At 35.2% G+C, this 51,013-nt stretch overlaps 3 protein-coding genes, 1 long non-coding RNA gene and 4 other non-coding genes across 9 annotated transcripts; 3 read left to right on the top strand and 5 right to left on the bottom strand.

The window, feature by feature from the left end:
- The first annotated feature begins 8,027 nt into the window (after positions 1-8,027).
- LOC140825441 (peptide methionine sulfoxide reductase A1-like) lies at positions 8,028-10,486 on the top strand. Its single transcript, XM_073187216.1, has 2 exons — positions 8,028-8,590; positions 9,951-10,486. The coding sequence occupies exons 1-2, from the start codon at positions 8,072-8,074 to the stop codon at positions 10,200-10,202; spliced, it is 771 nt and encodes a 256-aa protein (XP_073043317.1). The 5' UTR covers positions 8,028-8,071; the 3' UTR covers positions 10,203-10,486.
- A 773-nt stretch (positions 10,487-11,259) lies between these two features.
- On the bottom strand, positions 11,260-11,982 carry LOC140810852 (uncharacterized). The gene has a single exon (XM_073168754.1). It carries the CDS (start codon positions 11,898-11,900, stop codon positions 11,454-11,456), a length of 447 nt encoding a protein of 148 aa, XP_073024855.1. The 5' UTR covers positions 11,901-11,982; the 3' UTR covers positions 11,260-11,453.
- A 2,881-nt stretch (positions 11,983-14,863) lies between these two features.
- Positions 14,864-14,955, bottom strand: LOC140815394 (small nucleolar RNA snoR31/Z110/Z27). Its single transcript, XR_012114374.1, has one exon. It is a non-coding gene; the product is annotated as a small nucleolar RNA snoR31/Z110/Z27 (small nucleolar RNA).
- A 56-nt stretch (positions 14,956-15,011) lies between these two features.
- Positions 15,012-15,109, bottom strand: LOC140815418 (small nucleolar RNA snoR31). Its single transcript, XR_012114379.1, has one exon. It is a non-coding gene; the product is annotated as a small nucleolar RNA snoR31 (small nucleolar RNA).
- Positions 15,110-15,160: 51 nt separating this feature from the next.
- Positions 15,161-15,262, bottom strand: LOC140814805 (small nucleolar RNA R30/Z108). The gene has a single exon (XR_012114166.1). It is a non-coding gene; the product is annotated as a small nucleolar RNA R30/Z108 (small nucleolar RNA).
- A 53-nt stretch (positions 15,263-15,315) lies between these two features.
- On the bottom strand, positions 15,316-15,422 carry LOC140815411 (small nucleolar RNA Z107/R87). The gene has a single exon (XR_012114378.1). It is a non-coding gene; the product is annotated as a small nucleolar RNA Z107/R87 (small nucleolar RNA).
- Positions 15,423-17,608: 2,186 nt separating this feature from the next.
- LOC140825434 (protein ORANGE, chloroplastic) lies at positions 17,609-27,280 on the top strand. The gene is made up of 8 exons (XM_073187203.1): positions 17,609-17,896; positions 17,986-18,100; positions 18,164-18,280; positions 18,388-18,474; positions 24,066-24,142; positions 25,179-25,306; positions 25,832-25,968; positions 27,051-27,280. The coding sequence occupies exons 1-8, from the start codon at positions 17,706-17,708 to the stop codon at positions 27,126-27,128; spliced, it is 930 nt and encodes a 309-aa protein (XP_073043304.1). The 5' UTR covers positions 17,609-17,705; the 3' UTR covers positions 27,129-27,280.
- A 5,812-nt stretch (positions 27,281-33,092) lies between these two features.
- LOC140810844 (uncharacterized) lies at positions 33,093-33,723 on the top strand. 2 transcript variants are annotated; one of them, XR_012113319.1, is made up of 3 exons: positions 33,093-33,271; positions 33,359-33,459; positions 33,576-33,723. It is a non-coding gene; the product is annotated as an uncharacterized lncRNA (long non-coding RNA). The 2 variants fall into 2 exon arrangements; XR_012113318.1 differs by having other exon boundaries at positions 33,525-33,723.
- The last annotated feature ends 17,290 nt before the right edge of the window (positions 33,724-51,013 follow it).

Raw genomic sequence — 51,013 nt, 5'->3', positions numbered from 1 at the left:
AATTGCAGAATAATATACATTGTACGTAATCACCTTACATATAATTGCAGAATAATCTTTAATCATAATCACAAATATTCATTGTAATCACCTTATATATAATTGCAGAATAATCTTTTACCATGTACAAATACTTTATAATTTTTTAAATTCACTTATTTTTACAATAGTTTGAAATCAAAACAAAATTACTAATGTCGAAGAAATTTTTGAATTAATTTTTTATTTTATTCTATGGCTTAATCAATTATTGAAATATTCCATAATAATTAAAGATAATCCAAAAAATTATAGCGTGACTTTAATTATTAAGTGTAGATCTTTTACGAGACAATTTCATGGAACTATATCTGTGAGACGGGTTAACACAACCCAATTCATAGATCATACTTGTAGCGAAAATAATACTTTTGCCATAAAAAATAATAATTTTTCATGGCTCGGATCGAATAAGATATTTATATCAAAAAATTGACCCGTAAAACGGTCTCATTGAAGTTTCTTGGAATTCTTAAATACTTGAACAATCGCTCATCAAACATGAGGAAAAAATAATTAAGATTTTACTCTATATTTTCTAGAGAAATTTTATGATACAATTGATAAAATAATTAACTTCTTTTTTTTGTTTTAAAACATTAAATTTTACTATATTTATTCATAACTTTTAAACTCTTACCACTAGGCTAAAAACTATGTGTGTTAGTCAAAAAATGACTTTATTTTCTTATACTTGTGGCAGGGTAGAGACTCATACTAAACGATAGGTGGACATCAGGGGCTGTACCTACTTGGATACTGATGAGTCGAATTGTTAGGTTCATGAGTCCGAGGAGGGGCGTGCTTCACTGTTGATGTCGTCTCATATCCTTCGAGACTAGTGAAATTATTACATGTTAAGTCTAGCGTCCCTCTTTTACAGCCAATTTAGCCAACCTAATGAAATCGCGCAACGTCCGCAGCTTGACACACGAGAGCTTTCCAAGTGGTCACTCATCATAATACTACTCTCACTCATGCATATTTAACTCAAAAATTCTCCCAAATTGTGAAGATCAATTTGTTAAGATCAAATGCTTACTACTATGTCAAAAGCTATAATTGTTAGACAAGACACAACTTGATTTATTTATACTTGTGACACGTAGAGCCTCACACTAAACGAACATGTGGACTTTGATGGGCTACTACTCTCACACATACACAATGACGTATAATATATATATATATATATATATATATATATGTGTGCGTGTGTGTGTGTGTGTGTGTGTGTGTTTCTTGGGAGACTCGAATCCATGACATCGCTATGATACCAATTGTTAGGATCAAATGCATACCACTATACCAAAAACTATAATTGTTAGACAAGGCGCAACTTAATTTATTTATACTTGTGACAGCGTAGAGCCTCATACTAAACGAACATGTGGACTTGATGGGCTACATCTACTTAGATGCCGATAGGTCGGGGACGTGCCTAACGGCTGGTGATGTCTTATATGCTTTCGATGTCATTCTTACCATTTCTCTACCACTGTTCTTTCACCAGAAGATACATTATTACCCATTAAGTCATGCTTCTCTATTTTATTGTCTACCTAGACAACCAGATCAAACAGTGCAACGTCACCAGCTTGACGTACGAGAACTTCTCAAGAAATCACTCATCACAGTACTACTGATCTCACACATACACAATGACATATAGATATTATCAATTCAAACACATTGTTATTGATTTAATACAATGACACATTTTTATAAATTTACGAACATACAGATAACCCACTCGCACATATACATAGATATATAAAAGGATTGAACTTATTTAACTTTTAAATAAATAAAATTTATTTACATTAATAAATTAAAAAATATTTCAAACTAAAATATTATTTATGTCAAATAATCATAAGTTCAAATAAATAATTGAAAAATAATAAGATATAATTAAATATATAAATCCACATAATTATATGAAACCATTTATAAATGTCTACAAAAATATTACGAAAAGTCCATAAGTAAATGAAATTATGTCTGTAAATCTTTGAGATTCTATGAAACTCAATGAAGGCAAAACCTTATGTGAAACGGTTTCACGGGTCGTATTTTGTGAGACGGATTATTATTTGGGTCATCCATGAAAAAGTATTATTTTTTATGCTAATAGTATTACTTTTTATTATGAATATTGATAGGATTGATCCGTCTCACAGCTTAGAATTCGTAAGACGGTCTCACATGAGACTCACTCCTCAATGAAAATACATCAAATTCACAAAAATATATCATTAAAAAAAATTATTAAAAGTCAATAAATATCTTAATTCATCATTAGATTTTCGGGGGTCTAGTTAGAGATTAAATATTGACTCGAATTTAAATGTTTTGTTTTATTTTTCTCTACGTGACCCTCAAATATTCCAAAATGCACTAGTTAGTTCGTAGCACGAGAGTCTTGATTTGCAATCCAAATAATAATTACTCAACTGTTAATAATATAGCAATAAGAAAAATCGCAATTATGAATATTGTAAATTGACGTGTGTTTTGTTTTTAGTCATGTAATTTGATAAAGTTTGGTTATAATCAAATAAATTGATTTTTTTTTTTTGTTTTAGTCACTTTATTCTCAAACCGATTAAATCTATCGAATATGATATTAATGACACGTCTTTTCTAATATGAAAATCGGTATAAAATATTGAAATATGATACTGTTATACGATGTTCAAGTACAAAATATTTCAGATATGCTAACAATATATAATTTTTGAGTATCAGAAAATGTAAAACAAATGTTGATATTTCCGATCTAGCACTAATATATGATTTTTGTGCACACAACCAATTGTAACAAGTCATCATATTAATATAGTTGCTCCAATTTATATAATCAAAATTCTATCTTTTGTACCAGATATATAACAGTTAGTACTCAAACCGTCATATATTAGTTTCTAATTTAAATGTTTTATATCGAATTTCATCCGAAAAACACATGTGGGCCTAAAGAGTGCGCAAACTTTTTTTTGTGTGAATCAAAGAATGCAATTTTTTTTTGGTCCGACAAAGACTGAATACAAATACAACTAAACTTGTGCGGATTTAAAAGTAAGTCTCCCTTGTACTATTAATAGGATTCTTGTTTTAGATCTAATTTTTTTCAACAAATTAAATCAATTCAGTGATCAAGTTCAATGAACTGATCATATTCATCTTGCATTTTGTTTCGTAACATTGTGATCTTATTTCATGGTATCGTACTTCTCCAATATGTGTCTGTGTGTGTGTGTACCTTGCACCCATTTCTTGCTTCATGCTCTTCATAAATGCATGAGAAGTAAAATGTTAATTATATGTTGTGGAGAACAGAAATAAATCATCACTCAAGAAACTTGATATTTGTTTTCTGGGACGAGTTTGGCTCTAATTAATGACAAAAACTTGTGTGAGACGATCTCAAAGATCATATTTTGTGAGACTGATTTTTTATTTGGGACATTCATGAAATTTTTTTACTTTTATATCAAGAGTATTACTTTTTATTGTGAATATCAGTAGGGTTGATCCCTCTCACATATAAAAATTCATGAGACCGTCTCACAAGAGACTTACTCTTATTTAATATTCCCGATCGTAGGTCAAGGGAGAAACCATCTTAAACCTCGTTTTCTTAAAGTAGTAATAATGAATATAGTAATGATAATGATTAAAAAACCGGGAAAGAAATGTCCCTCAATTACTTTGTTTTATATAAATTTTATGTAAATTTTTTATTGATATTTAAAATTGTTATTGTTCCGATTAGTAAGTTATAATATTAATTGTTATTTTTACAGTTTTTTTGACATGTTTTTTACATTTTATATTCAAAATAGATTTATAAGTAATAATTCAATGGGTTGCTGCTCAATGTTTAATTCGTAGTTAAACAACAACAAAATATCTTATATATAAAAAATAGCACCGGTTTTTAATCGTTGTCTTGACAATATATGGTTTTTAATTGTTGTGGAATCATTATATAAACTAGTTATTCTGCACACGCGATGTGCGTGTACAGTCTTTTTTATCATTATTAATGGACTAAAGTGAAATTTGACAAATATGGATGGACGAAATTAATATTTGAATGGTTGAAAACAAAAAAAATGAAAATAAAAGTGTGTGTTGAAATTTTAAAAAAAATGTAATATTGGTATCATATAAGTGTAAAATTGGAAAAAAAAGTTGGTGTCCTCTCTAGGTAGTTATTATCATGTCCTCACATTTAATAATATAAATATAGAATAATATAGATGTTGGATTCTGAAAAAAAGACAATTATTTTTTATCGTTGTCGTTCGCGTTAAAAGACAACGGTTTAATTCTTTGAACATATTCTTAATGCATCCCTCACCACAATTTTTTTCCTCATATACAACGTATTTTATTAAAATTCATTATCTATTACGCTTTTTTTTTTTCTAGTGACGAGCCACTCAATATATTTTAAATAAATATTGCCATATATATATATATATATATATATATATATATATATATATATATATATATATATATATATATTTTAATTATCTAGACATTATAATTTTTTCTTATTTCAAATTAATGATTTTTTCATATATTTTTTATTAAGAATAATATAATTAAATAAAATTTTAATAATATATTGTCCTTTTGCACGCTTAAGCAGTTGAATAATTATCTAAATATAATAATTTTTTAAAAAAAATCTCATGATTTAATTTTATGAAACGTATCTCTGACTCGACACTTGACTCATACAAAACTAAATTATTTTCTATATCAAAAACATTATTTTTCATTATAGGGGTAGATCTTGTCGACTAGAAACATACTCAAATGAAAATAATAATAAAAATTATAAACAGTTGAGTAAAAAATGCATAACTTTAATATATGATTTCCTCTTGGATTTTACGAATGTAAACATATAATATTGTATTTAATATTATCTAGTCAATTTCGTATTTAAGTCATGCACAATATTTTTTAGAATATCCATATTTTATTCAAAGTGATAATAATCGAATCTTGACCCCGAAGATTCGAGCTTTATGAAAAAAAAATAAAAAAATAATTGAGTATTATTGTTATTATTCTTGCCAATTGTCCTGTGACGAATTTTAGTGCATTAAGAAATGTTGTTGGTTGAATAAATTTTGATGCAAAGTCTCTTGGAGATATTTTCGTAAGGGAGACATTGACCTATAATATATATATATATATATATATATCTATATATATATATATATATATATCTATATATATATATATATATATATATATATATATATATATATATATATATATATGACATTGACCTATAATATATATATATATATCTGCGTACCACACAAGTCATTTGAATGGCAACTTCAGGTCCACGTACCATACACATCGATATTTAATTGTCGGTATTGACAATGTATATCTTCAATGTTAGGAGTTTAAATTGGGAATAAAAAGAAAATGGTGTTTTTTATTTTACATGTTTGCTTATTTGTTATTTTGGTAATTTATGTAAAAAAAATCAGTTTTATTAATCTAACATATTTTGACAATTTTAGTTATTTTTTCATAGGCAAAAACTTGTGTGAGATAGTCTCACGGGTCGTATTTGTGAGACGAGTTTCTTATTTGGGTCATCCATGAAAAAGTATCACTTTTTATGCTAAAAGTATTACTTTTTATTGTGAATATGAGTAGGATTGACATGTGTCACAGATTATGATTCGTGAGACGATCTCACATGAAACTCACTCTTTTTCTTATAAAGTATTAGAGTAGGTCTCATGTGAGACCGTCTCACGGATCACAATCGGTAAGACGGGTCAATCTTATCCATATTCACAATAAAAAGTAATACTCTTAGCATAAAAAGTAATACTTTTTCATGGATTATCCAAATAAAGATCTGTCTCACATAATACGACCCGTGAGACCGTCTCACACAAATTTTTGCCAAATTATTAATGCCATACTATTTAAATCAGGGTTGTATTGATGTTGCGTCAGCATATCAGAAAATACATTGACTGAAATTTGATAACACAACAAATCAAAATCACAAAAAAACAAAAAATTCAATTTTACCATTTATAGAAGTAATACAAAATCTGATGGAAGATCACTTTTTTTTTCCTAATCAAATTAATTAATTGACGTCGCCTAAATCTAAATTAAACAAAAACAAAGAATACAAGAATTTGTCAATTGCTGTGTACGAAAGGCCCTTCCAAAATTTTATCAACAAGTGCTTATCCGTACACAAACATTTATCTCACCAACTCAACATCGTCTATTTTGCGTGGTCAAGCCGATGACTTCGATGGGGGCTATCATTCCCTCTGTACGTAATTTTTTTTTTTTGTGAGATGATTTCACGGATTTTTTTATGTGGGATATGTCAACTTCTGTACTCATATTTATAATAATAAATAATATTTTGATATTAAAAATAATATTTTTTTATTGATGACTCAATAAGATATATGTCTCACGAAATTAGTATGTGAGACTCTGATGAAAGTTTTTGTGTTTTTTAATAATTTAATATCGGGTTATATAAAGTAATGTATGCTGAATTCTTACATTTCACTATTCATCCAACTATATGTTGGTGTAGAGTAGGTCTTGAGACAGTCTCACAAATTTTTATTTGTGAGACGGGTCAACCATACCGATATTCACAATAAAAAGTAATATTTTTTAGCATAAAAAGTAATACTTTTTCATGGATGATCCCAAATAAATATCTGTCTCACGAAATACGACATGTGAGATCGTCTCACACAAGTTTTTTGCTGTGGGTGTAACAATCAGGTAACCATGTCGATTTTTTTTTAAATTTTACAATATGCAACTTATGTGAAATTTCATTAGTATTAATTGTTAACACATATTCCTTCTTGAAACAATTTAAAATATTTTTTTAAATATGTGGAGCTCCCTTTAATTATCCCTATAGATTGATTTGTGAAAAAAAGGACATGTGAAAGGAATCATATAAGAGTTTAAAGAATGATCAATTAATCAAATAGAATATGAGTTTAATAATTGACTGGCTCTTTATGAGATAAAAAGAACGATAAGAATGGTATTCATGAGTAATTCTATTTTTTTTCTTCTTATGAGTAATTCTATGTTTGCTTGGATTAGGTTTGATAATTTGTGATATATATATATATATATATATATATATATATATATATATATATATATATATATATATATATTGATATGATGCACAATCATTGTGCATATTTTATGACGTTTTTTCTGATCGGAGATTCCTTATTTAATCCTCGTGGGGATTAAGTTCACATCGTTTCATATACTCGATTCTATCTAATTGGTTTGAAAATTCTCATATGACTTCGCGGACTTTAAATTTCATCATAATATTCATCCTCATTTCAAATAATCTAGAAATAGTAACAAAATGAGCTAGATTTGTCATCAACATCTCCGACATGAAGTGAATTAAATTAGTATCTCATCACTACTTCAAATATCGGTTGAATTAACTAAAAAGGTTTTAAAATTCACATAAAAAAATATTGAATCAATAATCCAATTACATATATAAGGCAAAAACTTGTGTGAGGCGATCTCACGGGTCGTATTTTATTAGACGGATCTTTATTTGGATAATTAATAAAAAAGTATGACTTTTTATGCTAAGAGTATTACATTTTATTGTGAATATGGGCAGGGTTGACCCGTCTCACAGATTGAGATCCGTGAAACGGTCTCACATGAAACTTACTCCATATATAAATATTAATATTACTTAAACAATACAAACTTTTGCAATTTATTATTTTAAAAACAAAAAAGATCTAACTATCTTAATTATAATAAGGTGACGAGTAAGATCATAGACGGTATTTGAATATTATCGATTGGAGTTTTTCAATTATTAAGAAAAAACATTAATATTTAATAATAATAATGATATTATTATCGGAGTTGGGATATATAGATATGCTCACGTGATAACATAACTACCTCCGACACGCCAATCCCTGCAAAAATGCTTCTAAAAACCTCCTCCGTTGTCTCTCTTACCCTCTTCTCCTCCATCTTCAAACATCCTTTTTCCCTTCCCAAACTGCCCCTGATCAAAACCTTTAGATCCCCCTGTGCTCCCATCCCCAGGCCATCCACTCTCTTCGCCGCCCCGAGGATGAGCTGGCTCAACAAGTTCGGATTCGGTCTGCGCTCTGCCTCCGATTCCGCCATCGACTCCTTGTCTTCCATTGCGCAAGGCCCCGATGACGACATATCGGCTCCGGGTCAGGAGGTCGCCCAATTCGGGTCTGGTTGCTTCTGGGGCCCCGAATTGGCTTACCAGAGGGTGCCGGGTGTGATCAAGACGGAGGTTGGGTACACGCGCGGGTATTTGCATAATCCCACTTACGAGGATGTATGTAAGGGTACAACGAATCATTCGGAAGTGGTTCGGGTTCAGTATGATCTGAAAGAGTGCAGCTACGACACTTTGCTCGATGTTTTCTGGGCCAGGCATGACCCAACAACGCCCAATCGCCAAGTGGGTACTCCGTTTTCTTTTTTTGAATTTATTGATTTTTGGGTTCTTGAGGATTTCATGGTTTTGTGATTGGAATCGTTTCTAATTTCTGTTTGATGACTTTCTTGTTGAATTTTGGTACTGGTGCTAACCAATGGGCTACCGAAGCTGAAAATAAGTTTAGATTTCGTGTATTTTTAATTTTATTTATTTATTTATTTATTTTTGACTTCCCAGTTTTTCAATTGTTGCGGGTCATATCGATATGAGTTTTATTCAGGTAGCTGACCAAATTGTAATTTCAACTTGCAAATAGTTAATATTTTAGTTTTGCTGATTCCTTAAGAGCTGAGACTGAACTATAAATAATTGATTCCGGGTATTCATGAATAACTCCATGTTTGCTTGGATTTAGGTTAGATAACTTGTGATCTATTGGGTATGACTAGTGAGTTTCGGGGTTGGTTATGTGTGGAATTTATATGAGACATATCCTGGGTCAAGCGGAAGAAAGAAACTAACTGAAAGACTGTTGTGGATTCACAAAAGATGCTTTCGTTGGCTTATTTTGTGTCATACATGCAATAGCTATGCTAGCAAAGGTTCGAACTTCTCGGTTTTTGCGTCTGATGATAGCCTATTTGACTGTTTAGCGGAATCGCCAACTTTGGAAAAAAATTTCTTGACCTCTGTAAGTAAAATAACAGGAATATGTGATTAAATGCCTATGATGTATTGGAACGAATTGGGATTGACGTGGTAGTCTATATGTGATGGTAATATCAATCAGTTCAAGGATAAGAGGATAATGAATTAGCTTTTGTGCTGAAAATCCCATACACCGCAGTGGTCAAGTCTTAATTGTATTGGTTGTGTTGTGATATGTTCTTGCCTTTGCTTTTGACTTTGTCCAGGTAATTTTATTTAGAGTTATGTGATCTTAATTTATTTCCTTTCTGGTTATCATGCTCTATTTGGTGATATTAATAGACCCCATCTGTTTGAACGAGCGATGATAAATCAATTCCGTATTACACAGAAAATATGGCATTTATGAGCTTTCTTTGGATAGCAGCAGAGCTAGCGCTGAGTTGTAGGAGCAGTTGTCATTTGGAAAGGAAAAAAATCTTCATACGTTGTGTTATTTTTATTTGTTATTAACTTAATATCATCCCTCGTCCATTGTGATAGCCCTACGCCTTTTTTGCTCGAATGCATGTTTTTTTTCTTGGATATCCTCTCAAAGTAAGTAGCCATTTCATGATTTCTTTCGGGCCTAATCTGGCATGGTAACATAGGCCCCTGTTTGAATATTTGGACCATTCTTGTTTGCAACGGCGTCTTATTGATCAATTTCGTGTGTCATTGCCCGTCCATGCAGGGCAATGACGTAGGAACTCAGTACAGATCTGGAATATACTTCTATACTCCTGAGCAAGAAAAAGCAGCCCTCGAGTCGAGAGATAGGCAACAGAAACTCCTGAACAGGAAAATCATAACCGAGATACTTCCGGCCAAGAAATTTTACCGAGCGGAGGAGTATCACCAGCAGTACCTTGCAAAGGGTGGCCGATTTGGTTACAGGCAATCTAGTGAGAAGGGTTGCAATGACCCAATTCGATGCTATGGCTAAGGATCACAACTATACCGACATAATACGAGTCCGGGTTCTTTACAGTTGAGATTATGGCTTGTGTGTTTTAGCTTGAAGTGGTTCTGAGTTGTAAATTTTGTTAGCAATGGTTTAGCTTCTTGTTGCATCTTCACCTGGTGTATATCTGCATTGTGATATTTCTGAGCGTGTAATGTTTATCTAGAATGTATTTTTTTTACCTGGATATATTTTTATTCATTTGAACTGTTGCTATCTGATAAATATTTGTCAACTTAAAGTTGAAGTGTGTTGGAATTGCTAAATGGCCATATGTTTTATATTTTTGTTGCATCTTGGCAATGTAGACTTGCAATTTGATTATCTACTTAGCAGGGGCGGATCTAGGATTTAGGGACAGGGGGGGCCGCTAAGTTTATTTTGCGACGGTTTTCACAAAAACCGTCGCAAAATGGCGACGGTTATAAGAAACCGTCGCGAAATTTGCGACGGTTTTTCAAAACCATCGCTATATGGCGACGGTTTTTGTCACAACCGTCGCTAAGCCAGAAAAAATAAGCGCTCCCAGGTTTCGAAATCGGGCGGATGAAACATTATAAATGGCTTTAGCCACTGAGATACATGGACGTGTCATTCATTTTGGGGGGGCTATTTTTATATATATCTATTTATATATTTAGTTTAAAAAAATTTAATATATACTAAATTTTTTTTTAAAATTTTTTGAGGGGGCCGTGGCCCCCGTTCGCCCTACACTAAATCCGCCCCTGCTACTTAGGGATTTGGGTGGGATTTGGACATGATTTCATAACTTTCGTCTTAATCCTCATTTATTATGTTCACTTTTATCTTTATTTTTATAATTGTATTTTTTCAAATTTTGATTCAACTATACATATTACATGATTCTTGAGAGAAAAATAAAGATAAAAATTCTCGAATGTTATAAAAAACGTTGATCAGGACTCGTTCAACTATTTGATTTCAACAATTTATATTAAAAAAACCGTCTAGGCGGTCGCGTAAGCGGTGAGTGGCCGCGGCTACCATCTACAGTTTTTTAGTTAGAACACTGATGTGTATATAATCTCAAGCTATGAAACTTATATATGACTTGCTAGTCACTATACGGCACACACTGTTACATAATACAACACCAATAAATTGTCACAGACGTATTTTATGAAGTTATGCATAATATAGATACATATTTATAGCTAGGCCATAGCGCTCTAAGTAAAACATACCCGCATGCTATCTATCTTTCCTAATTTAGCCATGTTTGTTTTTCCCGTCGGAGAACGAAGCTGAATGGTCATCAGGGCCACCACTTCCACCGCCAGCACCGCCCCCATTTCCACCAGAACCTCCACCACTCCCATGACCACCCTCACGAGCTCCACCACTTCCATAGCCATACCCGGTCCCGGTTCCTGTCCCGGTCCCATAACCAAACCCATAACCGGAACCCTTTCCAAACCCATCAGGGGACTTCCCCGAACCCGACCCGTAACCCCATCCAGATGTTGGGCTCGAACCCCACCCCCAACTATAGTCCCAATTCGGACCATGGGCCGACCCACTACCTCCGTTAGGCGTCTCCGTCGTGCCGCTAGGCATCATGTGCTCCTCCGAAGCACCAGCGTAACAGATGGAAATCAAGAAAACAAGAACAAGAGTGAATTGGAGAGCCAAATATCTCATTTTTTTCTCAAGCATATATGTATCCTATTAGAGTTGATATTTCAAATAGCAAGACCTTTCAAGACTTATGGTGTTGGGCAATTGATTGAAGCCACCACTATATATAAAGTAGTGGGAAGTAATCCATCCCTCTTTCGAGTCTTTTACCAATATGTATATTAAAGTGGCCTATTTTTATAGTTAATTAATATATTCAATTCAATGTCCCTCGTATAGATAGAATTCAAAGAATAGAAAATTAATCAAGTAGTTAGCAGTTTAATGTTGAAATGCGGACCCGTGACACTATATACCTAAGGGTGCACTTGTCGGGAATTGGGCGAATCTCCCCACAGTGCGCACGATTCCCACCACCGCCTTACCCAGAGGATGATTGAGCTTAGAATTAATATCAACTTTAACCATTTTCAAGATTATATATGATCTTTTCCTAATGATGATGGATAAATATCCCCATATTTTTTAATGGAATACTGTCATATTAACACCTACTAGGCCATTGTATTCAAAGATTCATTAATTTCACTCAACGAGAGCAAAAACCCTGCTTTTTTTTTTTTGTCTTGATCTACAACAATACACTTTTTTTTGCCAACAGTAAGGATACATTTCAAAAGAAAAGTTTTAAAGACAACTTGAACCGTTCGTTGGCAAAAGTGATCTGGCAAGCCTGTTGTAAGCATCAAATTCTGTCTCCGGATCGACATGGAATTCCGAAAGTGGAAGGTGATGGATATATTTGGGATTAAAAAAGAAGGCTTTTATTAGTGATACGTGAACAGAAGATGAAGTGCTCAATATATATATATATACACACACATATATATATCTGTGTGTGTGTAAAAGTATAGATTATGATATATTTGCTTAAAAATAAATTAATATACAATTATATAGGATTCTAAATAATAAATCCGTTCCCTGCCATTCTAAAAATTATATACAAATGGTCGGAGCAACCATCGCCAACGGATGGTTACTATTGAGCTCATTAACAACATCGACAGCATCTGTTTCAATCGTCCCAATTTGGTGATGAAACCAAATCATATGCCGTTCGGACACACTCTCGAACCGCATACACTTCAATCATATGAGGTGAAAAGATTCCTGGGAAACACCGTATGTCCACAAACATCACACCATTTTCATCCCAACCTACGACGCCGACTCCAAAAACGGCTGCATCCACGTTGATTTTTACTCTACCAGGCTGTGCAGGCACCCATCGAAGATCCTGCAGCTGCGAGGGAGTTCACAAGAGTTTATGGTGATCGACATAACAAAAAATCACCCCATAATCGATTGGCCCGGTTCAACACATCAACCGCCTCGTCTTTTGATATTCAAAAGCCCATTTATTTCTTGATACACAAAGACTCCACGATATCATAGCCAACAGTGACAAAAAAATATGTAACATTAATTTTTTTATATCTAATTATATCCATTCATTACAATATGATGTTGGCTAACTTTTCATTTATACTTAATTTAAGTTTGATCAATTTTCAGACAGGTGGCTCGGACGTACTGGAGTAAATGAATCGAACCAATTTCCACCGTCTCCAAGATACTTGATTTGTACGAGAGTTTATCGAATTCGGATCGAATTCGAGCGAATTTGAACTTTCTTGTGAGGCAAACTAGTGCGCTAATTATTTTGGTTTTCTGCTCACGAGCCTAAATATCTTATCAATATAATAAATTAAATAAATAAATATCAAACTAGAGCAAAATTATTTTGGTTTTCTGCTCGAGCCTAAATATTTTTTCAATATAATATATTAAATAATAAAACAAAAACTTGTGTGAGACGATTTCACGGGTCGTATATTATCTATGAAAAAGTATTATTTTTTATAATAAGACATAGTTTGATACATGAGATAAGAGAGTGATTGATAAATAATCCTCTTTATACCATGTTTGGTACTTTTTTAAAAAGCTCATGATAATATCATGGGCCCTTGATAAATAATTTTTTAGAAGGATAAAATATCACTAATAGAAGATGTGATAATTTTAATCAAATGATAAAATACACTACAAATGACTTAATTACCCTCAATTTATAAATTATTTTTTTATAAATATATGCTAGTAGGTAGAAATTAAAATCAAATAAATATTTTATTTATTTTTATATATTATATAATATAGTAATTATATAAATGATTTCGAGATAATTATATAAATAATTTTTATAAATATCAATAAAATTATTATTATCACTCGATTATCCTTAAAAATTGATATTTGACTTGATTCACAAAATCAAGACTCAATTATCATATTATATAATATATAAAATTAGGTAAAAATAAATAAATCATGCAAGTACTATCGACACATGAACAAATAAAAAATATGAATTCAAACTACAACTTTGAAATTATAAAATTTATTATGATAAGGTTAAATTTGTCATTACAATCTAATATATAAATTTAATCACTCTTATTAAAATGATACCAAACATTAAATATAATATCATACACCTTATTTATCCTTAACTTATCATTATATTATATATCACATGTTTATCCTATCATGTGTACCAAACTATGCTTAAGAGTATTATTTTTTATCGAAAATATGAGTAAGATTGACCCGTCTCTCACATGAAACCCACTCAAATAATAATAAATCGAATAACTTACTAACAAACTCGAATATTTCGATCCGTACTCAATTAACCAAAGTTGAGCAAAAAATTTAAAATTTTGAATCCAGCTAGAACAGAACTAATTCGAACTGTCCAATTTTCTTCATATTTGATTCAATTCGATTCATTTGCACCCAGACTCGAACATCATGATTTTCTCATATTTATCTTTGACATACAAATTTATTTTCCCAAATTATTTTCAAAAAATAAAAAATAAACACACATTTTCCCTCACAAACTCTATAAAATTATGCTTTCATTGAACCAAAATAATTATCTACTTCGTTTGGGGCTTGTAATGCAATCGGCCATCATCAGAATAATGTTTCCTTTTCATTCACAGTAACACTGTGTCCAAAGGTGTCCTAAGATTTATTCAAATACTCCTCACTTGACGACCTTAACATTCTAAAGATTTATTTTTTTCACCAAATTTTAAGAAAATATATATTCGAGTGAATTCAGTAGCAATACTTTGTTTGTGGCATCACTTAGAGATCTGGTCTCTCAGTCCAAGTGTTGGAAATTTTGATTTTTGCTTCATCCTCATCCACCAAAAACAAATCAAAATCCAAATAACAAAAATTAATCGGGGAAAATCGATTCACTCAGAAGTGGCAAGATTGTTAATTGGTTCGATTCTGCCAGCAAAGCGTCCTCAATTAATCTTCAGAAGAGGGAGCTTTCAATCCTCATCGCAATCGATTTCCCAACAAAAAAATATATAGTGAAAATCAAAGATGAACAAAAAAATAATGGAATCGCTCGGTTCAGCGGGGTAATCGACATGCAAGTAACCATCTCCGGAGAGAAAATACCTGCAATCCGGTCTGTTGAGCTTGAATTAAGAAGTCGTCATCGCGATTCTGATTTCAGTCGATTGTTTCAACATTGAAAGCAGATAAAATAATAAATAAATAAACTGATTGAATAATTTGTGAACGATAAAAAAAAAATTGCAAACAAAGAAGAAGAAAAAAAGATGATTCAGAATAAAATTGGAGTTGAAAAGCTTCGAGAGTGGAAGGATGGCAGCTGTGTTGGAGAAATGGTGGTTTATATAAAGGACTCGTTTTTAGGGTTTGGTGATTTCTTGTTGGTGGGCTTTTGGTACCCTTTCCCTCGGCCCATTTTTGGATCGAACAATTTGAGCCCAAACAATGTTCGCTAACAATGAAAAAACTCAAGGGAACCAAGTTACGGCCCACTAGTTTCGAAACTGGGAATTGAAGTTTCTGTAATACCCAATTTCAATTTTCTGCACATTTCCCATTCGAATATATAGTATTGTCATATTCTTCGGCTGACCTATGTCCAGTTCATCAAGCAAATTGAATAAAATTAATAAGTTAGAATGAATAATTGGGTAAATTACAACAAGAAAATAGACGTGACAGCAGATAAATTAGAATTATATATATAGAAGAATTCCTTCCTTTGATCCCTCGCCGGCTTCCAATAATTTCTAATATATTGCTCTCGAGATGGCGTTCAAGTTGATGGAATAAGTAAGCATTTTACCAATAATCAGTAGTTCGATTTTCCTTATCAACACTTTTTCGGGCGAGTAAATCGCACAAAATTTGTCCAGTGTAATTGATATTGTTAACGTGGTTTGCATGTTTACTCATTACACACCAAAAAATAGATACTACGAGTTTTATAGTCATGAACAAAATTATCTAATAAGATTTTTCCAAATTTAATTATTGACCAATCAGAATCACAGTTTCCATCAAATAAATTCGTGGACGTAACAGATAGATGGACATCGCTTTCAGAAAGGTAAGTTATTTAGGATAACTTTATCAGTAAAAAAACATCAATTTTTTAGCACAAAGTTCCATATGTACGACCACACCATCACTTTCATTCGAGCACAATGGAAGCCAAACCTTATCCACTAAAATGAAATACCTAATATATAGGTTATATATATATATATATACATACAAAAATTCGCATGAAATTGTTTCATGGTTAGATTTTGTGAGAGTAATATTTTATCTCATTCGACTCATTAAAATATTTTTTTTACATCATAAGTATTACTTTTTACTCTAAGTATGATTCGAGTCGACCCCTCTCATATTTATATTTACGAGATCATCTAATATGAATCTTATTCATATATAAATCAACTATATATCTAATTGTCATTATGATAATACCTTGACATCAATTCGACCCCTAAATTTTTTTATCGTGTCGCAGTACAACGTATAGTGTAGCTATATTGTTTAGAATTTTAGAGCACAAAAATCGATTTTTTATGAAAAAATAATATAAGATTAAAATTTTATATTTTATCCATGAAAATTATGGATACAAATGAACACCACAACCCACCGTGGGACAAGAATGAAGTAAATTGTCGATAGTTATTATGACTATGAATAATACAAAGAATATATGATTACGTGACAACAATGACAGATGACATTGTTGTGAATTTACAAAAATACCATATAATATAGTTTTTTTAAAAAACAAAATTATAGTTATTTTAGATAAGATTAAAAAACTATGAAGCATGATGGATTATCGAGGAGAAACGTTAAAATAAAAAGGTGAATTATAATTCTAACGTCTAAATCTCGAATTTAAAAATTCATTGTCATCAAACATTTTTCCTAACTAAAAATATTATAGGTATAATGTCTCAAGCCTCTTTATACTATAGACTCCCTCGAGGATGTAAAACTGTGTGAGTTGTTAAAGTAGTTGAAAAGTTCGATTTTTTGTATCAATATTTTATCAGTAGGTTCTATTGCTATTATAATTTATTTATTTAACGTAATTTGCAGTCTATTGTTTTAATATGAAAATTTATTCAATATAATTACTTGATCAACGTGATTTATAAACTATTATATTAACTCAAATTTATTATATCGAAAGATGGCGACGAGGTTAGTTAAAAAAAATATTATAATATAGATATTATGTATATAATTTATATTTGTGCGGGTCAGCTAATAGGATGTGCACACGTGGAAATCAAACCCCAGATAATTTAATATAAATATATACGAGCAACAATATAAAAATTCTCACCACTTGCACTCTCAGACAGCAATGATGCTCTTTGTCTCCATTCGTCACCTCTGATCGAATTCCTCGTGTTGATCGGCAATTTCCCCAGGAAAATGCTCTGTTCAGGTCGAATTCTACCAGTTTCTCATGTGGCGACGCCGTTTTATTCATCGCACTCTCGATGCTACCTCCAGGGGAAGCTAAAATCCAACATCAAATGGAGATCCAAGGCTTCCGACGCCGAATCCTCCTCTTTTGCTGCTTCCGTTGATTCCAATTCCTCGACTGATAAAAATTCTTCTGCGTACGTGTGTATGAATTGATAGTGTATTGATTACTTTTTAAATGTTTTAATTCGAATTGGTTGGAGGTGTTTTTGTTCTATTTATACAGATTCTGCATAATTGAAGGACCGGAGACAGTACAGGACTTTGCGAAAATGGAATTACAGGAAATTCAGGATAATATCCGGAGTCGACGAAATAAAATATTTTTGCAGATGGAGGAGGTTAGTGTTAAAATTATTTAATCTTACTTTTGTTATAGCTTTGTCACCATGAAATTTGTGTAGGTGCGGCGGCTTAGAATACAGCAAAGGATTAAACGCGCAGAGCTAGGGATTGTAAAGGAAAATCAAGAAAGCGAGCTTCCCAGTTTCCCTTCATTTATTCCTTTTTTACCTCCTTTGGTAAGTCATGTCTCATTGTCTTATATGGAACCAATTGTTTGATTAATTGACACCTACAGAGTTATTAGTTCTTATAGAGTGTTGTCTGATAAGTATGTTTCTTCCAGAACTCTTCGAATCTGAAGCAATACTATGCTTCTTGTTTCTCTCTTATTGCTGGAGTCATGCTTTTTGGTGGTCTTCTAGCTCCCACGGTAAGTTCTGCCAATTTACAGCTCCGTGGGTGTAAATATGTTGTGTGCTAAGATCGAGCTTTTAAAGTGTTAAATGTGGAGAGGGAAAACCGAAGAAGATGAACTCTGCATCTTATTTCGTACTAAAAGAAAAAATGTTGTGTGTTTAATTAAAAATACTAAACCAACTACTGTAACCGTAAAGTTGCTAAAAGCCTAAAATAACAAAACACGTTTTATTGCTTCACAGTAAGAAGCCAATTACCAAACTAACTAAGTCACTCAACATACCCCCCTCAAGTTTGGTACAGATTTCGAGTACCAAGCTTGGCCAGTAGATAATGGTGCTGATCTTTGCCTAGGCTCTTGGTGAAGATGTCAGGAAGTTGATCAGTAGAGGAAACATGAGCAGTCTGAAGAAGGCCCAGCATGATTTTCTCGCGGACGACGTGACAATCGATCTCAATATGTTTAGTACGTTCATGATACATAGGATTTGCAGCAATATGAAGTGCTGCCATATTGTCACAGTAAAGAGTGGCTGGTTGAGGAAAAATGACTCCCATATCATGCAAGATACCACAAATCCAAACAATTTCGCAAGTAGTGGTTGCCATGGCTCGGTATTCGGCTTCAGCCGATGATCTTGACACTGTGTTTTGCTTCTTGGTTCTCCAAGACAACAACGAACTACCAAGTTTAACACAAAATCCAGTCAATGAACGCCTCGTCATGGGACAGGAAGCCCAATCGGAATCACAATAAGCTGAAAGAACCATAGAATTTCGGGCTGGTAAAAAAATCCCAAGACCAGGAGAGCATTTCAGATATTTGAGTACTCTGACCGCAGCATCCATATGAGATTGCTTCGGCGAATGCATGAATTGGCTGAGATGTTGAACCACATATGATATATCAGACCGTGTGATGGTGAGGTAGATTAGTCGACCAACCAACCGCTGATAAGAATCAAGACTGAGCAGCAAAGGGTCAGAAGCACTCTCATGTTTGGCTTGATCAATAATGCTATCCAATTCTTTAGTGGTCAACTTCTTATTCTGTTCCATCGGAGTCTCAAAAGGTCTACTCCCAGATATACCGGAATCTGCAATTAGTTCTAAAGCATACTTGCGCTGATTGAGGTATATGCCTTCGGATGATCTAGCAATCTCAATACCCAAGAAATATTTTAGCTTACCAAGGTCTCGGATTTGCAACCGAGAGTGTAAAAAATGCTTCAACTCCGCAATCAAATCTGAATTACTTCCTGTGATGACAATATCATCCACATAAACCACCAAGATAGTGATATTCTGGGAGTCACGTTTGGTAAATAGAGAGTGATCATGGTGTGATTGTGTGTAACCTGCATGATGCCTGCAAATTTATGATTCCATTGTCGCGAAGCCTGCTTAAGGCCATACAAGGATTTGCGCAAACGACATACTTTATGAGGGTTTTGAATGTGATAACCAGATGGGAGTGTCATAAAGATCTCCTCATCTAAATCACCTTGAATGAAAGCATTAGCAACGTCCATCTGAGTTAATGGCCAATGGTTGCTAGCTGCCAAGCTAAGCAAGCAGCGTATGGTGACGATTTTGGCAGTAGGAGAAAAAGTGTCATGGAAATCGATCCCCGGCTGTTGTGTATACCCTTTGGCAACCAAACGAGCTTTGTATTTGTCAACGGATCCATCCGGATGATGTTTCACTTTGTACACCCATCGACAACCAATGGGTTTAACATTATCAGGAAGATCAACCACATCCCAAGTCCCATTCGAATCCAAAGCGGCAAGTTCTAATTCCATAGCCTTTTGCCATCTAGAATTCTTTATTGCCTCATGATAAAAGCGAGGTTCTGAAAATGAAGAAATAGCAGCTGCAAATTTTTGATAAGCTGGAGAGAATTTGGAATAAGAAAGGTGTTGAGAAATAGGATACAAGCATTGAGTGGAGTTGCTGTGATGTATTGTAGGTCAAGAAAAATCTTTGGTCCACTGAGGAATGGTCTTCGTTCTGGAAGATCGTCTCAGTGGTAATGGATGAGCACCATCAGGTATAGAAGAAATTGGAGACTCAGTTATAGATGGACGAAGACAGTCATCTTTATCATCTTCAAAAAAAGTTTCTGGACAAGACATCGAGGATGGGAATGGGAAAACAATTGGCACCTTGCCATTAAAAGGAAATATGTTCTCATGAAACACAACATCTCGTGAGACAAGAAATCTTTTGGTTTGAATATTCATGACTTTATATCCCTTTTGAACATTGGAGTATCCCAAAAATACGCAGGTTGCCGCACGAGCTGAAAATTTATGCTCAAAAGGAGAAGCTACAACATAGCAAAGGCAGCCTAACACTCTAAGATGATCATATGTTGGACTCTTGTTAAACAAGATCTCAAAAGGAGTTTTGTTTCCCAGTAAGGGACTTGGTGTTCTATTGATTAGATAAACTGATGTCAACACACAATCACCCCAAAACCTCAAAGGGAGAGAAGCTTGGAATCTTAAGGATCGAGCTATGTCAAGGATGTGTCTATGCTTACGTTCAACCACCCCATTTTGTTGTGGAGTGTAAGGACAAGAACTGAAGTGGATAACACCTTGGGAGGCAAAAAAATCGCTACATTCTGATTTGAAAAAATCAGCAGCATTATCGGACCGAATAGATTTAATATGAGTAGAGAATTGGGTATGAACCAAGGCAAAGAAATGTTTAAGAATTCCCAATACATCCAGCTTGGATTGCATTAAGAATACCCATGTCCCTCTTGAGAAATCATCAACAATTGTCAAGAAATATTTCTCCCCATTGTACGTAGATGCATTAAATGAACCCCAAATGTCCATGTGTACAAGTTGAAAAAGGGACAAGGTTTTTGTAAAACTTGACTTGGGAAATGCAAGTTTGGATTGCTTCGATTGTGGACAGATTGAACAATGATTTATTGATACAAATTTTTTTAGAAAAGGTAACAATTGCATCCTAGAAACTGACATATGTCCTAACATTTGATGCCAAACATCACAATCAATTGACATTGAACTATTACGCACAAAATTATTCTGGTAATGCAAAGTATTGCAACTAGAATTAGACAAAGGTAACGAGTTTACAGTAGGTGATGGATTGAAGTGCTGGATCAAGTGGTCAACAAGATGGTACTGTCCATTCCTTTCTTTACCAATCCCAACTATCTTCCCACTCGTTAGGTCCTGAAATAAGCAAAACGAAGGATAAAAAGTGACAGAACAATTGTGAGATTTGGTAAGTGTGGAAACAGACAATAGATTGAACTGAAAATGGGGAACACCAAGCACATTATGCAGGGTGAGTAAGGGAGACAGGGTAATAGAACCGACGTGGCTAATAGGCAGCTTATCACCATTTGGCAATTTTACAGAATTAGATGCATTGGCCATGGTTTTAGCATCTTGCAGCAATGATAGACGCCCAGTCATATGTTCATTTGCACCTGTGTCTATTATCCAGTTTGTGAATGCTTTTGCAGTATTATTACCTGCCATATTAGCAACTGGTGTACTTGTTGTATGTATGTTATGGCCTCCTAACAGCTTCATTATTTCAGCATACTGCTCTTGAGAAAACACTGGAGTAGGTGCAATAGGAGCTTGTGACCCACTTTCTTCTGTCAAATATTCTTTAGGAGCATTATCCTCAGCCAAGTTCACAGCTGTAGTAGGTTTCTTTGGTTTTACAAAGCCCCTTGGATTTTTTTTATAGTCACCACCACGAGGTTGCTGCCCATATGGTTGCTGCCCATATGGTTGCTGCCCATATAATCGATGCCCTAGTGGATATCCAACTAGTTTATAACACACAGCTTTAGTATGTCCTGTCCAATGGCAATGATCACAGTAAGGCTGACTTCTCTTTGAATCCTCATAATATGATTGATTTCTCTTTGACTCTTCAGGTTTGTATTGTGTTGAGTAGAACACAGATGCTGGTTGAGGGATTACGGACATCAATGATCTGTGAGATTCTTCTTGCGATATAATAGAAAAGGCTTGCCCAACACTCGGAAGTGGACTCATCATAAGAATTTGGCTACGAACCGCCATATAACTATCATTCAATCCTATAAGAAATTGAAGTAATTTTTGTTGCTGATCACGACTCACATACTTCCTTGCTGTATCACATTCACAAGAAGGAAGCGTTACCAATGAAGCATACTCATCCCACATATGTTTGAGTTTTGAATAGTAAGCTGAAATAGTATTATTTCCTTGAGTTAATCTGCTTATATCACGATGAATCGAAAAAATACGAGAACCATTCACTTTATCAAATTGCTCTTTCAAATCATCCCAAACCATTGAAGCATCTGTTGAATATACAATCCTTCCGTAGATCTCCTTAGATACAGTATTCATAAGCCACAACAGAACTAAAGCGTTGCATCGTTCCCACTGCAGTAAAGAACCATGTCCAACCGCAGGGCGTGGAAATGATCCATCGATGAACGCAATCTTATTTTTAGCCTTCAATGCTATTATCATAGCTCGACTCCAAATGCCATAATTTTCTACTCCAAGCAATTGATCATTCACCAAATTCATTCCTGGCGTATCGGAAGGATGCAAAAACAAAGGATCGTTGAAATTACCTGAATTCGCCATGATTTAAAGCTAGCACTGATCAATCAAGCTATTTGACAGTCGCTATTTCAGTCTGGCTTCTGTCTATCGCCTCAATTTTCAGATTGGATTGAAACAGCTCGAATCGCAACGCATTCCATCCGAATAAGCTAGAATCTGTATTGCATCGAGGAGTGGGATCGAAACCCTTGCTCTGATACCATGTTAAATGTGGAGAGGGAAAACCGAAGAAGATGAACTCTGCATCTTATTTCGTACTAAAAGAAAAAATGTTGTGTGTTTAATTACAAATACTAAACCAACTACTGTAACCGTAAAGTTGCTAAAAGCCTAAAATAACAAAACACGTTTTATTGCTTCACAGTAAGAAGCCAATTACCAAACTAACTAAGTCACTCAACATAAAGTTTTTTAGACTAATATCTACATGCTCATGAATTTCAAGTAGAGCTCCCACGTATTCAACTAATTTTATAGTCGACTGGATTCAGAATCAGTTATCAATAACTGATTAAAATGTATTAGAAAGAGAATCTTGGATCACCTTTCTAATGAACACATATTATTATATCTGAAATTAATTTCACTAATTTTGAAACGTCATAGTATTTGAGCAATATATATTATGTTTTTTTAATATTCAATCTCATTAATTCAAGCTTGACGATAGCCAAACTTGAGCTGAGATAATAATATGGGAAAGGCATTGGTGGCCAGTAATGATATGAAAATCTGTAATTCACTTTATTTCCATCCCTTCTTTTTAATCAGTAAAAATAGAATTATCCGTCGTTTTCTCATTTGTTGAGTAGTAATGTAATTTATGACAGCCAAATCTACTCCCAACGTGATTCATAAACAAGTGAATCTACCATTGCAAAAAAGAAAACTAAAGTGAAAATACTTTCATCAAGTGTGGAGTTAGAAATCTGCAAATGTTCTAATCCTAGCATTTGCTTTCTGTTGCTTATGTCAGCTAGAGCTCAAACTGGGTTTGGGTGGGACATCATATGCTGATTTTATTAGCAGTATGCATCTTCCAATGCAATTGAGGTATGATTTTAGAGCTTCCCTATTTAAGACTTCATGTTCTTTTTGAAGCAATGAATCTGGCATGTTTTCCAGCTCTCACTTAAGCATAGAAACCACAGCTGTATCTTTTGCTGCTCCAAGAATTTTATGTGCAATGCAAGGAGCCCGAAGTATTTAAATATGCTCACATTTTCAAAAATTTATCTGTTAGATGAGGATTGAGTATCAAATACTGTCTATTCCACATTGCCTCTACTTATAAATTATAACATAACTTAGATTTGGTTAGGTGGCCAAAGACAGCAGTGCGCTGTCAACTGTCATTGTACAAAATGTTGGTTTTTATTATCAGTGTAAATGTACCGAGGATGATTGCATGTCAAAACAGCTGGCTTTAGTGAAGAAAACTGGGGAATAGTCCATCTTCAAAAATTTATCTGTTAGATAAGGACCGAGTATCTAATACTATCTCTCCTCCATTTGCCTCTAATTATTAATTATGACAAAACTTAGATTTGTTTAGGGCGGCCTAAGTGGTCAGATCAGCTGTGCCCTGTCTACTTTTTCTGTACAAAATGTTGGTTACTTGGTTTTTGTTATTAGTTTAAGTGTATACTGGATGATGGAATGTCATCAACTGCTGATATCAGTATGAGGTGAAAAATTGGGGCCTGGTCCATGTTCGATATTTTTTGGCTTTCGTTTTGAAGAAAGACTTGATAGGACATATTATTATAATCTTAACTGGGAATTTTTCTCCTTATTCTTCTCGATTTTTTTTTCTGATAGCATATTTTATCTTCTCCTTATTCTTCTCGATTTTTTTTCTGATTTTTCCAATCGTATTAAGTACTTAATTTTAATATAAGATTTATGACTTACAAACTGGTAAGATCTTAAAATTAGTTTGGCCATACTCTATTTGGGTTGGCTGCTTGAGGAAAGTATAACTCAAGAACTTTAACGTGTATGACAAAGTTTTACAATTTCTTTATACATTTTAAGGTTTAATATTATTTCTCAATCTCCTCATTAACACAATTTTATGAACTTGTAGTGATGTGGATCCAATCGTGGCATCATTTTCGGGAGGAGCAGTAGGAGTGATTTCTGCTTTGATGGTGGTGGAGATAAATAATGTGAAGCAGCAGGAACATAAGAGATGCAAGTACTGTCTTGGTACAGGTAAACATGCCATGAAACTCGACGTCTACCTAGTTACCCTGCTTGAATTTCTTATTCTTGGTCTGATTATTACCTTTTATATCCACCTGATTGTTCTGTAGTTGGTAGTATCCTACTAGAGAGGATACGAAAAAATATACAAATGATAGGAAAACATATTTTTTTCAGTGGTTGGAACTGTCATCCAACATTCCAACTGTCTTGGCAGGAACGAACTTGTGTTCTTTTCATGACCCCTATAGATATATGTACATAAAGAAAAGTCCCTCATTGACATCCGCACCTCGTGATCCAAGCCACGTTAATGAACTAAAATGACTAAGGCTTTTGGGCTTGACCCACATAAGTTAAAATCTGTGATTTCACAAATGACTTGCCGTTTTTCCAATGGTGTGTGCTAATAGTGTTTCCATTTTGAAGACCAACTAAGTTAAATTAGATATTGAACAGATGGTCTAAACCTCGAGCTGTGTAAAAACGGTACGCATCTTTGTGCTTGTGGAACTTAGTGTTTCCAATGTACAGGATATCTTGCTTGTGCTCGCTGTTCAAGCACTGGATCTCTTGTGCTTATTGAGCCAGTTTCCGCACTGGGCAGTGGAAACCAGCATTTGTCGCCACCTAAAACAGAGCGGTGTTCTAACTGTTCAGGATCAGGAAAGGTATGACATCATCGTTTCAAGTTTAAATTTATATTCACCTGTCATATGCAAGATATTACTTCCTGTTCGTGTCTATGGTATCTCGATAGTTTTTATGATAAGCATACCTTGTAAGATTGAAACTGAGTTTCTCTGGTAATTAAGTAAAAGAGTGTACAGTCCTATCCACTTTAGTGCTACTGTGCTAGTCAGATAAGATCTGGTAGAACCTAATCCGGGGGCATGAAATAGGTTTTAGGATTCTTTAGCATTTTAAAATGATTTTGCCAAACTTCGGGTTTGCATGACAAAATCCTTTTCGATCGAGCAAACAATTATGATAAAGCAGGTGAATATTGCAAATGAAATTAAATGAAAGCGGTAAAGAACACAGGATTTATGAAGTTTCAACATTACACATCTATTCCTTTCTTCTCGTTGATAAATCATCAACTAAGGTTCCATATCACTGCTTGATCTTGGTAACTCTGAGCTAGCCACACACACGCATCTCCAAGTCTTCTTTGGTCTTGAGAGCTCCAAAGATAACTTCTTTCCATCAACTTAAGTGTCAGTGACTAGCATAAATTAAAGTGCCAGTGACTAACATAATTATCTCACTCACGTTCTGCTGGAAGATCTTACAAATCTACATATTCTTGTTAATTTCATAGAGTTACAGTCTCAGGGTGTTTACTAAGATGACTCTGACAAGAGCGAGAAATAACAAATAGAAATAATAAGTCATATAAACTCATGAATGAAACATAAATAATGAGCTTCAAGGATGAATTTGATTGATGACTTGGAATATTGATTCTCTCGTGTTTAATTTAATCTCCTCAGCAAAGGATTGATTTATGGTTTGTAATGTGTTAGGGAAGTTTAAAATAAGCCTTCCATTGACCCCCCAAATCAAACTATCAGTTAAGCGTTCTATGACTCAAAGCTGCTCTTAAAATGATAGAATGCTCCCGAATGGGGATGAGTTTAATGGCAATATTTTGAAAAATGTACGGAATGGATCGGGCTACTGATCCATGAACAACATGAGCCGGTATGTGGGAACAATGCCAAGCAAATCTGGTGTCTTTGTTTTGCAGGTGATGTGTCCTACTTGTCTTTGCACTGGAATGGCTATGGCTAGCGAGCACGACCCACGTATCGATCCCTTCGACTAATCCTGCTTGTTGCCGTCGGGCTGCTTCGAAGATGTATAACCCTGAATGTGAATGACTCGCTTGTACATAACTTGAAACCTGCATTGACCACATTTGGGTTGTAAGATTTCAACATAGTTTCCCAGACGTTCAAGCTTTAAAAGGTTAGACAACTCCATTGTGCTTAATTATAATGCTGATTTTACAAAGAGAGGAAGAAATTAATCTGCTAAATCGTCAATATATTATCACATCAAATCATCGATAGTATATATATCTAAAATAAACCTCAGTAGATTCTTATTTCACAAACGTTCATTACTCAATAGAAAATGGTGTTCAAGATTTTATTTTTCCAATTTTGGCTTTATTCTTGAAAAACTCGTCAAATCACTGATTTTCAAATTATTTTATAGTATAGGACAACTTCAAATTAAAATGATCGATGCAATTATAATGTGAGACAAGATTGAGATATGGAAGAGAACACAAAGTAGTCGAGGAAAGACAAGGTTGTAATTTTATAAAAAAAATATCATGTCTTAAAGTTCAACAATTTACTCTTTTCTAATATATTATTTCGGTGATTGTGGATTAATTCAATTTAAGTAACAAGCCATATATCTGAGTTACTCATAAATAATCTAACTTGGGTGCTCTTCTCATACTACCAACAAAGAATTTATTTGAAATACGCGGATATTTCTTTCTTCGGAGGTAACTGATGGAGGCTTAACTGACTGAGGTACAATGTTGAAGAGTGAGTATCATGTGAGACCGTCTCACGGATCATAATTTGTTGGACGGGTCAACCCTATCCATATTCATATTAAAAAGTAATACTCTTAGCATAAAAAGTAATACTTTTTAATAGGTGACCTAAATAAAAGATCCGTCTCACAAATACGACTCGTGAGACCGTCTCACACAAGTTTTTGCCCAATGTTGAATCATAGATGCAACAACTTTTATTTTTCGTGAAAAGCTTTTAATCTATGAATGTTATATATATTTTGGCAAAGTTAATATTCTTCGCTATTAGATAATTTTTGATATATTCATATTAAATTATAATGAGTTGTTAGTAGTTAATAAAGTTGTTAAATATCTGAGTTGTGGTTGTTGAAAACAGAAAAATATAAGGCAAAAACTTGTGTGAGACGGTCTCACGGGTTATATTTGTGAGACAGATCTCTTATTTGGATCATCGATAAAAAAGTATTACTTTTTATGCTTAGAGTATTACTTTTTATTGTGAATATGAGTAGGGTTGACCCGTCTCATAAATTAAGATCTGTGAGACGGTCTCACATGAGTCCCACTCAAAATATAAATAGAACTTATTGTACAGTTGAACAACAGATTTTTCATTCTTCTCTCAATGAAGGAATATTCCCCATATTCAATCTCTTGCTCTCTATGTAATATGGTATCAGAAGAGCTTTTGCGCGGCGGCGACATCGTCGATCGGAGGGTTGAATATATATATATTATTATTATTATTATATTTTTTCTTATATTTAATAATAAATATTTTATTCATAATTTTATTTTATAATATTTTAAGATTGAAATAAATATATTTAATAATAAAATATATAATTACTCATTTTTATTAATTGATAAAATAATATCGAATCGATAACCTACATTAATTTTATTTCAAAAATTAATTAATGACAAGCAATGCATCAATCAATCCCAAAGATGCATAACAAAAAAAAAATCCTAAAGGTGATAACCGAAATTTAATCACTGGTAGCATCAAAGGAGTGTCCGAGTTTATGGAGTTGGCTAGCGTTTGATCAATTGTTAGTTGTTTGATTCTTCTTATCAACACTTTCTCGGAAGAGCCTGTCGCGCAGGGCTTGACCAATGCAGTTTATCTAGATAGTGTGGTTTGCAGACTATTGCGTTAGTTGCGAAGTTTACCAAGTACGCATCGAAACGTAGCGGCTGTGGGTTCTTACGTCATCAAAAAAAAAATAAAAAAATTCAAGGACTAGTAGCCTAACATACATGTCAACAAAAAATAAATGGAAAAAATCTTATGTAACAATAAAAAATTTAAATTTTTTATGACAAAATATATCTTTGTTTTAAATAACATTAACAAATAATTCATCACGTAATGATACAAGAAACAAAAAGAACATATCAAGATAAATAAGGTATGGTTTTTGTGAGATTGTCTCACATATTTATATTCGTGAAACATGTTAACCAGATTTGTTTATTTAGTTAAAAATAATATTTTGATTAGGACATGAGATCTGTCTCATAAATTAATTTTTGAGATTATTTTACAAGAATATATGTGAAATTAAAATACATCAACAAAGACGTTCAAATTTCAATTGATCATAATTTTAATAAAATAATAACATATATCACAAAACCTATATATAAGGAAAACTCAAATTTTAGATGGAAAAAATACTAATCGTGTATTCAATCTAAACTTTTAATGAATTTTAATGACTTTTTTTAAAAGGTGGACTTTTGTGGAGTTGATGGATTTTGATTGACTTTTATAGAATCTCATGGAATTGTAAAACATATTTCATAGACTTTAATAGACTTTTTTTCAAGATTTTTGTAGACTTTTGTAAACTTTTGTAAACTTTTATAATTGTGATTTATTTTTTTATTAATTTCTTTTAAATAATTATTGGACATGTATAACCTATTAAATTTTAAATTTTTTTTATTTCATGAAAATGTAAATAAATTTTACTTATTTAAAGGTTAAATAAATTTAATTTGTGAAAAACGAAAAATGAACTATCCAATTTATTGAAATCAAAATTTCAATTCTTTATGTCAATTCAACATATTAATGAACAATATTTTTATAAGTTCATAATAAAATTTTATTAAAATGAACAATTTATGAAATACAATAATCATAATGATTCAAGAAAAAAACAACAATTCATCTATTTTTACACATAAATATTGGCAATATAATAAATTCAAGATTGACCAATCATACCTTTGAATAGAAGAAATTTTTTTGAGAGAGAGAAGAACCCTATAGATGACTTGAGATAGAAGAGAGATAGCGTATTTTTCAAAAAAGAAAGTCCATCAAAATCTTTGGTATATGTGGAAGAATATTTTAGATTTTCTGCAACTGTACATAAGGCTTCAAGGTTTGTACATGAATAATAAAATAAGAATCCTTGAAAATCTATGGATTTTTTGGATACCTCTTGACTTTTGTAGAGTTTTAAAAAGTCAAGTTTGAATACCACATGACTTTTTAAAACTCTACCAAAATCCATGTTGAATACCACTAAACATATATAGAGTCATTAAAAGTTTAGATTGAATACCTCTAGATTTTAAAATTCCATAAAAGTCATTAAAAGTTTAGATTGAATACACCCCCCTAAAATAAAGAACTACAAAATATCATCAAAATAAAATCTTCAAAAGTACACAAACTTGTGAAATTATATTTTGATTAAATGGTTAAAACTTGCTTTAATCTTCCGATTAAATATTATGAAGGTTTGAATTTTGGAACCATGCAACTGTTTCTTGCTTATCAACTCAAGAGACGACAAGAAATGTTAAAGAACTCGTTCCAAGTTTATATATATATATATATATATATATATATATATATATGAACTATTACGAGCTCATCAGGAAAATGAATCAAACTCGTGAGCATTCGACTGCGTGCTCATGGGGCGGACGATTGTTTGGGCTAGCCCAAGCTAATTCATCTCTTTATATATATGGTGGTCGGTGTGTGTAGATGTGTGTGTATTTATTAAAGAATTACTTTGTGTTTTATGTATATATATATATATATATATTTTGTCTAGAATACACTCGTTTCTGAAAAATAGCAGCACCAATTTTAAGTCGAGGCAAGGAAAAACCTTTTTCCGCAAGACGAAATTGTCCGTATATAGTACGTTGTAGGCAATCGTCCCCAAGATACAACGACTTCACGTCGAGAGTTGCAGCACTTCAAATCTCGAAATCAACTAACAAAACTATGCAAGAACTTTCAAGTATTGAAGAGGATAAAATGCAACTAGATGGCATGAAATTTTCCAACCTTTTGAATGATGGATGGAGTGATTATTTATAAGTGATCATTGGATGTGTAGAAGAGACATGTCTTTCCAGAACGGATGCATCGAAGAGCCACAATTCTAGTCAAAGAACACAATGTTTGGTGCAAAAGAAGCCAAGGGACACGCATGTTTTTTTCTGAAACAACGCATGAGAGATTTCCAAAAAGGCTCGCGCATATGCGCGCCTTGTTCTGCCTATGTGCGTAGAAAACAGTAGGTCGCGTGCATGTGCGCGGACTCTAGAGCGCATATGTGCGGCACCTTCTGTAAAATGTGATCTCACATGCACGCTGGTTTCTGTTTTTCCTGTGTAGGTGCTTGTCAACAAAATTATTTTCCAATAAATTTTGTCCAAAAAAGATTAGTACGGTCAAAAGACCACACAACACTGAGCCAAACCGGGCTGGGGCCGAGTCGAGCGCACGCACGTGTGTGTTTCATCAAGCCACAGCCTATTAACGTCTTCCCTTTTCTAAAAACTTCTGGTATCCCTTGGGGCCCAAACCTTTTCTCAACTTAGAGTTTATTAGGGAGACTTCATTTTGTTATTTTCTCAATATGGTACAAGTCACATTTGAGACATCTCACTTCCTTTACAACTCCTTATTCTTCCTCTTCTTTTCTTTCATTTATCCAAGATTATATATATATATATATATATATATATATATATATATATATATATATATATATATATATATGTTGAATGCAATAATTCTCCCTGTTTGGTAGAGCTATTGAACCGTGGTGTTTGAACTACTGTGCGGTTTAAAAAATTTGATTTGCACCATTACCACTAGCTATAGCTTTTGGTAAAGCGGCAAACGCTTGGTTCTACAATATATATATATATATATATATATATATATATATATATATATATATATATATATATATATATGTGTGTGTGTGTGTGTGTGTGTGTGTGTGTAAACTATTTTCATCAATTCACCAATATGTAATAATCAGTTTATTTATTTATTTTTATTATTCAAGAATCAATTTATTAATTAAACTGTTTCCCTCCACTTTTTGCTTAAACCGAGCTATCATTCTCGATAAACATCTTCATATAATATTTTTTCAATGTACTATAAGATCGATTAATCTCTATAATGAAGTAAATTAATTCTAGAAAAATAAATTGAGATGCAGAATAAAACAATATATCCAAGAAAAATTTGAAAAAAAATGATGTATCAAAGAGACCTACGATGAACTCTACTGTATCTCATCTAAAATACACGATGCCTGGATGAATCATCTAAAATACACGATGCCAAGATATTCATCCAGACAATCGGGGATTCCAAGGGAAGTGGAAAACTAGTTTGATAACGGGGATATTCCTTCATCATGATCATGGCAAGTTCGCGGCACTCTGTCTCTTCGAATGAATTGAACTCTCGTCCATGAAACCATGGAGACCTGTTTCTCTGATCGAAATAAGGGTCACACAAATATATTGACATGAATTGTTAATCGATTAAATTTCCAACTTCAAATTTATTTTGGAAAAAAATATTTAAGTCGGGTTATCTGAATTAATGAGATATAACCAAGGTTAATCTAAAGATAATCACAATATTGATGTACTGGTATAGATGGCCAAAAATAACAGTTGACGGGAGACCGTAACGACAGAAACGTTCGCGCTTGTGTTACTATTATATTGTATCGTATATTTACAATTACTAAATAATAGAAGAATTGTGCGTTTCAGATATATGTATTGTGTTCGGTGTTATAGTACTTTATCACACAAATGATTTATGTAGGTAAATTAAGACATAAATAATTATACACAGTTAAAACAAAATATTCACTAGAATATGTTTTCAGTTTACACAAAAAATGAATATTAATGAATAATATAATGAATAATAAGCAAGGTTGACCAAAGGGCCAAGGAGGAGATGGAAGCTATGAGGGCGTCGTCTCACGTATGTGGAATCTTTCTCCGGCTCCGATTCAGAATCCGAAGTCGCTGCGTCACCGACCCGACCCAATTACCCGTCAGTCTCCCCCCACCTCCTCTGTCTGTACTCCATTCGCCTAATTCACTGGGTAATATCCCCGACTGTACACATTTCTGTGCATTCTTCTTCTTAAGTAATGTTCGTCTCCCAACTGCTGACGTTTTGCTTGTGAAAGGTACATTTGATTACTTAGTTCAAAGCGATCAACCCAATCCAGTCCGTAGCTTCCGCCACATGGAGGGCAACTTTGCTTTGCATTGCATGTTTACATCCCGGGTACGATACACTTTTTTTTTTTGTGTAAACTGTTTGGGTCCTAATTTCGGTATTGGATTACATAGATAAAGTTTCTTTGGTGGTTTTAATTATAATTCCATTGACACAAAGCCAAGAGATGACGCTGTTTCCTAAAAGGGTCGCACGGCTGGTACCTGAGTTTTTCATGTGGTTGATGTTGACATCCCTTCAAGGAATTTGATTAAAGATGAGCAGAAATTTGAACGAAGGTAAGTACCGATGGAGGCTTGACTGAGGTACCATGTTGAAAACAGAAAAATATAAATAGAACTCATTGTACAGTTGAACAGCAGATTTTTCATTCTTCTCTCAATGAAGGAACATTCCCCATATTCAATCTCTTGCTCTCTGTGTAATATGGTATCAGAAGATCTTTCGCGCGGCGGCGACATCGTCGATCGGAGGATTGTATAAATATATATTATTATTAATATAATTGTAATTTTTCTTATATTTTATAATAATATTTTATTTTATAGTATTATAAGATTGAAATAAATATATTTAATAATAAAATATATAATTGCTCATTTTTATTAATTGATAAAATAATATTTAATCGATAAACTACATTTATTTTTTTTAAAAAAATTATTTGATGACAAGCAATGCGTCAATAAAGATGCATAGCAAAAAAAATCCTAAAGGTGATAACCACAATTTAATCACTAATAGCATCCAAGGAGTGTCCGAGTTTATGGAGCTGGCGAGCGCTTGACCAATGACTAGTCGTTTGATTTTTCTTATAAACATCTTCTCGGAAGAACCTGTCGCACAGGGCTTGACCAATGCGATTTATCTAGATAGTGTGGTTTGCAGACTATTGCGTTAGTTGCGAAGTTTAACAACGATCGAAACGTAGCGGCCGCGGGTTCTTACGTCATCAAAAAAAAACTTACCAAGTTACGAAGTTTACCAAGTACGCATTTTAAGGAAATTTTATTTTTAAAAAAGTATAAGTTCTTTTTTTTACTACTCTGAATTTTGCCTGAATTTTCTTATAATAATTTCTAACCCAATCATATCCAATAAGTTCTATTGTATCTCGCATCTAAAATACACAATGCCAAAATTTTCATCCAGGCAATCGGGGATTCCAAGAGAAGTGGAAAACTAGTTTGATAACGGGGATATTCCTTCATCATGATCATGGCAAGTTCGCGGTACTCTGTCTCTTCGAATGAACTCTCTTCCATGAAACCACGGAGACCTATTTCTGTGATCGAAATAAGGGTCACGTTCTTCATGGTACATCCAGTGATCGGCAGTTTTACCGACGGGGCACTCCACAGTTTCAGACAGAGAACATCCTTATCCCCCGACGATCTTACGTCGGTTTTCATACTATCGATGTCTTCTTCCCAGACAAAACTCCCCTGCTCCAAAGATTCAACTACTGAAACCTTCTTTAGATTAGGAAGAACAGGAAGAAGCTCTTTTATATGAAGACCCCTCGTTGCGAAATGATACAGGTGGATTCTAATCGAATAACTGATAGCAAAAAACCACTCATGTGTCATCAATTCACTCTTGGATTCGACTATGGAATCGTCTGTACAATTCTCGGCGACAACTAGGATGAATCGAGAAGAATCAGATTTCCACCTAACCAAAGGTCCCGAATATCTTTGGGGTATCATAGGATCGCAGAGAGAGAACCGAATAGTTACATATTCCACGCGACAAAGTTTTTTCAGAAAGTTTTTAATTTCCGGTGGCCAAACCTGTTCTTCTTCATCAGCAGATGAGCGGTCAATTGCGGATGGAATTCGCACAGAGACAAAGCGTGTTTGAGGAACAAGTGCGGCGAAAAGCTTGGAGACCGAATAGCAAACGCATAGATACTTGACATCCGAGATTTTTTCAATAATAGAGATGATCAACTCTGTTGGAAGACGATCGAAAAGGTTGGCGAATTCAGAAGCCATCGTTTTCTTCTTCTCTCCAATGGGGGGAGAGATTGGATTTTTTTGCAGTCAAGAACTTTTAGTGCTATTGTATTCCAATCAGAGTCATGATAAATTTCTACGTGGATTTGATGTTCACATATTTATAAATAGATAGATTTACATGGATTCTTGAAGATTTTTTTACAAAGTTTTATAGATATTTTTATATATATTTTTTATTATAAAATTCTATAAATTTTGTACCTAACTATAACATATCACCTTTTATTATTTTTTAAATTAATAATTAATTGACATAAATAATATTCAGTTTGAAATAATTTTTTAAAATTTAAAGATATATACAGTATATATATATCTATCTTCATGTAAAAATAATATTATTTAAAAATTAGATAAACATAATTTTCTCTATATTTATATATATTTAAACAAAATTAGATAAATATATTACTCGTAAAAAAAACAAATGAAAAATAATTAATCTAAAAATAAAAAAATTATTATATTTAGTTAATTATTCAACTGTTTAAGCGTGCAAAAGGACAATATATTATTAAATTTTTATTTAATTATATTATTCTTAATAAAAAAAATATGTGAAAAATCATTAATTTGAAAAAAGAAAAAATTATGATGTATAGATAATTATTTAAATGGATAAATATGTTGCGTACAAAAATGTCCTAGTTTTTATATATTTATCAATATCATCTCAAAATAATTAATATATTTTTTCATGAGATATTTAGGAACTAAATATTTTTTAATAATAATAATCTCTTTAATGGGGAAAACCCAAATTTGATGAGTCGTTTTTTGTATTGGCAAAAACTTGTGTGAGACGGTCTCACGGGTCGTATTTGTGAGACGGATCTCTTATTTGGGTCATTCATGAAAAAATATTACTTTTTATGCTAAGAGTATTAATTTTTATTGTGAATATGGGTAGGGTTGACCCGTCTCACATATTAATATCCGTTAGACGGTCTGACATGAGACTCACTCTTTATGGCAAAAACTTGTGTGAGACGGTCTCACGGGTCATATTTGTGAGACGGGTCTCTTATTTGGGTCATCCATGAAAAAAGTATTATTTTTTATGCTAAGAGTATTACTTTATATTGTGAATATGGGTAGGATTGACCCGTCTCACAGATTAAGATCCGTGAGACAGTCTCACATGAGACCCACTCGAACGGATTCCATATCAGTTAAAAACCGTTGTCTTTGATAGTGAAAGACAACGGTTAAGAACCGATGCTATTTTCTATATTTAAGATATTTTGTTGTTGTTTACCTATTAATTAAACATTGAGCAGCAACCCATTGAATTATTACTTATAAATCTATTTTGAATATAAAATGTAAAAACATGTAAAAAAAACTGTAAAAAAACAATTATTATTATAACTTACTAATCGAAACAATAACTATTTTAAATATCAATAAAAATTTACATAAAACATCTTTCAATATGTTAAGTATATATGAAAAACGAGATACAACACAAATCATAAACGTAACAATCTAAATAAATTATAAAATCAATCTTCATCAAAATCAATTTACATATCCACCTTATATTTCCAATCTTCATCGCAGCATGCTCTTTTTTCCAGAAACGATGCTCCTCCTTCCAAAATTTTTAAACTTTTTTTTTATGTAATTGAGGGACATTTCTTTCCCGGTGGTTTAATCATTATCATTACTATAATCATTATTACTAGTTTGACAAAACGAGGTTTAAGATGGTTTCTGACTTGACCACGATTAGGAATATTAACTAAGAGTAGGTTTATTGTGTAACGTCCCAAACTCGACGATTGTCCTCACTGTATCAAGACGAGTCTTTCCAGCGTGCTTATGTCCTCACTCACACGCACCCTAGGAAACTTCCCAGAAGGTCACCCATCCCAAAATTGCCCCAAGTCAAGCACGCTTAACTTTGGAGTTCTTATGTGATAAGCTACCGAGAAGAAGATGCACTTTCTTGATATGAGTAGTACATATCAAATCTTTTAAGCCCTCTTCAACTGTACAGTCCATTACATTGAACAATTTCGAAATCGCTCTCATTTCGGTGTAAGATTGGTTCATTCATGTTCCCTCCGCCTAGAAGCCTGCCAGGAGTCGCTCATTGTCCGTGCAACCTCATGGCACCGGCGATCACCCTCCGCCCCCTTGGGCCCCGGGCCTCACATCTTGTGAGACGGTCTCACGAATCTTTATCTGTGAGACGGGTCAATCCTACCGATATTCACAATAAAAAATAATTTTTTTAACATAAAAAGTAATAGTTTTTCATGAATGACCCAAATAAGAGATCTGTCTCACAAAATACGACCAGTGAGACCGTCTCACACAAGTTTTTGTCATTAACTAGATCCAAACTCATCCCAGAAAACAAAAATCAAGTTTCTTGAGTGATGATTTATTTATGTTGTCACGTCCGGGACGGGGGTTGGTTGATACCGGCGTTGCTCTCAAATTTAAATTCGAAAACAACAAGCCTCAGAAGTACGAAATTCAGAAACCAGTCTTTTATTCATAAATCTGAATATTTCAATGTCTGATACAAACTCGAATAATTAATGTTTTACAGCGGAAATGTAAAACAAACCAGACATCACAATGTCTTACAGACGCAACGGAAAACAACATAAATAAAACTGAGAATTAACAATCTTCTTCACCAGCCCCATAACTGAATTTGCTCCTCTTCTTCTAGCCTTTCTTCATCGTTCTTATCTGAGATGTTTTGGTGGGTGAGTGATATGGTTGTCACTCAGTAAGCGGGGGCGGGAATAACTCCCAGTTTTCGAAATCATTTTCCTACAGAACAGTAATACGAAAATATACAGAAATTCTTATTTTCATAACAGAAATCAGTGTTCAGAAATCAGTAATCGGTATTCAGTAGTCGGAAATCAGAAGTTTATCAAATAAGCACTGAGCACATTCGTGAATTTCATGGCTAAACAGATATCAGTCTCCTATATGTTATCTCTTCTAAGGGGTGAGGCCAGTAATCAGTAATGTTCAGAATATATATTCCTACCATTAGTTCACTAAGTTTCAGTGCTTCGAAATCAGATAACAGGATTCAAGAACATACTTTGCTTTAAATCAAAAATCATCAAACGGTTTTCAAGATATTTATACATAAGCCCACTTACAGTAATTTGCTGGAGAGTTTCGGTTGAATTCTGGAAATAGGCTTGCTCTCGCTACTGCTTTCTACTGCCCGAAAATAAGCACTCTCTTATTTCAAATATATCAAGTGATAATTCAAGATTTGTGTAACACCAATTCAGAGGTTGAGGGTGCTATTTATAGGCAAATATTCTGACTGTTAGCTCCCCATTTAATGGCTATAATCTGCCATTAACCACCTTTATTCCGTGATAAATGCTTCAGTTACAAGTCTAAGCTGAAACAGTAAACAGTAACTGTCTGCTGGAATTCGCTCTTCTGCTTCTGGATTTTGTCTGCTGGATTCGGTCTGCTGGAAAATGTCATCTTCTGAAATATGAGTTGCTGCTGAAATCGTTGGCTTCTGCTGAATTTGGCCAGCTGCTGCTACTGCTGGAATTTCAGGTTCTCACATATGTTCTCCCCAACATATAATTAACATTTTTACTTCTCATGCATTTATGAAGAGCATGAAGCAAGAAATGGGTGCACGGTACACACACACACATATTGGAGAAGTACGAAACCATGAAATAAGATCACAATATTACGAAACAAAATGCAAGATGAATATGATCAGTTCATTGAACTTGATCACTGGATTGATTTGTATTCAGTTCCCGTTGTACCAAAAAAAATTTGAAGGCTTTGATTCACACAAAAAAAAATTATGCACTCTCTGGGCCTACATGTGTTTTTCGGATGAAATTCGGTACAAAACTTTTAAAATTTGGAACTAATATTTGACGTTTGAGTAATAACTGTTATATATCTGATACAAAAAAATAAAATTTTGAGTATATAAAATTGGAACAACTATATTAATATCAGCACTTGTTACACTTGGTTGTGCACAAATATCATATATTAGTACTATATCGAAAATATCAACATTTGTTTTACATTTTCTGGTACTCAAAAAAAATATTGTTAGCAAATTTGAAACATTTTGTACTTGAATATCGTATATCAGTATCATATTTCAATGTTTTATACCGATTTTCATCTGAGAAAAAACGTGTCATTAACATCAATATTTGTTATACATGTTTGAGTGTCAAAAAAATCATATATTAATGTCATATCCGAAAGATTTTGTACTCAAATATCATATATTAGTACCAGATCTTCAATGTATCGAAATTAATACGAGAAAACAACTGGCCTTTCATTCCTCAAGAATCTACCTCTAAGTAGAGACATGGAAATCGCATTCAAATAGAAAGTCATCAGCAAAAATCCAATGATAAGTTTGTGTTTGGAAAACAACTAGTTAAAACATATCAGCCTCACCACATATTTAAAAACTCTACTATTTGACCATATTAACATCACAAATAAATGATTGTATTTTGGTCTTTGATATTTATTTTTTGAATCTATATTAGTGATAATATTTTCGATTATCTACCATCATGATAAGTATGTTTGGCTATTTTTTTCCTTAAAATTTCTTTGGTCCAAATCCTCTACTACATATCATGCTATGTTACCTTGAGGTAGTTTTTGACGTGGAGTTAGACTTTAAGTCCATAATTTTAATATACTCAAAGTTACTAAATTTACCAGATATGGATAATTTGACACATGTGATATTCTACGTGGCTAATGTAACAAAATAAAGCATATATTATGCATACTGAAATCTATTTATATATAAAATGTGAAACAACAAATTTTTAGTAGGTCTCTTGTGAGATGGTCTCACGGATCTTTATCTGTGAGACAAGTCAACCCTATCAATATTCACAATAAAAAGTAATACTCTTAGCATAAAAATAATATTTTTTTCATGGATGACTCAAATAAAAGATCTGTCTCACAAAATACGATCCGTGAGACCGTCTCACACAAGTTTTTGCCACAAATTTTTTGGTTACGTCACTGTTTATTATTAAAATGATATTACTTTAGGAAATATTAATAATCAAAATGGATTTCCCCATGATCCATTAAAAGTTGTCAAATAACAAAATTAGAATTTCCTTAATATCGATATTGTTTAGAGGGTGACTAAAGAGAAAACTCAAGTTTAAACGTCGAAACACACGTAAGCCAATCATATATGAAATATGTAGCGTTGCGCACAGAAATATATTGACATGAATTGTTAATCGATTAAATTCCCAACTTCATATTTATTTTGAAAAAAAATATTTAAGTCGGGTTATCTGAATTAATGAGATATAACCAAGGTTAATCTAAAGATAATCACAATATTGATGTACTGCGTATAGATGGCCAAAAATAACAGTTGACGGGAGACCGTAACGACAGAAACGTTCGCGCTTGTGTTACTATTATATTGTGTTTGGGCTAAAAATAATTAATTATGAAAGCCCAATTTAATGTTAAGCCCAATTAAATTATAAAAGCCCATAACAGATCAATTCAATTCTTATCGAGTTAAACCGATTACAACGTGGGAGGAAAGAAATGGAAATCGTGCGAAGGTAGTGGGAAAAATCAGGGGCTCATGGGGGAGTGGAAGAAACTACCTTTCAAAGCGAAGAAAAAGAAGGGATCGGCAAACACTGAGAACTCCTACACACAACAGAACTCTACACAAACAAAATCTGCAAATACGCTCTGCAAAATTCAATCTTTCATTGCACTAGTTTTCAAGTATTTCCAGTACATTTCTAGCGTCTTCTAGTTCTAGATTTCAGCAATTATTTGTGTTATATTTCCATATTTTGTAAATTCCTACTGTTTGTTGAAAATATAAATGATGTCAGGAGTTTATTCCCCAAATTCCAGTAGTTTTCTTTATTTTGGCGTCGTAGTCATTTTAGGAGATTAGAACCGACGGTCGAATTTAGTATCCATAATCGTCAAGTTTTTAAAAGTTAGATTTTCGTTGTTTTTACGCAAATTGGTGCACTTCGCACCTGGCACGCCCGCAACACCAAATATTGTGCAAACATATTTTTGGCACGCCCAGTGGGACCCGCACTATGGCGCCAAGGAGAAAAGAAAATGTCAACCAGGAGAGTGGGGAGTCTCTGGCTAATCAAGAGGGAACTCAGGTTCCACAGCCAGAGCAACCTACTGTTGAACCACATACTGAAGAAGTAGATCTGCAGATTCCTACTACATACGATCAAGTTTCAAACAAGGTGATGGAAGAGTTAACTGCTATAAAGATTGAGGAAATCTCACTGGCCCTGTCCAAGGCAATGGCCGACTGTTTGAAGACTTTACTGAGTAGACCGAATCAATCTACCAGAGGGGAGCAAAATACCACTGTCAAAGAGACTGGCCAAGGAAGCAACCAAGTCCAGGAATTCGACCAGGGAGTTGGAAACTCAAGGGCTGGCGATCCTCGCCGCCCGGAGTTCACTCTCCCAAATCATCCAGAGAGAAGGTACACACTACCTCACAAGAGAGAAGAAACTTTAGGTGGAAGATCAAAGCCATATCCACGTGCTCACTGAGTGGGGAGCTCGAAACAACCAGTTACTCAAGTGTACAGTGTGACCAATCCTCTGTACCAACCGGGAGCTTATGATGACATGTCCCACATGGATCATCAAGGAGTGGATGGGGGCGTACCAGGAGGTAATTTTGGTTTAAATGCAGGGTTCCAAGCTCGGGGGGCAAATTACTACCATCACCAACTCCCCGCTCGGAACATGCACGGGATTGATCCAGAAATGGTGAGAGAAGCTGTTCAAGAGTTATATGGGCCGGCCTTGAAACAGATTGGCCGCCCAGAGTTCCACAAACCCTATCCAGACTACATTGACGTGAATAACCCGTACCCAAGGGGTTATAGAGTTCATGATTTCAGTTTATTCTCCGGGGAGGATGGCCAGTCCAGCATGGAACACATAGCCAGATTCACTATCCAGTGCGGGGAATTAGCCAACTTGGAGAACTTCAACAATCTAAAGTTGCGGCTATTCCCGAATTCCCTCACTGCGACTGCATTCGCCTGGTATGCTTCACTCCCCAGAAATTCAGTAATGAGTTGGCAAGAGATGGAAAGGCAATTTCACATCCAATTCTATAGAACAGAGCCTGAAGTGTGCATTGCGGACTTATCCAGAGTCACTCAAAAGAAAGGAGAGTCTGTGGAATATTTCATAGACAGGTTCAAGAAGATGAAGAATAGGTGCAAGGTGTTCCTACCGGAGACCGAGTTCGTGAAAATGGCACAAAAGGGGCTAGATTTTGAATTGAGGAAGAAATTCCAGGGAATGGAGTTCAGGGATTTCTTCGAGCTAGCTGCCAAAGTGGCTGAATACGAAGAACTATTGCGTGAAGAGTCGTACAAGAAGAAAACTACTATGGGGTCTTATTATCAGGAGGTGGAAGAGGTGGCATTGGCAGAGATGCAATCGGCCGGGTCTTGCACAGTTCCCCTGCTAAAAAAGAAGCCAACAGAGAAGAACAGCTCCCAACTCCCCAAAGACATGCAGTACACATTCGATGTATCAAAGACCGAAGAAGTTTTCGACTTCTTGGTGAAAGAAAAGTTCATCACGTTCCCGCCTGATCACAAAATGCCACCTACAGAAAAGCTGAAGGGACGAGAGTATTGTAAATACCACAACTCCTATAATCATGCCACCAAATCTTGTTGGGCGTTCAAGAACATTTTGCAAGATAGGATTAACAAGGGAGTTGTGAAATTCCCCAACAAACAAGAGTCTATGGCGGTGGATGATGATCCTTTCCCCCCGGTAGCTTTGGTTAATGTGAATGTGACAGATTTGAGGGATCTTCTCAATGAGAAAAGAAGCCGATCCTTTGCAGTGAAAGACCGAGTAATCAAGAAATACTGGATTCCAAAGGGTCAAATGTTTGAAGCATCTGGAAGGCATAGTGCCAATCGAATGCGCACAATTCAACCACGTTTCCCCAGAAATGTTGGTGAATCCGCGGCCTTTAGGCCGAGGAATCAACATTTCCTTGAAAGACCAGTGGTGGAGAAACAATGGTTTAGAGGGGAGTCATCTTGCAATCATCGTCAAAGGTATTCGGACAGGGGAAATGCATATGCATTTGAGTCACGAATGGTGGAAACTAGAAAATTATCAGCTGATCAAGGCAGAGAACGGCGTTCATACGAAATCACAAAAGGAAAAATGATTGAGAACAGTGGAGTAAAGCCGAGATACGTCCTTCCAGCCAGAGGGGAGTTTAGTGAGTCTTGGAGAGTGGCCCAACACAAAAAGTTCCCTAGGCCACCGACTAGGACACAAAAGAGACGACTGTTGAGAGAAAGAGCTATTGCAAGAAGAGAGGAGTCCGCTAAGCTGAGGAATGAATCCAAAATTGATGTTCCAGTCTCCAAGGAGCCAGTGGGGAGTAAATCAAAGTTTGGAAGATCGGCTACTGAGGACAAGTTTGTTGAAGACGATGATGATTTATTAAGCGAAGAGGATGATCAAGCGAGGAAATCAATTAATTTTCGCGTTGGGGAATTTCACATCACTGTGGATTGTGCCACTGGAGTGGTGATACTACCCGAGAGATTTAAAATGGTAGAAGAAGGGAACGGGGAGTTGATACCTCATGAATCGTCGCAAAAAGAAGATCAGCCAAGTAAACTCCCTGAAGGGAGTTCAAAAGTGATTATCAAGGAGGGTCACCGAAACAAGCCTCAGCAGGTGATACTTGAAAAGCCTACACCGGCCATGACCAAGCACATAAGGCCGTTGTACATCAAAGCCCACTTGAATGGAAAGCAAGTGTCTAGAGTGTTGATTGACAATGGCTCAGCGGTAAACGTTCTCCCAGTAAGAATGTTGAAAAGTCTGGGCAAAAATGAGGAAGACTTGATTCCTTCAGAAGTTTCGGTTGCTGCATTTACAGGAGAAACTACCAAGACCATTGGGGTACTCCCCGCTGATGTTACTGTGGGGAGTATGTCATCTTTATGTGCATTCTTCGTGGTAAACTCCTCCGCCAACTTCCAAGCGTTGTTAGGCAGAGATTGGATCCATGCAAACCAGTGCATACCATCCTCAATGCACCAACTGTTGTTATTTTGGAAGGGGGATGACGTGGAGGTCGTAGAAGCGGATGGACAACCGTTCAAACAAGTGCAAGTGCAGTAGAAGCCAGATATTACAATGGGGATTTTGGGCCCATCAAAATCCGTAGCAATAGCAAGAAAGAAAATCCACTGTACATGCAAACACCAACTCCAAGCTCGGTGTTGGAAAGAATCCTCAAACCTACTGTTATCGTGCCGTCGAGGCCGACAATTCAGTCACTGATTGAGGAGATTGATGATTGATTCGAACCAAGAAGAAAAGGAGGTAGCTGCAACCTCTATATGGAAGGCACATGTGCAGCAAGTACTGGAAAAACTAAAGGAAGAGGAAGCATGAGACACTTATGGAACTGAAGTTGTCCAAGAAGAAGAATACCAAGATGATGAGCTCCAAGTCGATGAGTTGTTGATGGCGCCATCTCAACTGGAAGATGTCCAACGTGAAGTTCAAGACCCATTGGAAGAGATTAACTTGGGGGAGCTTGAGAATCCAAAAGTAGTATATGTGAGTAAGCTACTGGAAGAGCAGTTGAAGCAAGACTTGATCAGCATGTTGAAGGAATACAAAGATTGTTTTGCATGGAGTTATGATGACATGCCAGGGTTGGACCGAAAATTGGTCGAACACCGGCTTCCACTCAAAGAAGGTTTCAAACCATTTCAACAGTCATCTCGTCGCATGTCAAAAGAAGTTGAATTGAAAGTGAAAGAGGAAGTTGAGAAATTGTTGAAGGCCAAGTTTATAAAGCCAGTCCGATATACCGAGTGGCTTTCAAACATTTTGCCAGTAATGAAGAAGAATGGCAAGGTCAGAATATGCATCGACTTCCGAGACTTGAACTGTGCAACTCCCAAAGATGTATATGTGATGCCGATACCTGATATGTTAATTGATTCAGTGGCTAAACATGAGTTGTTGTCTTTCATGGACGGGTTCTCGGGCTACAACCAAATCAAAATAGTTGAGACTGACACTCACAAAACAGCATTCAGATGCCCGGGAGCTGTTGGTACGTTTGAATGGCTTGTTATGCCATTCGGGCTAAAGAACGCGGGAGACACGTATCAAAGAGCCATGAACTCCATCTTTCATGACATGATAGGACATCATATTGAAGTATATATAGATGATATCGTTGTAAAGTCTAAACAATCTACTGATCACATTGAGCACTTGAGGAAGAGTTTCCAAAGAATGAGGCAATATGAATTGAAGTTAAATCCATTGAAATGTGCATTTGGCGTGAAGGCAGGAAACTTTCTGGGATTTCTTGTGCACCAGAGGGGAGTTGAAGTGGATAAAAACAAAGCCAAAGCGTTTATGGAAGCAAATCCGACTAGAAACAAGAAAGAGTTGCAACGCTTCCTTGGGCAAGTGAATTACCTGAGGCCTTTTATCTCTAACCTTGCAGGGAAGACAAAGGAGTTTTCACAGCTGTTGAAGCTCAAAGACAGCGGGGAGTTCAAATGGGAGGAGTCGCATCAGAAAGCTTTTGATGTGATCAAGGGTTATCTATCTAACCCACCTGTTCTGATGCCTCCCAGGTATGGAATGCCCCTTAAATTATACATCTCTGCTGCTCATGAGTCAATTGGATGCCTACTAGTTCAAAATAATCATGAGGGAAATGAACAAGCCATCTATTATTTGAGTAGATTCCTTACTCCAGTAGAGGTGAAATAATCTGTGATTGAAAAACTATGCTTAACACTGTATTATGCATGTACTAAGTTAAGACATTATTTGATTCAATCAAGAGTGTTTGTGGTGGCTAAAACCGATTTGATTAAATACATGCTTAATAGACCAATCCTCTCTGGGAGAATTGGCAAATGGTCTTTAGCATTGGCCGAGTTTACATTGACATATTATCCCCAAAAATCAGTAAAAGGCCAAGCTATCGCCGATTTTTTAGCTGATCACCCTTCACTTGATGAGTTTATTGGAGAACAGGTTGGGTTTCCAGTTTGTGGAGTGGGAGTTCAACCCTGGGAGTTGAAGTTTGATGGATCAAGTACAGAAACAGCAGCTGGAGCTGGTATTGTGATCACCTCCCCAAGAGGTGTGAAAACCGCTCTATCCTTTAATTTGGATTTCCCATGCACCAACAATCAAGCGGAATACGAAGCACTGGTAATTGGATTGGAAATTCTGAAAGACTTAGGGGCAAAAGAGTTATTGATATCAGGGGATTCTCAGCTGGTACTCAAACAACTGTCAGGGGAGTTCAAATGCACAAGTTTGTCCTTAGCTCCTTACTATACCGCTGCATCCCAACTTCTAGATGATTTCGAGGGAGTGTCATTAGTACACGTCCCAAGACAAGAAAATTGAGAGGCAGACGAGTTGGCACAGGTTGCTTCGGGATTGAAGATGTCTCCGGAACTTACACACAGGCTGGTGTTGATTCAAAAGAAAAACCACCCTTCAATTCAGCAAAGAGGGATTCAGGTAGACACGCTCAACTTGGATGTAAACTTAGCTGGGGACTGGAGGGATGACATGAAAATGGTGCTAGAATCAACCGGGAAAGATATTCCACATGGTTTAAAAATGAGAGCTCTTAATTACGTTTTAGTGGAGGATGATTTGTACAGGAAAGGTTTAGATGGTCTGCTCCTCAGATGCATAGGCTTCCCAGAGGCTTTGGAGATCATGAAGCAAGTTCATGAGGGAGTGTGTGGAGCGCATCAATCTGGAATAAAGATGAGATGGTTGATAAGGAGGTATGGCTACTATTGGCCATCCATCCTGAAAGATTGCATCAAATATGCTAGGGGATGCCAGCCATGTCAGAGACACGGGAACATCCAAAGAATTCCGGCCGATGAACTTCACAGTGTTGTCAAACCATGGCCATTCAAAGACTGGGCCATGGACTTAATAGGGAAAATCTACCCTTCATCATCTAAAGGCCACTCGTTCATCCTTGTGGCTACAGATTTTTTCACTAAATGGGTAGAAGCAGTGCCGTTGAAGAAAGCGGAGCAAGGGGATGTCATTAACTTTGTGAAAGAGAATATTATTCATAGATTTGGAATTCCAGAGTCATTGACCACGGATCAGGGAACTATGTTCACTGGCTCAGATATGAGGGAGTTTGCAGAAGACTATGGAATTAAATTGATAAACTCATCCCCTCATTACCCACAGTCAAACGGGCAAGCCGAAGCGTCAAATAAAGTGTTGATAAAAATTCTACAAAAGATGATGGAAGAGAATCCTAGGGATTGGCCAAGGCTATTATCAGAAACTTTGTGGGCATACAGAACATCCAAGAGGACTGCCACCGGAGTGAGTCCGTTTTCCCTTACCTTTGGCCATGATGCAGTGCTCCCATTGGAGATTATGGTGCCATCAATGCGAGTGGCAAAGCAAAATGAACTTTCCCTTGAGCATTATAATGAAGCAATGATCATGGAGCTAGAAGAACTAGATGAGTTGAGAATCCAAGCGTACAATGCTTTGCTGTTACAGAAACAGAAAGTGGCGAGGATCTACAACAAAAGAGTTAACAAGAAAAGTTTCCATAAAGGAGAGATAGTGTGGAAGACCATACTACCACTAGGAACAAAGGATAGGGAGCTGGGCAAATGGTCTCCCAACTGGGAGGGACCGTTCAAGGTACATAAGGTGTTAGACGGAAATGCATATTGGCTATCAAGCATAGATGGCCATCCACACAAAAGATGCATAAACGGCAAGTATCTCAAGCCGTATTTTTCAAGTATGAGAGAAGAAGTAGGAAAAGCTTGCAAGAGAAGCAAACACGAAGGCTAATATTCAGTGGGGAGTTGGCATTCTTCAGTGGGGAGTTGGCCTTCATGGCCACTTTTGTATATATTAAGTTCCTTATTTCAAGATATCACGTGATGTAGGCCTTAGGGCCACTGAAATAAATATCTGTTTATGATTCAACAATAAAATTGATAAGAGAGAGTGGGACAGTATGCCATTTGTTTCACTAGGGAGTCGGCCTTATGGCCACTTATTTCCAATGTTTTTATGGTATGAGAAATCATGGTAAAGTAGACCGTACCGCCATTATATGAACTGGTTGTTTGCATGTGCAGTGACAGACCATGAAGTAGGCCTTCAGGCCACTTAGAAGATGGAAGGAAAGAAATATACTGAGCGGGGAGTTGAGCTCACCGATCGGAAAAGCAAGTAATAAAGAAAGAACAGATACAAACCCCAAAAGGACTCAGAAGTTGACTTTGGCAGAAAAATAGGCTATCTAGCCATTTTGTATTGTTTGTTTAGCTTCATGTTGCAAAATTGTATTTTAAGTAGGCCGTTAGGCCACTAATGTAAATATTTGTTGGTTATGATTCAAAAAACGAGAAAGATCAATGAAAGTTGGCCAGTAGGCTACTTTTATCATATTGGATTCATTGTGTTTCGATAGGGAATTAAGGAAGAGAATAATCTCAAGTGGGGAGTTTTAAGCCAATTTATGATTTTGATTGAAACTGTTGGAATAAATTGGGTTGAGTGGATTAAGAATGAATAGAAACTCCTTCCTAACATCCAATACACAACATCACATTAAACTCATCCTCATTCCACATCCAACACCCAACAACCGCAACATCAAACCAACAGTCAACAAATCAAAAGCGGAATCACCGCATGTAAGAACAGTAAGTAAACGTGTATGCGGGAAAGGGGTCCGACTGAAGTGCAAATGCATATACGTGTATGCGGGAAAGGGGTCCGACTGAAGTGCAAATGCATATACGTGTATGCGGGAAAGGGGTCCAACTGAAGTGCAAATGCATATACGTGTATGTGGGAAAGGGATCCGACTGAAGTGCAATGCATAATGATAGGGATAAGGGAGTCGTCTTGAGTGGATGCAACATGTAAGAGCACGTAAGGACACATTAGAGTTGAGAAGTACCTATGTTGCAAGATATCCCAAATGACACCAAGGCTTAAGTGTCGAATGCACCGGAGAACTGAGGCCAACCCATGGTCAATTCTCAATCCAGCATTACCTGTGAAGAGCAAACATGCGAAATGCATACGCAACAAGAGACTACATACCTATTATTTTCACCGCCTGTGGAAATGGCACCGGAATGAAGAATGCATGCAGAATGAACTTTCTTGGTCTCTTGGGCCCCAAAGGTCCTCCAGATCAATAAAAATGGCCATGGTAATTCCAAATCCAAGGAGGAATGGAAGCTACAGAGGGCAAACATGCAATACAAGATTTGTGATGCTAAGAAGCTTTTAGGCAATATGAGTGTCGTGTGTTTCGATTTCGGGAATGAGAAATGTGTAGTTGTGGTTGCAAGGCACAGAGGTATAGATGGCAGCCTTGATGATGAGTCCAAATGTGAAACTCTAGCTATTGTATCATTTGGTGACAAGCAGAGGTCCTTTGGGATAGCATGAGCTGCTTCAAGTTTGACAGATTCCAAAAATACAATATCCCAAATTAACAAGCCACTGGGTTGCCGATTTTCATATCATGAATTGCAGTGGGATCCGAAATCATTGCCCTTTTTAGTTATTGATGGGCCCGATGACTATCATTTAATTCAAGCGTGGTATCGGGGAGAAACAAGAACATTTACACATACTCCTCGATTGCAGACGAAGATAAGTAAACTTGGGGAGTTGCTGGAGAAAAGCAATGGACACAACGGTGGCAGAGAAGGACCACATGACCGAAACAAAAACTACAGTAGGTGGCTATTGTGTGATGGTGAGATGAGAGTAAAGGCAAAGAAAGAGACAGATTACCTGCAGCGGCGGTTGCTTGTTGCGGCAGTTGGGCGGCGATGCGATGGACGCAGCGGCCGAGACAGATAACGCGTAGGCAGCGCTCGATTCAGATGGGCGCGCTGGAAAATGTTCTTGAGCCATTATCAACTCCACGGCAACCACAGCGTAGGGGGAGCGACGGCAAGGGAAAGGCGAACGGACTCCAAGAGATAACACTTCGATGGCAGCAGGGAGTGAAAAGCGGTAACGCGAAGAGGAAGAAGAGAGGGCCGATGGTCTTGGATTTGAATCTGTATGAGGGAAAGCCAACACGCAGTGAAAAAATCCAACAATTAAATGGGCTTGGAAGCTAGGCCCAAATATTACTAACCCACTTCACGGACAAATGATAATGGGCCGCTACAAATAAATGGGTTGGACCGGGCTTACATACAAGCATTTTGGCCCACGGGCCAATGCTTGCGGGGGGCAATTGTTTGGGCTAAAAATAATTAATTATGAAAGCCCAATTTAATGTTAAGCCCAATTAAATTATAAAAGCCCATAACAGATCAATTCAATTCTTATCGAGTTAAACCGATTACAACGTGGGAGGAAAGAAATGGAAATCGTGCGAAGGTAGTGGGAAAAATCATGGGCTCATGGGGGAGTGGAAGAAACTACCTTTCAAAGCGAAGAAAAAGA

Source organism: Primulina eburnea, chromosome 1 (assembly GCF_022965805.1).
Source record: "Primulina eburnea isolate SZY01 chromosome 1, ASM2296580v1, whole genome shotgun sequence".
In the NCBI taxonomy this organism is placed as follows: domain Eukaryota; kingdom Viridiplantae; phylum Streptophyta; class Magnoliopsida; order Lamiales; family Gesneriaceae; genus Primulina; species Primulina eburnea.
This window is presented reverse-complemented; position numbering and strand designations above follow the sequence as displayed.

What these genes read in the sequence shown, in the direction of transcription:
- LOC140825441 (XM_073187216.1), top strand. Translation starts at nt 8,072, where the DNA reads ATGCTTCTAAAAACCTCCTCCGTTGTCTCTCTTACCCTCTTCTCCTCC. An exon ending in CAACAACGCCCAATCGCCAA is followed by an intron (nt 8,591 to 9,950) that starts GTGGGTACTCCG and finishes CCGTCCATGCAG; the next exon opens with GGCAATGACGTAGGAACTCA.
- LOC140825434 (XM_073187203.1), top strand. Translation starts at nt 17,706, where the DNA reads ATGCTCTGTTCAGGTCGAATTCTACCAGTTTCTCATGTGGCGACGCCG. An exon ending in ACTGATAAAAATTCTTCTGC is followed by an intron (nt 17,897 to 17,985) that starts GTACGTGTGTAT and finishes CTATTTATACAG; the next exon opens with ATTCTGCATAATTGAAGGAC. An exon ending in CAAGTACTGTCTTGGTACAG is followed by an intron (nt 25,307 to 25,831) that starts GTAAACATGCCA and finishes TCCAATGTACAG; the next exon opens with GATATCTTGCTTGTGCTCGC.
- LOC140810852 (XM_073168754.1), bottom strand. Translation starts at nt 11,900, where the DNA reads ATGCTTGAGAAAAAAATGAGATATTTGGCTCTCCAATTCACTCTTGTT.